Source organism: Lactuca virosa, chromosome 1, assembly GCF_052849685.1.
Source record: "Lactuca virosa cultivar CGN04683 chromosome 1, Lactuca_virosa_CGN04683_v6, whole genome shotgun sequence".
Classification (NCBI taxonomy): domain Eukaryota; kingdom Viridiplantae; phylum Streptophyta; class Magnoliopsida; order Asterales; family Asteraceae; genus Lactuca; species Lactuca virosa.
The window spans coordinates 122,816,011-122,888,099 of record NC_136426.1 but is presented as its reverse complement, the minus strand read 5'-3'; the positions used below and the strand labels follow the sequence as shown (position 1 = coordinate 122,888,099).

The 72,089-nt window shown below is 39.5% G+C and overlaps 3 protein-coding genes across 4 annotated transcripts; 2 read left to right on the top strand and 1 right to left on the bottom strand.

Annotated features, from left to right (window-relative positions):
• The first annotated feature begins 29,651 nt into the window (after positions 1 to 29,651).
• On the top strand, positions 29,652 to 30,301 carry LOC145157618 (histone H3.2-like). Its single transcript, XM_079076647.1, has one exon. The coding sequence runs from the start codon at positions 29,719 to 29,721 to the stop codon at positions 30,127 to 30,129; it is 411 nt and encodes a 136-aa protein (XP_078932773.1). The 5' UTR covers positions 29,652 to 29,718; the 3' UTR covers positions 30,130 to 30,301.
• Positions 30,302 to 31,696: 1,395 nt separating this feature from the next.
• LOC145106437 (inactive rhomboid protein) lies at positions 31,697 to 34,206 on the bottom strand. Its single transcript, XM_079043408.1, has 6 exons — positions 33,760 to 34,206; positions 33,193 to 33,351; positions 32,944 to 33,093; positions 32,543 to 32,662; positions 32,346 to 32,432; positions 31,697 to 32,261 (listed from the first exon to the last, which is right to left on the bottom strand). Exons 1-6 carry the CDS (start codon positions 34,135 to 34,137, stop codon positions 31,833 to 31,835), a joined length of 1,323 nt encoding a protein of 440 aa, XP_078899534.1. The 5' UTR covers positions 34,138 to 34,206; the 3' UTR covers positions 31,697 to 31,832.
• Positions 34,207 to 38,482: 4,276 nt separating this feature from the next.
• LOC145157609 (protein FAR1-RELATED SEQUENCE 4-like) lies at positions 38,483 to 41,780 on the top strand. 2 transcript variants are annotated; one of them, XM_079076639.1, is made up of 4 exons: positions 38,483 to 38,638; positions 39,144 to 41,282; positions 41,370 to 41,426; positions 41,518 to 41,780. In XM_079076639.1, the coding sequence occupies exons 2-4, from the start codon at positions 39,264 to 39,266 to the stop codon at positions 41,671 to 41,673; spliced, it is 2,232 nt and encodes a 743-aa protein (XP_078932765.1). In that variant the 5' UTR covers positions 38,483 to 38,638; positions 39,144 to 39,263; the 3' UTR covers positions 41,674 to 41,780. The 2 variants fall into 2 exon arrangements, with proteins under 2 accessions (XP_078932765.1, XP_078932762.1); XM_079076636.1 differs by having other exon boundaries at positions 38,483 to 38,707.
• The last annotated feature ends 30,309 nt before the right edge of the window (positions 41,781 to 72,089 follow it).

Here is a 72,089-nt window from a genome sequence, read left to right as displayed (position 1 = left end):
CAAGGCGGCTGGTGCTCCTGTCCGAGGACTCTGTTTGAGGATGCCCATCGACTCACCACTACTTGATTTGATTAGGGAGGCTCAGACTGATGATATATGTAACACCGTAAATTTTCAAATAAATTTTTCATTTAAAATCACATAATTCTCATAAAACATTTCACAAAATCTCATTTATTTAATTTACAAATCGCAACTCCATAATTGTTTGATTAAAATCCAGGATCCTCAAAACATAACTCTTTCACTGGTGTGTACAATCAAGCCGGTGCCTTCCTGTGATCCTGAGAAAAACCTGAAACACATAACACGGTAAGCATGAAGCTTAGTGAGTTCCCCAAAATACCACACACAACTCTTTAGCCACTCGAGGCTATAACACAGTAATACCCTTCGGTTAATGTGTCTCGGTGGGACCCTCCGGTCCCACAACTCTGATGGACCCTCCGGTCCTAACTCTGTAAGCTCTGAGTAATACACAGCATAAATCACAAAGAAATAATGCAGGATATCACAATACACAATGTAAGCACATAGGACATCTCAGTCACACAAAGATACCACTCATGGTAAGTATAGTGAGAAGACTCACCTCGAAAGCAAGTGAGCAAATAACCTCATACTCGAATCTCGAACTAGCCTCCGCCTAACACAAAGGATGAATATCTCAAATTAATACTCTTTTCGCGATTATAATAAACCGAAGGTGATTCTTTCTCTCTCTAACTCTTGAGGTGGATAAAAGACAATTTTACCCCTCCATGGTCTCCATTACTCATGTTTGACCAAACCCTAAAGTCAATAGAAGTCAACTCGAGTCAACAGTCCATGTTTGACCCGACTCGCCGATGCACCTATGTGACTCGTCGAGTCCACTCGTTTCCTCAGAAGTCTCGTGAAGGTCCGGCTCAGCTCGTCGGGTTGACACCCAACTCGCCGAGATATCGCATGATCAAGCTCATCGGGACAAACCCTCACCGACTCGTCGAGTCGGCTCATCGACTCGGCGAGTCGGCTCATCGACTCGGCGAGTCCATTCAAACACATTCCTCATTCAGACTATTCAAATCAGATCTACCACTCCAAACACTAGATCTAGCATCTCAAGACTCAATTTTCACGTAAAGCTTCGATCTTTATGTTCATGTCTGGTAATTTTTCTCCAACATACCAATACATGCTCTCACAAGGTGTTAAGCACAATAACCCTCATGTGGATGAATAAAGTTGGGACCTTTGGACTCAAGGGACCTCACAAGGTCCAGGTCTGAGGTTTAGACCCCAAGATAACTCTATATGCTTGAATTCCCAACAAAAGGTGGAGGAAACCCTAATCTTCCATAATAATGAGATCTAGGCAAATAAATGAGAAAGGTGCAAGCTTTTACCTCCCACTGAAGCCCTTGCATGAAGATACACTAGATCCAACTGATTTTCTTGCTTCCTTGTTGGATAATCTCCTCTTCTCCTCAAAAGATGCACTAAGTTACTCCAAGTTTAGATTCTTATACTCTCTTAGCTCACTACACACGTTTAGGGTTTTACACAGGAAGGTTAGGCAGCTGGTGAGGCAGAAATGGGGCATAAGTTCTCTTATATGGGCCCCAACCCCGGGAAATTAGGGTTTCACAACACAGCACCAACTCGGCGAGTCGACTCTCTGACTCGTTAAGTCCACTCATTAATCCTACACGGTCAACTCGACTCTACTCGACGAGTTGAACTCACAACTTGTCGAGTTACTCAATAAATCTCAAAATTAAAAACACAAATAATATACCTGGAAGTCCGGATGTTACAATTCTCCCCCACTTGAATTAGATTTCGACCTCGAAATCGCTCCTCAATAACACATAGATCGAACCCAATAAATCTAAAAGCACCACTGAAAGGATCTCATATCACACAACTATCTTCCTCCAGGGACACCTGAATCCAAACAGGAACTCCCAAACCCGGAAAAAGGACAGACCCCTCTGCCGCTACGATACCCGTTCTGACTCTCCAGAACCTGGAAACTCTAGTGGCCTGTCTCACTGCCAGACCGCCCTCTCAAGTATCACCATGTTATTCGTCCCTCGAATAACAGACCCCGATAAGTGACTGCCCATCTGATTCTCTTGTTGGGTCTGATAGAAACAAGTCAATGCCCAAAATTTGGCTACCGATCACTCATGCCAGACATACTAAACGATCCAGATCATACTCCAAGGAATGAAAGGGTCACATCACACCAAGGACCCGTCCACTGAACTGCAATCAGAACCCATCTGAACAATGAACTCTCAACACCCTGTCCTCAGACACAAGAAAAATGATCATGCTTGCTCAGAAGTATCCTCTGACATCTAATAATCATAAGCTCCACCTCCCTTCTCAAATATCCCTTCCAACACTGAGCACCAGGTCAACTCCCGACCCAACAGTTGAACCTCCACAGGTTACCCATTGCATACCCCAAAACGTCTCACTGACTTCCTTCTCACAATAACTATCTTGTCCCAGTGTGACACACAAGTCACGAAGTTTGCTTTACCCCTAGAGAATACTACAACCCCAAGTGAAATCGTCTCACCCTCGACCTCTATTGTATACTACTCATTAGTTCCATACGTCTCGCGGTCCTTCCTATACAAACTAACTAACCCACTCAGGTCTAAGATACTAGATGGCACACAATACCCCTCAAATGGAACCCACCTCCAAATCTGGAATCTCGTTTTGCCTTCTCAATACACCACTAGAGCCAACTCAAACTCGATAGTCTGGCCCGACGCAGAATTGGAACCATTCGTCCTAATGAAGCACTCAACTCATAACCGATGACCCGCAACTCATGCATACATCACTTCTCCAATTCCTTCGATTGCGATAACCACAACTTAGCTCAGAATACAACGATTCCCGACCATTAGGGAGATCCCAGTCTCGCCCTAGCCCGACCACCAGGTTCCCACATACTCAATTGATAAGGCTACCCAAGCCTAGGAACTCCTCTGCGTCATGCTCTGTCTAGTGAATACTACGGCTCCCCGTAAATTCACAACACTTCACTCTTGTTTGTTGACTAGTGAAACCCACAGTTCCCCGCAGTTCCACAATACTCTTCCGCTGACCAGTGAAAACCATGTCTCCCCGTAGTTTCACAACGCTCTCCCTCTGACCAGTAAAAGTTACGGCTCCCCGTAGTTTCACAACGCTCGCTCGTTGTTTGGTGGATACTACGACCCCTCGCAGTATCACCATACCCTCTCACTGACTTGTGAATACTACGGCTCCCCGCAGTATCACCAGACTCTCTCGCACTAACTCATGGATGCTACAGCTCCCCGAAGACTTCCAGCACTCTCTCGCTCACTGGCTCACCATGTGCTCACTCCATGGTTTTCCTGATAATCCCAAGCGATTACTCCCACTCGGATTCACTTGCTCTCTTATCACCCCATAATCTCATCATCAAGCCATCACTACACTGAGTTCACCAACTCATGCTTCGCAACTCAACATAGATAGCTTCGCAGCTCAACACAGATAGGTGCTTACACCCACCTAGCTTATGCACCACCACTCCTGATGTATGTTCTCGTAGGCAAGGCACTTTTCTCAGCACATATACACCCTTAGACAGTTCCACTCTGGCGACACTTAACTGATGGGTTCCCACTGGAACCAAAGTCTTTCGGTACTCCACTCGCCATCTCGCAACTCGAGTCTCAACATGACCAAAAATTAGGACACCATACTCGTGCACCTCAATACACCATCACATTATCTCACGATGTCTTGCCTCAACCACTGATTTTCCATTTACGCAACTCGAAACCTCGAAATACTCCCATCTCACAAATTGAAACACAGAGGAATCGTCAATGACTGAAAACACGTTGACGAAAATCCGAAGCTCCACCCTCTACTGATCACCGCCCATACGAACTACTCACGCCGACTCTGAAATTGGTTGACAAATCAACTGTTCCCCCTCCTGGAGTAGAGATCACAATCTATACCTATATCCGCAAATCTCAGCTATTGCACCCTAAACTCGGCGACCCAACCGCCTAGAACTCAACAATTGCAAACCCGAAAAATCCCTAGCCATAATAAAATCTCTGACCAACAGCCACCTGTCGTGGATTCACTCACCCTTCCTTAAGCACATACCCATACATCATCCAGCCTTGCACCTCGCCTCATCCACCAATAACCCAGGTCTCATGTGTCAGCACCGCGGATCTCCATAACCAGTTCTCTAACCGCACTTTGAACGGATCGCTGATCCTCTCAATAGAATACTCAGTTCTCCCCCACCCAGGGTTCGAACCATCACCAATTGGCATACCTACAATCTACTCCATAGATTGTTTCACCAGGTATATCACACTTGACTCTTGGAACGTACCATATAATCACTTCAATGATCTTCCCGATGGAACCAAGCAACTCCAAATATCCCATAACTCAGACAAGAACCTCAGAATCCTCCCAACGTGACTGCCTCTAGTCGTCTCGAAGCCTCATACCGATATACCACCGGATACCCCAACTGTTCCAAATTAGTCCCGACTCTCGGTCCGGAAATAATGCATTATCACACACTTCGTCTCTGACTCCCCGACCGGCCTACCATCACGGGAATCATCATAAAAGCAAGAGACCCCACTCTCACAGTCGAAACACAACGAAGACAACGAGAGTCACCGCCCTGATATACTCCTCTTAACCACCTGAAATTGCCGCTAAAATTATGCCTCCCTCAAAAGGCACCTCCCTGTTCTCTTCCATCATAGACCCACAAATGACTCTCTCATGGTATAAGAAAATACCTCACAGCAAACATACTGCCCAAAATACTCTGGTGAAAAGGTTGCAACCCTATGCTACCCCACGGGGTTTACCCCCATACTCTGAAAACCTGAATCTCGTCATCTCTTTTGCTTCTCCCAGGAAATGGGGACAACGCAACTCTTGCCACAGAAGATGACACCTCATCTTTCAGTCGATTGCTCAACTCAGACCGTGATCCTCCAATAAGCATCATCTCTACTCATCACTGGGTCTTGCGACTCCAACTAGCATCTCACCAAAAATCTCTCAAAAACTAACATGATTTCCCCCTTAAGGTATGCTCCATTGAAACTCGTTCAACATGGCCCTCAGGCCCCATACTCTATCACATCTGATCTCAGTGTAATCAAGCACAACGGGATAACTGGTAAAACTAGAAGCACTAACTACCACAAATCATGGTACTCGAACCATGTGATCACCTCTCGATCTGCTGCAAATCATGGTACCCGAACTATGTTATCTCCTCTAAATCTGCTACGAATCATGGTACCAGAACCATGTTATCTCCTCTCAATCTTCTACAAATCATTGTACCCGAACCATGTTATCTCCTCTCAATCTGCTACCTAGAACCTCTGGAATTCTCCCTGTTTCGAGTACGGGTCCTCTTCTTTCAGTAGTACGGGCCCATACAACTTGCCACATCTACCCATACTTTCCACACGGATCGTCCCAAATTTCCTTAGTAGATGCTCAACCTTCTTGATCACCAATCCCGTTAAATCTGGTCACTCCCCAGCGAATACTCTCCTCTATCAGCGTACTCATCTGACTAAGGTCACTCCCTAGGCTCTTCCTAGGTTCTCACACTTCTCTGTCATCAGTTGCTGAAGAACTCCTTATGATGCCAGTCATCTACCTCCTGAATATCGTCATATTCATTTAGTAGCTGACTCCCATCATCAAGAGTTCCACAAAGCACGAAGCAAGCAACATTCAGACATCGAATAATCTCCACCATCACGTAAACCACTCTAGATTACAACTCTATTTGCTCTACTAGCATTCAAAAGGTATCACCGAACTCAAGCAACCCTACCTCTCGCAGGTAGCTAACTACTCCCTCAGTAGGCTCCTCCAATGCTCATCTAGGTATCCCTCCTAGATTACTCATCTACTCAAAGCTCTCTCTAAAAGATTCTTTCTGGATACTCTTACTCCACACATACTCAAAGCACATCACAGACAGCAACAATTCCTAGGCTAAGGCATCACAAATCAGGTAACTATAGCCCTAACATATGAGATACCTAGCCTATCATCTAGCATGCATCACTAATATCTCAATAATAACTCATAACACAAATAAGTAAGGGTATTTTGGGAAATCACCGTTCGGGCTCTGGCTGATTGCACACACTGCTCCTTCTCGTTTTCTCTTAGATTCTCTTGCTCGTTTTAGAAAAATCATTTCTCTTGAAATTTTTTCTCAAATCCCCAGTTTGATTCCAGACATACCCGAAGGTGCATCCGAATCCCTCAAACCAAGGCTCTGATACCAACTTGTAACACCGTAAATTTTCAAATAAAATTTTCATTTAAAATCACATAATTCTCATAACACATTTCACAAAATCTCATTTATTTAATTTACAAATCGCAACTCCATAATTGTTTCATTAAAATCCAGGATTCTCAAAACATAACTCTTTTACTCGTGTGTACAATAAAGCCGGTGCCTTCCCGTGATCCTGAGAAAAACTTGAAACACATAACACTGTAAGCACGAAGCTTAGTGAGTTCCCCAAAATACCACACATAGCTCTTTAGCCACTCGAGGCTATAACACAATAAGACCCTCCGGTTAATGTGTCTCAGTAGGACCCTACGGTCCCACAACTCTGATGGACCCTCCGGTCCTAACTTTGTAAGCTCTGATTAATACACAACATAAATCACAAAGAAATAATGCAGGATATCATAATACACAATGTAAGCACATAGGACATCTCAGTCACACAAAGATACCACTCATGGTAAGTATAGTGAGAAGACTCACCTCGAAAGTAAGTGAGCAAATAACCTCATACTCGAATCTCGAACTAGCCTCCGCCTAACACAAAGGATGAATATCTCTAATTAATACTCTTTTCGCGACTCTAATAAACCGAAGGCTATTCTTTCTCTCTCTAACTCTTGAGGTGGATAAAAGACCATTTTACCCCTCCATGGTCTCCATTACTCATGTTTGACCAAACCCTAAAGTCAATAGAAGTCAACTCGAGTCAACAGTCCATGCTTGACCCGACTCGCCGAGTGCACCTATGTGACTCGTCAAGTCCACTCGTTTCCTCAAAAGTCTCGTGAAGGTCCAGCTCAGCTCATCGGGTTGACACCCAACTCGCCGAGCTATCAAATGATCAAGCTCATCGGGACAAACTCTCACCGACTCGTCGAGTCGGCTCATCGACTCGGTGAGTCCATTCAAACTCATTCCTCATTCAGACTATTCAAAGCATATCTACCACTCCAAACACTAGATCTAGCATCTTAAGACTCAATTGTCACGTAAAGCTTCGATCTTTACGTTCATGTCTGGTAATTTTTCTCCAACATACCAATACATGCTCTCAGAAGGTGTTAAGCACAATAACCCTCATGTGGATGAATAAAGTTGGGACCTTTGGACTCTAGGGACCTCACAAGGTCTAGATCTGAGGTTTAAACCCCAGGATAACTCTATATGCTCGAACTCCCAACAAAAGGTGGAAGAAACCGTAATCTTCCATAATAATGAGATCTAGGCAAATAAATGAGAAAGGTGCAAGCTTTACCTCCCACTGAATCCCTTGCATGAAGATACACTAGATCCAACCAATTCTTTTGCTTCCTTGTTGGATAATATCCTCTTCTCCTCAAACGATGCACTAAGTTACTCCAAGTTTAGCTTCTTAGACTCTCTTAGCTCACTACACATGTTTAGGGTTTTACATAGGAAGGTTAGGCAGCTGGTGAGGCGGAAATGGGGCATAAGTTCTCTAATATAGGCCCCAACCCCGGGAAATTAGGGTTTCACAACATAGAAGCAACTCGGCGAGTCGACTCTCTGACTCGTCGAGTCTATTCCTTAATCCCATGCGGTCAACTCGACTCTACTCGACGAGTTGAACTCACAACTCGTCGAGTCACTTAATAAATCTCAAAGTTAAACACACAAATAATATACCTGGAAGTCCAGATGTTACAATTCTCCCCCATTTGAATTAGATTTCGCCCTCAAAATCGCTCCTGAACAACACATAGATCGAACCCAATAACTCGAAAATCACCACCGAAAGGATCTCATACCACACAACTATCTTCCTCTAGGGAAACCTGAATCCAAACAGGAACTCCCAAACCCGGAAAAAGGACAGACCCCTCTGCCGCTACGATACCCGTTCTGACTCTCCAGAACCTGGAAACTCTAGTGGCCTGTCTCACTTCCAGACCGCCCTCTCAAGATATCACCATGTTATTCGTCCCTCGAATAACAGACCCCGATAACTCACTGCCCCTCTAATTCTCTTCTTGGGTCTGATAGAAACAAGTCAATGCCCAAAAATTGGCTACCGATCACTCATGGTAGACATACTAAATGATCCAGATCATACTCCAAGGAATGAAAGGGTCACATCACACCAGGGACCCGTCCACTGAACTACAATCATAACCCATCTGAACAATGAACTCTCAACACCCTATCCCCAAACACAAGAAAAATGATCATGCATTCTTAGAAGTATCCTCTGACATCTAATAATCATAAGCCCCAGCTCCCTTCTCAAATATCCCTTCCAACACTGACCACCAGGTCAACTCCCGGTCCAACATTTGAACCTCCACAGGTTACCCATTGCATACCCCAAAACGTCTCACTAACTTCCTTCTCACAATAACTATCTCGGCCCAGTTTGACACATAAGTCACGAAGTTTGCTTTACCCCTAGCGAATACTACAACCCCAACTGAAATCGCCTCACCCTCGACCTCTGTCGTCTACTACTCATTAGTTCCATACGTCTCGCAGTCCTTCCCATACAAACAAGATGACCCACTAAGGTTTAAGATACCATATGCCACACAATAACCCTCAGATGGAACCCACCTCTAAATTTGAAATCTCATTTCGCCTTCTCAATACACCACTAGATCCAACTCAAACTCGAGAGTCTGGCCCGACGCAGAATTGGAACCACTCGTCCTAATGAAGCACTCAACTCATAACTGATGACCTACAACTCATGCGTACATCACTTCTCCAATTCCTTCGATTGCGAGAACCACACCTTAGCTCAGAATACAACGATTCCCGACCATTAGGGAGATCCCAGTCTCGCCCCTGGTCCGACCACCAGGTTCCCACAGACTCAATTGATAAGGCTACCCAAGCCTAGGAACTCCTCTGCGTCATGCTCTGTCTAGTGAATACTACGGCTCATCGTAAATTCACAACATTTCTCTCTTGTTTGTTGACTAGTGAAAGCTACAGTTCCCCGCAGTTCCACAATCCTCTTCCGCTAACCAGTGAAAACTACAAATCCTCGTAGTTTCACAACGCTCTCCCTATGACCAGTGAAAGCTATGGCTCCCTGCAGTTTCACAACGCTCGCTCGTTGTTTGGTGGATACTACGGCCCCCCGCAGTATCACCACACCCTCTCGCTGACTGGTGAATACTATGCCTCCCCGAAGTATCACCACACTCTCTCGCACTAACTCGTGGATCCTACAGCTCCCCGTAGTCTTCCAGCACTCTCTCGCTCACTGGCTCACCATGGGCTCACTCTATGGTTTTACTGATAGTCCCAAGCGATTACTCCCACTCGGATCCACTTGCTCTCTTATCACCCCATAATCTCATCATCAAGCCATCACTACACTGAGTTCACCAACTCATGCTTCGCAGCTCAACATAGAAAGGTGCTTACACCCACCCAGCTTATGCACCACCACTCCTGATGTATGTTCTCGTAGGCAAGGCACTTTTCTCAGCACATATACACCCTTAGACAGTTCCACTCTGGTGACACTTAACTTATGGGTTCCCACTGGAACCAAAGTCTCTCGGTACTCCACTCGCCATCCCGCAACTCGAGTCTCAACATGACCAAAAATTAGGACACCATACTCGTGCACCTCAATACACCATCACATTATCTCACAATGTCTTGCCTCAACCACTGATTTTCCATTTACGCAACTCGAAACCTCGAAATACTCCCATCTCACAAATTGAAACACAGAGGAATCGTCAATGACTGAAAACACGTTGACGAAAATTCGAAGCACCACCCTCTACTGATCACCGCCCATACGAACTACTCACGTCCACTCTGAAATTGGTTGACAAATCAACTGCTGCCCCTCCTGGTGAATAGATCACAATCTATACCTATACCCACAAATCTCAGCTATTGCACCCTGAACTCGGCGACCCAACCGCCTCGAACTCAACAATTGAAAACCCGAAAAATCGTTAGCCATAATAAATTCACTGACCAACGGCCACCTGCCATGGATTCACTCACCCTTCCTTAAGCACATACCCATACATCATCCCGCCTTGCACCTCGCCTCATCCACCAATAACCCAGGTCTCATGTGTCAGCACTGCGGATCTCCATAACCAGTTCTCTAACCGCACTTTGAACGGATCGTTGATCCTCTCAATAGAATACTCAACTCTCCCCCACTCAGGGTTCGAACCATCACCAATTGGCATACCTACAATCTACTCCATATATTGTTTCACCAGGTATATCACACTTGACACTTGGAACGTACCATATAATCACTTCAATGATCTTCGCGATGGAACCAAGTAACTCCAAATATCCCATAACTCAGACAAGAACCTCAGAATCCTCCCAATGTTACTGCCTCCTCGAAGCCTCATACCGATATACCGCCAGATACCCCAACTGTTCCGAATTAGTCCTGACTCTCGGTCCGGAAATAATGCACTATCACACACTTCGTCTCTGACTCCCCGACCGGCCTACCATCACGAGAATCATCATAAAAGCAAGAGACCCCACTCTCACAGTCGACACACAACGAAGACAACGAGAGTCACCGCCCTGATATACTCCTCTTAACCACCTAAAATTGCCGCTAAAAGTATGCCTCCCTCAAAAGTTGCCTCCCTGTTCTCTTCCATCATAGACCCACAAATGACTCTCTCATGGTATTAGAAAATACCTCGCAGAAAACATATTGCCCAAAATACTCTGGTGAAAAGGTTGCAACCCTATGCTACCCCACGAGGGTTTACCCCCACACTCTGAAAACCTGAATCTCGTCATCTCTTTTGCTTCTCCCAGGAATTGGGGACAGCGCAACTCTTGCCACAGAAGATGACACCTCATCTTTCAGTCGATTGCTCAACTCATACCGTGATCCTCCAATAAGCATCATCTCTACTCATCCCTTAGTCTTGCGAATCCAACTGGCATCTCACCAAAAATCTCTCGGAAACTAACTCGATTTCCCCCTCAAGGTATGCTCCATTGAGACTCGTTCAACATGGCCCTCAGGCCCCATACTCTATCACATCTGATCTCAGTCTAATCAATCACAACGGGATAACTGGTAAAACCAGAAGCACTAACTGGAACGAATCATCGTACTCGAACCATGTGATCACCTCTCGATCTGCTGCAAATCATGGTACCCGAACCATGTTATCTCCTCTCAATCTGCTACGAATCATGGTACCCGAACCATGTTATCTCCTCACAATCTGCTACAAATCATGGTACCCGAACCATGTTATCTCCTCTCAATCTGCTACTTAGAACCTATGGAATTCTCCCTATTTCGAGTACGGGTCCTCTGCTTTCAGTAGTACGGGCCCATACTACATGCCACATCTACCCATACTTTCCACACGGATCGTCCCAAATTTCCTAAGTATATGCTCAACCTTCTCGATCACCAATCCCGTTAAATCTGGTCGCTCCCCAGCGAATACTCTCCTCTATCACCGTACTCATCTTACTAAGGTCACTCCCTAGGCTCTTCCTAGGTTCTCACATTTCTCTGTCATCAGCTGCTGAAGAAATCCTTATGATGCCAGCCATCTACCTCCTGAATATCGTCATATTCACTTAGTAGATGACTCCCATCATCAAGAGTTCCACAAAGCATGAAGCAAGCAACATTCGGACATCGAATAATCTCCACCAGCACGTAAACCACTCTAGATTACAACTATATTTGCTCTACTCACACTCAAAAGGTATCACCGAACTCAAGTAACCCTACCTCTCGCAGGTATCTAACTACTCCTTCAGTAGGCTCATCCAATGCTCATCTAGGTATCCCTCCTATATTACTCCTCTACTCAAAGTTCTCTCTAAAAGATTCCTGTTGGATACTCTTACTCCACACATACTCAAAGTACATCACAGACAGCAACAATTCCCAGGCTAAGGCATCACAAATCAGGCAACTCTAGCCCTAACATATGAGATACCTAGCCTATCATCTAGCATGCATCACTAATATATCAATAATAACTCATAACACAAATAAGTAAGGGTATTTTGGGAAATCACCGTTCGGGCTCTGGCTGATTGCACACACTGCTCCTTCTCGTTTCCTCTTTGATTCTCTTGCTCGTTTTAGAAAAATCATTTCTCTTGAAAAAATTTCTCAAATCCCCAGTTTGAGTCCAGACATACCCGAAGGTGCATCCGAATCCCTCAAACCAAGGCTCTGATACCAACTTGTAACACCGTAAATTTTCAAATAAAATTTTCATTTAAAATCACATAATTCTCATAACACATTTCACAAAATCTCATTTATTTAATTTACAAATCGCAACTCCATAATTTTTTGATTAAAATCCAGGATCCTCAAAACATAACTCTTTCACTGGTGTGTACAATCAAGCCGGTGCCTTCCCGTGATCCTGAGAAAAACTTGAAACACATAACACGGTAAGCACGAAGCTTAGTGAGTTCCCCAAAATACCACACATAGCTCTTTAGCCACTCGAGGCTATAACACAATAAGACCCTCCGGTCAATGTGTCTCAGTGGGACCCTACGGTCCCACAACTCTGATGGACCCTCCGGTCCTAACTCTGTAAGCTCTGAGTAATACACAACATAAATCACAAAGAAATAATGCAGGATATCACAATACACAATGTAAGCACATAGGACATCTCAGTCACACAATATACCACTCGTGGTAAGTATAGTGAGAAGAATCATCTCGAAAGCAAGTGAGCAAATAACCTCATACTTGAATCTCAAACTAGCCTCCGCCTAACACAAAGGATGAATAGCTCTAATTAATACTCTTTTCGCGACTCTTATAAACCGAAGGCTATTCTTTCTCTCTCTAACTCTTGAGGTGGATAAAATACCATTTTACCCCTCCATAGTCTCCATTACTCATGTTTGACCAAACCCTAAAGTCAACAGAAGTCAACTCGAGTCAACAGTCCATGTTTGACCCGACTGGCCGAGTGCACCTATGTGACTCGTCGAGTCCACTCGTTTCCTCAGAAGTCTCGTGAAGGTCCAGCTCAGCTCGTCGGGTTGACACCCAACTCGCCAAGCTATCGTATGATCAAGCTCATCGGGACAAACCCTCACCGACTCGTCGAGTCTGCTCATCGACTCGACGAGTCAATTCAAAATCATTCCTCATTCAGACGATTCAAGCAAATTTACCACTCCAAACACTAGATCTAGCATCTCAAGACTCAATTGTCACGTAAAGCTTCGATTTTTACGTTGATGCTTGGTAATTTTTCTCCAACATACCAATACATGTTCTCAGAAGGTGTTAAGCACAATAACCCTCATGTGGATGAATAAAGTTGGGACCTTTGTACTCTATGGACCTCACAAGGTCCAGATCGGAGGTTTAAACCCCAGGATAACTCTATATGCTCGAACTCCCAACAAAAGGTGGAAGAAACCCTAATCTTCCATAATAATGAGATCTAGGCAAATAAATGAGAAAGGTGCAAGCTTTACCTCCCACTGAATCCCTTGCATGAAGATACACTAGATCCAACCAATTCTTTTGCTTCCTTGTTGGATAATATCCTCTTCTCCTGAAAAGATGCACTAAGTTACTCCAAGTTTAGCTTCTTAGAGTCTCTTAGCTCACTACACACGTTTAGGGTTTTACACAGGAAGGTTAGACAGCTGGTGAGGCAGAAATGGGGCATAAGTTCTCTTATATAAGCCCCAACCCCGGGAAATTAGGGTTTCACAACACAGCACCAACTCGACGAGTCGACTCTCTGACTCGTCGAGTCCATTCATTAATCCCATGAGGTCAACTCGACTCTACTCGACGAGTTGAACTCACAACTCATCGAGTCACTCAATAAATCTCAAAATTAAACACACAAATAATGTACCTGGAAGTCCGGGTGTTACAATATCAGGAGGGATAATTGGAAGAAGGAGAGTATCAGGGTTCATATTGGTAGGTTTGCCACCGATAGTCGATGGCTTTTGATCCAGTATGGTCGGGTCTGGGTTCCTATTTATGGCGGGGTCCGACATACAGTGATGGAGGAGGTTGTAACATCCTAAAGTCAATGTAATTTCAATTTCAACCATATGTTTGAATAATATTGCATTTTGACCCTTGGGTTTGAGTAAGGTTGCTAGATTGGCCCATAGTGGCAATATAGTAATTTTGACCAGGATTCGTATGCCGAGCATACGCTGTGTATGTTAGGCGTACTAGGGCTCACCCTAGTACGTTCGGCATACACCTCGTACACGGGGCGTACATGAAGGAAGTCTGACCCTTAATTTTTAGGGTTTAGTCCATATATAAGCACCATTATAGCCTTATTTCTCATTACTTCATCATCCTACCTCTGTGAAAAACATCCCCTAGCAAACCCTATGTGAGAAGAGTGCATTTTAAGCCTATTGGGGTGTTTTGGATGTGTTCTTGAAGAAAAGGAAGGTGGTAAGAAGTGTGAGAATAATAAATATGATCGATAGATTCTATAATAAAGAACGTGAATTAAATGACAATAAAACAAAGATCAAAAGTGTGCCTAATGCTTTGATTAATCGACTCTAGAAGAGTTCTAAAGAACTTCTCTATAAGAGCGTACAAACGGCAATTAGGGTTTCAAAAATGTGAACCCTAATGTTACATGCATGCACTATATATAGTCTAAACTACAAAGTGGATCTGAGAATGGACAGGCCCAAACCGGAATAAAACAAACTATACTATGTATACATTTGACACAACACTATTAAACCCAACAATCTCCCCCTTTGTGTCAAAATCAGAAGGAGAGTCTTTATTGTTGTCTTCGCTGCGCGTTGAACAATTTGGGCATCAAATTCAGAAGCACATTTCGGACACAGAGATACCATCTGATCATATCCGAGAAGCATTTCAGATTCGCTGTTGTGTCAGCCTTGCATGTTTCAACCATTGAGATAATAGTCTTTAGAGCGGTGGTGGAGTAGAGATGTTTGTCTCTCAAAAAGAACATACTCTTCTGAACTGTATCACCAACCTTTCGGTTATACACAACGCTCCAATGTTCTTTCCGAATAACTCTCAGCTTCAGCTTCTTAACGTCCTTAGGATCCTCTTCGGGCTTCAAAATGGTCCTTTTCTGCAAAACCAACGGTATCTCCACATCCATATTCGTAATCTCTAAAATATAGCAGATGATCATTCTTTTCATATGGGCGATGATGGGCTCAAATTTCTTTTCATCTTTCATTACAATGTTGAACAATGAGATCCAGTTGTACGGATTCATAAATGGTAAGTCTACCAAAGTGAATTCATCCAAAACTTTATTGGCTCCCCAAAATCCCTTGAACTTTATATTCACGAAATCTTCAGTCGGCACAGCCGAGCAAACCTTTAATCCCATAATCCTCTTTAAGCTCCAAGTTCGATACTGAGGCTTGGCATACTTCAAGTAGAAATTGAAGAGTTTCTGATTCACCGCTTTGTCAGAAATCAAAGCCTTTTCTATCGTCTCAAAACACCAAAACATAAAGGCCCTGGGAGTAATGGGAAAATCAAATTGAGATTCCGCTTCGTTATTCAGATCAGAAGATACCAAAGGTTCAAGCCAATAGACACTCAGATCATCAATGGCTTCTTTCTAAATTCTTTCAATCGACCACGGAGGAAAGAGTGACTTATGAGTTTCAAGAGTAATTTTTGCAATCTTAGCCTCCGCTTCTTGTGCTTTTAACTCCTTTCGAAGATTCATAAGATCATCCAACTCTTTGTCTCGCTTCTTTCACACAAGCTTCTTAGATTCAAAAAGCTCTTCTTCTTCCTCATCATCATCAATAAGTTTCTCTTTTCCTTTGTTTGATGCAGAAGGTGATGGGTTTTGAGCATAACAAACAATATTATGTGTGCATGTAACCCTAATGTCTCGATCTATGTTTTCTCTAGTTGAACATACAAGTATTAAACATCAAAAGGAAAACCCTAGGAACGAACTACTATTTTCGAAATTCATATTAAGATATAGTAGACATACCTTTGATTGCTATATAGTAATAACAATCCAAATCCTTAGTGTTGTTGAAGCTTCGAGAGCAAGCACTACAAGTGTCGTGCCTCTAATCGTTCACAAACACACTTAGCAAGAGGACGAGAGAGGAGAGAGGATAAGAAGACTTGAGAATTTTGGCTATCCTTCTTAGGGTTAGAGTGGCCAAAAATCACAAGGTGTAGAGGCCTATTTATAGTGCATATAGGATGTCCTCGATAACCCTAATTTGAATATAATATTATTAATTCAAATTTGGTAATTATCCACCTCCTTAATTATCAATGTGGGATAATCTAGAAACCCTAATTTTCATAGGAATTTCGTCCATACCCTTCCCTAGGAAGGTTTTGGAACCTCTTGCTCAACTATTGAACAATTACACTTTAGCCCCTGCACTTTTAATTAATTCCTTTAATCCCAAAATTAATTCCAAATTAATTTCTTATTAAATATTAACTAAATAATATGATTTCAAATTAATATATTATTTTCATAATACATTAATAAATAATTTATTTCAATTTATTAATCAAATAATAAATTCTTCCTCTTTCTCAATAGTTCATCTTGTCTAGTTGCTAGTGTGAAGGCAACCCAAAAGGACCGGACTACTATCAATTCAAGTACATACCAATTATAGTTATGGGCTTAGACACCTAATCCAACAATCTCCCACTTGGATAAGTCTAATAACTATAGTTGCAAGTATAACTTCAAAATTGACTAGCAAATTGTAGCTCTCAAAGCCACTGTCGAACTCTGACCCAGTCACTTACATGTCCTTAGATAAGTGATCAAATATTCCTCCGTTATATAAGATATCATATGGACATGAGACATGGATTATAATCAATCTATTTGTCCAAGTTTTGTTTCCCAATTTCTGATTTATGATGACTGATATCAGACTACTAATTGAACACATCAATTCAGTCCAGGCTTGGCCAATCGCTTTATATGTCATCATCAAATCATAGAGGGGACCACAAATATCGCTTTTCCCGTTAGGGCAAAAGGAACGGATAAACTTTGACTCGTATGCTTGCACTATTTATACATCAAATCACACACAACAACACGTTTTATAACATCAAGTTACTGATGCGTTTACGTATTATCAATGCACAACTGACTTGTAAACAACAACTCATATATCTCCATTTCAAGAATATAAGATATTATCGTCTCAGAACTACTCGTGATAAAATCCATGAAGTAATTCTCTGAGCGTGAGTTTATCCAATACTTAAAATCCTCATTTTCAAGTACTCATGAACATTGCAGCAAAACCATTGCTATATCTAATCCCCATAGACAATCTACAATTTAATTTATGATAGTATTGATTCGATACTTACTTCCAAAAGTACGAGCGACTGTGGAGTGTTGAATAATCCAATTATTCGGAAGTAAAACATGCAAAGTGAAACACAATAATAACCTAATTAACTATGGTCTCAAAACTATTGAATATAAATAAAACTCTTATTATTTAATCACCATATTAATTAAACTTTATTCATTGTATAACTTTTCGATTAGTCAACTAAATACTTGAATTAAACATCAGTCATGCCATGTCATAAACATGCATACTATGTATCTCTATGGTCCTTCCTTTGTGGACAGATAAATTATACACTATTCCAATGATGCTCATTTCACAATACCAGACTCTTGCCACTACTAGAATATGTTATAGTACAACCTTACATGCAACAATCTTTTGTAATGTCGAAGCTTCAAAGTCACAGATACTTTGCCAATGATATTACAAAACATTCCATTGGAGATTCGTTACTAAAAACAATTCCATTGATATGAAGTTTCAAATTCAAGATACATTCATTGAACACCCTTCTTGCATTAAAGTTCCTAACTCACATGTAGATTTTATCATCAACCTCCATCATGGAAACATTTTCCATATTCCCATATGACTATCAATTCTAAATAAGAATCAACTTCAATCAGAATTATGTCAATACGGTCTGTCCATATATCATTATACTTCCAACTATCCACAAGCAACCAATCATTTGGTATAACCTCATAATGTTCTTGATAGTTGTTTGACAATTTTAGTCACACCAATTTCTAGTCCCTTTTCCTCTAAATGCCCTAGGCATTTGGAAAAATCAGAACAAGTGAATATTATTGCATATGTAATCAATCCTATATCTGAAGCATATGGGACTCGATACATAATGTCTAACATAAAGCCTGATATCTGATCAACCTCTTGCTATAATATTTCCATATATCGAATTTCCTATTTTGAATCATTTCAACACGATTATTCATATATGTCCAAGACTAAGTTTTCTCAAAACTTTCAATCTAAATTATAGATTTGAAATGAAGTATGAGTGTCCTCTCCCTAAAGCCTTACTATAACGAAACAATTTCCAATCATTGCAACTTGCAAATTAAAAACTTTGTTTCCTATAAATAGCATTTCCAACTGTAACACTTATCATAACAATTATACTCCTACTAGCATAACACTTATGCTCTCATCTGCATAACGATTATGCTCCCACTAGCTTTGACATGTATCCATAAATCAACTGGACTTCCAGAAATCAACACTATTGAATTTCTTACTAAACTTCATATTTCTGATATGTGATGCTTTGATAAGTCTTCAACGAGACTTCTCAAGCTTATACACCTTTCATTAGATAGCATATGTGTGTCTAAACCCCTTTTGGAACTTATAGCTATAAGTCCTAAACGTTCAAACCATTTCTTGCCATTTCTCACAATTCGAACTATGAAAATGGATGTCTGAGAACGTAATTATCACAATTGCTAACCATAAGGATATTAATCAGATTTAAAATCTACTAGCAAAAGTGTTTCCTCATAATCATTTTCATGAATCAGAGCGAAACGTTTTGCCACTTGGATTTTATGGTGTATACATTCCTATCCATGTGAATCTATCATTTCCAACCTATAATCATAATATAAGGTTGAGGACAAACCAAAATTAAATTTAGTTTTTCCCTTTTATGGACTGAACTTTTCTTATTCTTAAATTCTTTCCTTCTGGCAGCACAAGTGCCAACCATGTCTTCCATGTTGTTTAAGCAACTCACTTCCATTGACCAATATACTATCACTGACCAACGTGCTTTGCCTTTTGCAGTAAAATGAGAACCATAGAACTCATAAGCATTGCCAACTCAACTAGAAGGTGCACAGAAACAAGAATGTGTCAACTTAACACGATATGTTATCAACCTTAGGTCGTGTGCTAGTGATAACTAAAAGGTTTATTCTCGATTGATTTCTGAAACTTTTCAAGATCAATAAGACTCCCACTGACTTCTTGACATATAAGTTTCTCATTCAAGGAGCATTCCTTGATGAGCAAAAACAAATATTCGAAAGTTAGTGTGGATTCCCGAAAGAGAAAACACTTCATATAATTGGTTTATTATTTGTTTTAACCAAAACATCATAACTTCCAATTCCAAATGTGCTAGAGTAAGAAAACATTATTACTCCACATTTTATGAGGTGTTATAAACATACTTAGTTTGAAAGAAGCTTCAGGATACGATTTGAAGTAACTAGAGTATGACTCTAAAATTTTAATTGGATATGAAGTATGATTCGTCTCATGATTGAACCATCTCAACAATGTCTGATTCCTTTTCTTAGTCGAAACAATTTCACTAAGATGTTCTTCGAGGATCAATTTGTGACATGGTTCCATAATCATTAAGACGATCACAAAACACGATACCAAAGTACTATCCTTTCAGATTAGAGAAACTTTTATCTTTCTGCCTAATAAATTATTCTTATTCGTTCTGCCACTCTTTGAAACTTTTCAAAGTATCAGGATTACGCTTAATCCTATAAAAACAACCATATTTACTGAAACCATCAATAAATCATGACGAATAAAGTTATCATCCTTTGTGGCGGATCTGAGTAGTCCACATCAATGTGTATTAGATCCTTTAGTCCTTCACTCGACACATGTAAACATGTGATCAACGAATTAGACATAATCTTCCATTGATCAAGATTCTCATACATCACACTATTCAAATCGCATGACTCCAAGTTTCTATCCAATTGAAACTTGGGTGATGAGAATTCCTTTTCACGTGGTCAATCATGACATTACCACAAATGATAGAACTAAGAATCAAATCCACTTTTAACATTGCTAATAATAGAAATATAACCACCAATTTTCATAAACGCCATTGCAAGGAAATATAAAGTAAATAAATCAAAAAATCACTTTTATTGATAATAAGCAGAAAAATTTGTCCTTACAATGCAAATATATGAAAACTATGTTTCTAGATATTTCCGAAGAAATCTATTAATCTATCATAACTCCTAAGCAGCAACTTCCAAAATCTAATCATCGAATCATGCGACAGAAAACCATCTTTCACGATCAGATTCAACTTACTCTTCTTAAGCTTCATTCTTTATCTTAGATCATGCAAAACATCAAAATGTGACTATCACATCATGTATTAAGAATCTATGAATAGGAACTTAATAATGGAGTTAGATAGTGATGTACCTGAAGTAAAGTCACACAAATTGACTTTACCATCTTTAAGATCTTTCAGGTAGATAGGACAGCTTCGCATCCAATGTCCCTTCAATTGGCAATAGAAACATATGGATTTTTCAGGAATAGCACATGGGACTATCTCAGAATTAGCCTTTCTCTTTACCATATGGTCAAACGGTTTGACCTTGGCCGATCCATTTCCATTGGGAAGAGAAACCTTTTCTGGACTACCAATGTTGCCATTGTCGTTGTCCATGTAAATTTGAGAGACATCTCCTTCAAACATATTTGCTTGATTTGTGTTCTTAAGCATTTCTGCTTCAGCAGCAATCAACATATATGTCAGATCGATTAGGGTCACATTGCCGTCCTTCGTATAATAGACCTTAATGAACTGACTATATGACTCAGGAAGCGAAAGTAGAACCAAGTCCATGACCAACTCCTTTGGGAAAACGACACCCAACATACCCAATCTGTCAATGTGCGATTTCATATCGAGAACGTGTGCACACACAGACTTTCCATCTTGATGTTTGCTTGCCAATAGGGCTTTAGTGACTTCGTATTTTTCAGTTTGAAGGAAACATTACTTTGGGAGAGCCACTGGAGGAGGTGGAGGAAGAGTTGGAGAAGCATGATTTCTAGTTCCACCATTGCTTGAAGAAGAGAACATTTTGTCACCTTGATCAACATGTGGAAGATCATCTTCAGATAGGGGAAAATATTTCTAGAAATACGAGGAAGACCATTGTTGTCTAAACTTGACATCTATAATAGGAGAAAATAGAATTCAAGTTAGTTGACTTTAAACCTAAATTATTAACCCAAAAAATTAAATTAAGGCTATGATCCATATTTTCGATTCGAACTTTGAAGAGGGACGCCGTAATCAAATTCAAATTTATTTTAGGTAGGTAAAAAATTTACCAATTTCAATCTTATGAAACTCCTAAATCTTTTAGATTCATTGAACTATTCAATGACATGTTTAATCTCGATTATGCTCTCACTTTGTGAATGGGATGCCGAGGATCACAAACGAGATGTGAATAACTATGAAAATTAGCTTGCTACTCTCGATGTCATTTATCATATGATATTAATGTGCTGGTTAACCACACGCGCTCAATTAATTCAATGATAATTTACGAGACACCCATTGCCACTACTTATTATTCCATATTAGTGTGCCGATTAACCACACACACTCAACTAACGACCAATAAGGTGCAATGTGCAATTTCATGGGTTAACATCAAATGTACATTTTTTCCTAAAGTAATTAAGAATGTGATTTTAGAAAATAGTTTAGTTACTTTGTTAATTCCATTATACTTATTAATGAGAATTAGTTGTCCTATCAAACCCGTTCGGCTAACGACCCTCCACCAACCAAGGGAGCGGTGGGTAAGAGTGGATACCCAATGACGATCATTTTATAAGCCGCTTCCTGAAACTCACATTATAGAACGGCTTCGTGAATGAGACGTACTACCGGTTCGACTTATTTGTCTTATACATATATTAAATATTAAACATTTAATTTTACATATAGTATAAGGTGTGTTTTAAACATTTCAAAACACTAGGTTTAATTATTAATTTCAAAAATTAAAACAATTTTTATTTTAATTTAACATTAAACCAAATGATCTAATAATTATTTATTAATTAAACATTTAATTAATTTATTATAACATTTTTGGATTATCTATTAAATTAGTCAACATAATTCAACCTAATCCTCTCCCCTAATAATTTTCGAAAATATGGGAGGGATCCATCAAATCTAGCAATTATCTAGTTAAACAAGTAAGAAGATAATTACCAAAAACAAAAAAATCTCTATCATATCTACCTATTTTTGAAAATATGGAAGGGATCAAACAAAATCTTACAATTATCTAGTTAATCAAATAAGGAGATAATTGTCAAAATTAAGAAATCCCTACCAAAAACCTAATTTCCAAAAATTGGCAAATCTTGGGGAGAAAGGCGAGGATTTCAATCCTTGCCATATTTCGAAAATCCATAGGGTTAGGAAACCCTGATTTTTGAATCTTGAGGGACAAAGGAAAGGGTTAAAACCCTTTCCAAAAATTCCGAAATCTAAGGTTTTGGAAACCCTAATTGCGAAAATTCCAAGCCCAAAGGGTTTAATTACCATAAACCCTGATTGATCAAATTCAACCAATTGCATCAAATTCAATAGAAAACAAATCCTGACACTACTAATGGGTTTTGTAACATCCTATTTCGGATCGTCTGTGATCAGGGTTCGTGGGCTACAAACCGGGCATTAGGAGGTCTCGAGGTTGCGACGAGTTGATAGAAGCTTAGGGCATCTCGTCACCTTTTCGTGGGTTTGAGGTTCATGGGAATCGAGGTAATATCGAGGAAGTGATGGAAGTTTGAAGTTGTGGCAAGATAAGTCCCTTATTTGAGAAATGTGGCAGCTGAGTACGCTGGGCGTACATATGTGTACGCTTAGCGTACTCGTGTACGTGATTTTCAAGCGGAGTCACCTAGTACGCTGGGCGTACTAGGCACAAAGTGGAAACCCTAATTGTTGGTGAGTCCCCTATATAAAGGATATGATAGCCTCATTCATGGCCACAATTCCCAGACACCAAACCCTCCTAACCCTAAATCATCGTTCTTATAGCTTGTGAATGCATTTGAGGGCTAGTGAGTGTAATCTTATGTTCTTGAAGTGAAGAAGAAGCCTTGGCGAATCAGGAGTGTGAGTCCAGGCTTTTGGATCTGAGCTTAGCTGTGTGGAAAGCTTCACATAGAGGTATAAAGCTTCAAGCTTTCTCACTCTTTTGATTTGTGCATTTATATGGAGTATTTTAGGGTTTTGTCCCAAAAGATGGAGACTTTATGAGATAATGAGCTCCAGAGACTTTGATCAACCCCCTTTTAGTGTATTTTGTGGAGTAAAGTCGTAAAAATCCAATCTTGGACGTTAGAAGCAAGCCATGCATGAGTTATGAGCTTTATGAGGAAAGAGGATGAGTGTTTTGAGTGTTTGTGACTGATGCGTGCAAATAGCTACACCTAATTTTATATTTATAACCTAACTAACTTAACTAACTAAATTGCACCTAGGCAGTGTACCTAGTCAAATTATAGAATAGTCGGGTAAGTCGGGTGTCGATCACAGGGAACAGTTTTGACTAATTAATGTATCTACTACTAAATTAACCTAATTACTAACAAAGGAAGGGGATTTATCTAATTTTGCAAGTTTAGATGAACTTAATTTCTTAACACAAAATTCAATCAATTACTAAAAACAGTCCTGTTTAGTTCGAATCCACTTCTTCTTTATGGTTAGCTAACAATTATGGATTATCAAAGTTGGTTTTCTAATATTATATTATATTAGTAATTTAAGTCTAAATTTACCAATATTTAACTCATTCATGTAAAACTATGCATGGTCACACACAATTAAACACAAAATTAGTTATGGATTATGAATAGGCTATGTAAGATTTATTATGCAAACATAATTATGGTCATAACTTATGTTCTCCAACACAGCTAAATTTAATTACTTCAATCACTTATCTAAGATTGGGTCGATCCTAGCTCTAGCAATTCAATACTCATTAAATCACTAGGTGTCAAGTTCATGTAATTTAATAATCACTAAGCTACACAGAACATGAATTCAAGCAACTAAAGAACCAAATATTAGCATGCTAGGTATTAAGAATCAAACACAAGCACAATACCAACTAATCAAATTCATAATAAATTAAACTAATCCATAAGTTGAAGTTTCATCTAGCTAAATAGGAGTAACTAAATTCAGCAACTCATGGTGAAAATCAAACTCAAACAAATCATAGTAAATAAGCATGATTAAAGTACTGAACTAAATTGAGCTAAATAGAACTTCTCTTCTCCCTTGGTTGCTGAAAGCAAATACCATAGCTCTTTTCCTTATGAAGATCGTCTCCAGGAACCCTCAAAGGAAGCCAAAAGGTCTCCCAAGTCATAATGAGCAAGGATATAAATAGTTTCTGATTTTTCCAAGCTCACGACGTGAGCAATAATGTCTCACATCGTGAGTACGTACTTATCCGTGTTTGACAATGATTCTTCCTCCCGATGCCTATCTTCTCGAATACTCCAACTCACGTCGTGAACCTTCAATTCTCACGTCGTGAGTACAAATTTTTGCTGGATTTGTATTCTTCTTTTCTTCAAACCTCCAAAGTTCCATGTTCTGACGTTTTTAGTCCCTCTTCTTCAAAATGTCTTCTATTCGGCTGCAAAGTACAATTTAACCTTATAAGTATCATTATTCAATGCAAATAACCAAAACATTAATAAAAATGTACTTAAATATTGCCTAAAAACATGTATAAATATGACAATATCAGTGACCTAATCAGCCATGCAAAGGCTTAAAGTCACTGACTTTATGGGGCAAGGGCCATTAGAGAGTCCAAATTTGGGGTTTGAGGTAATGTCTTAACTGATTAAGACCAAGTGAGTAGAAAGAGTGAATATGGGGAGTACTATGAGTGTAATTCATGTACGCCCCGCGTACTGCCCCAGTGTCCTCGATGACCAATCTAGATTGTGAGTACGCTGAGCGTACCAAGGGAGGTACGCCCCGCGTAACCTCACTATGGACTTTTGGGCTAAGTCTTATTTTGGGCATGGAGTTTGGGCTTGTTGCAATAAAGTATTGGACCAGAGGAATATATATATTCGTGCTTGGGCCCTTGAGTTGGGCTTGCCATTTAGTTTTGAGAGTGGGCCTTGGGGTGAGCCCATTTATAATTGGGCCTTGGTGGGCCCAATGGGTTTTAGGCTATTAATGGGCTGGTTAGTAGTCTTCCTTTAGACCTAATGAGTGAGAGTCTGGACTTAGTTCCTAATTGGGTTAATTGTGGTTTTGGCTCAGAGTTAGAGGCCGGTGTGTAACAACATCGTTTATAGGGGCTGTTCATCATCCGAGGTGGGTCTTCTCACTATACTTTACCTAGAGTGGTATTTATGTGTGACTAGAGGGTCGTATGTGCTTACTTTAGTTATGCATTTGTCTGTGTGATATATATGTTATATTATGTGTTACTGAGACGAGCTGTGAGACCGAAGGGTCCTCACTGAGACCGGACCAGATGGTCCAACGAGCCATGGGACTGGAGGGTCCCACTGAAACACATAGACCGGAGGGTCTTACAGAGTTATAGCCTCGAGTGGCTAATGTGTTGTATGTGGTACTTTGGGGAACTCACTAAGCTTCGTGCTTACCATGTTATGTGTTTCAGTTTTTTCTCAGGAACGCGGGAAGGCACCGACTCGATTGTACACACCAGAGAAAGAGTTATGTTTGAGGATCCTAGATTATTAATTAGACAATATGGAGATGCGTTTTGTAAATTAACTAAATGAGATTTTGGTGAAATGCGCTATGAGAATCATATGATTTTAAAAAGAAATTTTTGTTTGGAAATTTTCGGTGTTACAGGTTTTGAGCATAACAAACAATCTTATGTGTGCATGCAACCCTAATTGTCTCGATCTATGTTTTCTCTAGTTGAACATACAAGTATTAAACATCAAAAGGAAAACCCTAGGAACGACCTACTATTTTCGAAATTCATATTAAGATATAGTAGACATACCTTTGATTGCTATGTAGTAATAACAATCCAAATCCTTAGTGTTGTTGAAGCTTCGAGAGCAAGCACTACAAGTGTCGTGCCTCTAATCGTTCTCAAACACACTTAGCAAGAGGATGAGAGAGGAGAGAGGATAAGAAGACTTGACAATTTTGGCTATCCTTCTTAGGGTTAGAGTGGCCAAAAATTACAAGGTGTAGAGGCCTATTTATAGTGCAGATAGGATGTCCTGGATAACCCTAATTTGAATATAATATTATTAATTCAAATTTGGTAATTATCCACCTCCTTAATTATCAATGTGGGATAATCTAGAAACCCTAATTTTCATAGGAATTTCGTCCATACCCTTCCCTAGGAAGGTTCTGGAACCTCTTGCTCAACTATTGAACAATTGCACTTTAGCCCCTACACTTTTAATTAATTCATTTAATCCCAAAATTAATTCCAAATTAATTTCTGATTAAATATTAATTAAATAATACGATTTCTAATTAATATATTATTTTCATAATACATTAATAAATCATTTTTTTTCAATTTATTAATCAAATAATAAATTATTCCTCTTTCTCAATAGTTCATCATGTCTAGTTGATAGTGTGAAGGCAACCCAAAAGGACTGTGCTACTATCAATTCAAGTACATATCAATTATAATTATGTGATTAAGCACCTAATCAAACAGAAGCTTCATTACTCTTCTGGTCATCACTATTCGGTTTTTGTTCATGCTCTTCAGTCGTTTTCTTTGCCTGGGGTTCTTCTTTTTCTTTGTCTCCCCCTTGTTTCAGAAGAGCACCGTTACCCGAAACACCTTCAATCTGATTCAACATTGCAAAGACTGGTTGAAGTTTGTCCAATAGTTGTTATCAAACTGAAACGGTGAACAAGGAGTCACGAGTCTCCACAAGCCTGAGCAGATATTGATTTATTTCATAAACACAACTTTTAATAATTGTTTTCTCGGTTTCCAGATCATCCAGATTCTTGTTAGTATATTGCAGTTTCACCGAAAGGACCTTATCCTTCTGAGTCTTTTCAGCCAAATGATCCATAATGTTGTTTTCAGCTGCCACGTCTTCCTGCAACTTTTCTATATTGGTAAGAACGGAGGCGTTAAGCTCAACATTGTCGAATTTTATGGTTGAACGAACAACTAAGAGTGTCTCCTTATCGGCTTGTAAAAAATTACGAAACCCTGCAATGACTTTGTTTACGGCTTCAGTATTTGAGTCAGAAGATTATATGAACCCAACCATAAAGTCTTTCACCTCCTGAGATAGTTTTTTGACTTTTACGGTCATTTCCGAAAGGGTCTTCTCCGATGCTTTAATTGCATTGGAAGAATCTTCAAGGACTTTGGAATTTCTTTTGTTAACATCTCTATAGTAGCCTTGTGGGTTGCCAACATGTACTCCCTGTTGGATGAAGATGAAGATTTGGAAGACTCTAAGCGAGAATCCAATTTTTCAATGAGCTACTTAAACCGCCCTTTCGTCATCGGGGCATCATCATCATCATTATTGACGTTGACAGTGAAGGGACTAAAGACGAAGTCCGTAAAGGCTTCTGGATCATCTCTATACATAATATCATCAAATTCGTCTGTAGGAGGAATAATGGATGTATCATGTGTTGAAGTCGCACTAGAATGAACATTTGCCCCCGTATCAGATACGTTGACATGAATGTCTGAAGCCCTAGTCGCCTCCGGAATGGACTTAACAATCAGAACTTCTGGTGGAGTGGTAATAGATGAAGTGATTGGATGGGCGGAATCAGAAAAGATTGTGGAGGTTAATGGAATGGAGATCCGAGGAAGTGAAAATCCAACATATATATTTGTTCGTAGTCGAAGGATGGATGAGATCGGAATGGTAGTTGTGATTGGTGAAGATGGGGGAGTAAATGTATGAAAGACATCCGAAACAAGAATAAATGAAGGAGGTGGAGATGATACCTTCGGAATTGGTTCGATGGGAGTGGTTGCGAAGTAGCTGAAATATCGTCTTCCTCATTGTGAAATGTACCTTCCTCTCGGACTTCAGTAAGAATCCTGGATTTCGAATCCTCATGAACAAACGGAGAAGGAGATCCCGGTTTCTTATCTTGCTTTCTGGTTTTCTTGGGAGCTTTGACAACATCAGAAGGATCAGCTTTCACTTTTCTCTTACATCCCCTCTTCGGCTTGGTACCCTCCTCGATTAACTTTCGTAACTCATCCGTTATTGGGCAAACACCAGAAGATGGTAGTTTCCGATATTCATTCACTATAACATTGTCAAGTGGAACCTTGACCAATTAGAGTGTCAATTTCTCCTAAGTATACTTAATACAATTTTTTATTTTTTATATTTTTCATGTGTTAATAACACTTATTTTGTGAATATACTTTTGTTTGTTAACGATCACCAACTTTATGAGAAAATTAGGGTATTCAACTTGCTTGAAAACCAACACCAGTGTAACACTCTACATTCCAGACCTCCGTAAACTGATAAATATCTTTAGTTATTATCACATTCAAAACGCTATTCATTTAAATCTAATGTGATTACTCAGATTTTACTGATAATGGTTCATAATGCTCAAATCATACAGAACGTCGGATTAAAACATAACATGGAATACATGATAGATCCAATGGTTGAATCATATGGGATAACCTTCATACCAAATGTTACTTTTAGTCATTTTACCACTAAAAAGATTTATTTGTTAAAAATAAAACATTTTAAGTCGATGATTAATTAGGTTTTTAGCAGACTTTGCCTAACCAAAATTTAAAACAATATTTTAATTATATAATTATAACAGTTTTCATAAGGAATGCCAAAAGAAAAAAACAAATTCCCAAATTAAACATGTTAAAATATTACTAAAACACATTACATGTGTGTTCATGCCTTCATGTCATCTTATTGATTATCAAGCACACGGATCGCGATCAATACCCTTCCCCACCGTCGATTTATTTTCAATCCAACGGGGCAAAAGATCGCATGTACCTCTAAAATTTCAAAACTTGCCGCCATCTAACCCATTATAAAAACCCTTGCACAACGCCACATACACCCATCGAACTATTTCCACCTCCAAATCTTTCTCTTCTCTTCCGATTTCCAGCCTCTCATTGAATACCAAAATGGCTCGTACTAAGCAGACAGCAAGGAAATCCACCGGAGGAAAGGCTCCAAGGAAGCAGCTGGCCACCAAAGCAGCAAGAAAGTCGGCTCCGGCGACCGGAGGGGTTAAGAAGCCACACAGATTCAGGCCAGGAACCGTAGCTCTTCGAGAAATCAGAAAGTATCAGAAGAGCACTGAGTTGTTGATCAGGAAACTGCCGTTTCAGAGGCTTGTGAGGGAAATCGCTCAGGATTTCAAGACGGATCTTCGATTTCAGAGCTCTGCTGTTGCTGCACTCCAGGAGGCGTCTGAGGCGTATTTAGTTGGATTGTTTGAGGATACTAACTTATGCGCGATTCATGCTAAGAGAGTCACTATTATGCCTAAGGATATGCAACTTGCTCGTAGGATCCGTGGTGAGAGAGCTTAAGTTTTCGATCTGATTTGGCTTGTTGAAGGTCTTGTTTAGGGTTTATTTCGTTCACTATTCTGTTACAAGATCATTGTTAGGTTATCTGATTTCTATCTATGTTTTTGTGTAAATTGTGGTATGTCGATTGATTTTGATATGTTATTCAAATGGAGTATTGAATTTCATGTTATTGGATTACTAGTCTTACTGCTTGTTCTACAACTGACATCCAAGTTTCAATTTTCATTTTTGTTTAATTTTCACGTTCATAGTGAACTTTAGAAGTTTACATTTTCCAGAAATCTTTGCCATATTTATTTCTAAGGATTCATTTTAGAATGTGTCGAGTTTGAATAAGAATGCATACGGATTCTCTTAGGATGCTAACACCAGTGCATTTGGACTATGTAAGATAATACTAATTTTCTAAAAACACCTCAACTTTGAGTTGATATGAATGGATTTAGAATTTAGGGTTATTGTCTTTTCACAATAAGGACAGAAATAGAACCCGTCTAAAACAAGACAGGTCCCAAAAAACAATAGACCAAGACCATCTGGGCTGGTCGGAAAAAAGGATGGGCTGTTTCACAACCATCTCAAAATACCCATAGCTAAAGTTTATATATACATATATTTTTTTGTTGATTACACATTTTTAATAACATTGCTTAATGTGTTACCTTTTTGTTCTTTTATTAAATTTTAATGTATTGTTTTGAGTAAATCTTAATACTATATAATTTTTGTCATAACAACACATCTGTTAATTAAAAAACATGAAACCAAAAAATATCTAAATTGAACTATAAAAAACCAAAATCGAACCGAAAAAGGAGAAAACAAAAATCACAAGACCAAATTGATGTAGGCCGAAATAGATTGGAATGTTTGAAGAGTGAAGACCGGTTCCAAAAAAAACCAAATTGTTTTGAGACTAACTCGAGATCAGGGACTACCAATGTGCATCTTTATATGACAGTTCGATATGATGACATTTTTTCATTGGCTATTTATGAGAATAAATGTGTAATATCTTTTTAAATGTATGTGTAATGTATTCAAAATGCATCTGTAATATTCAATTAAATGTGCTTTAAATGTAATTTTGTTTTATTTAATAAAATGGTTGTTTCAATAACTATTCAAATATGCATAATTTATTTTGTTTATAAACATTTGTAGGACTATAATGAAAATATTGTAATAAAAAGAGTTGTGGTCAAGTTTGTAAACACCTAATAAATATATTGTTGGTTTTTGTAAAAATTATAAAAATGAGACCAATAGAAATAATGAATAATTTACTGTTTACACTATTTTTAAACAAATTCCATCAATTTATTGTAAAAGATTGTGTTAAAGAGCTAAAGTTAGTACCTACGACCAATAGTGATCTCTCAAGTAATATAATCATCAAATTTAGGGGACAAAACGTTAAACATGTATATGATCAAGTTCCTTTTGGGAACCCGAGAGTTGATGTTATCAAGTATAGAAAGGAACAATTAGTAACTTTTGAGCATTGAGCAACTATGAATGCTTATTGTTGAGTAAATAACAACTAACACGCATACCAAAACCACGATCAATATTTCAGTTTCCGATTAAAATAAAACAAGAGAACAATAGGTGCACGATAAATAAACATATTATTACTAAGCCCTCTTTATAATCTTTCTTTCTAGCTTTATAAACTTAAACCACTTTATATTCTAAATCTAAACCCATCTCTTATGAGAACCCGAAACTCCAGATTTTGTTGTACCACTTTTTCTACTCTTAAAATCTCCAGAACCAGATCCCGAATTACTCTGTTGATTCATAGACTTCTCTTTTAGAGGACTTACTGGCCTTGGAGGCTTTTGGATCAATTTATCAGAGAATTTCCGTTCTTCATTTTTCTCTTTTCCTCTTGAACTATTGCTATCTCTTTGTACATTTTCATTCTTCACATAAGGAACTTGTTTTCCATTTTTCAGCAAAAAAACTGGTTTTATCTTTTTGGTGGAGCAATCTGAATCTGAAGAGGAAGGACTGGTTGTGCTATCCATGTCATAAACTAGATTGTCTGTCATGGCTGGAAGCTTTTTTGAGCTTGAATTTGACTTAGAAGTAGAAGATCTCCTAAGTCTTGTGAGGTGAATTACCTACAAAAGGATTTATAAATATAATTAGAATGATAGAATATAGAAACCCATATGACGTACAAAAGATTTACACATAATCGATACCTTTTGTTCAAGAACTACCATGTCCTTCCTGAGCTTTGTGATAATCATGTTTTTGTGGCGGATAATGTCTTCCAGCTCTGAGATTCTCTGTTTTATACAAGAAAAAGAAACCATTGATAACATAAATTGTAAGAAAGTAGAAGAAATGATTTGTGTTTACGATTTAAAGAACTACAAATAGTTAAAAAAAAACATACCTTTGAACCAAAAGATTCTGTTGTGTGAATTAAAGCGGACAACTCATTGATTAAGGCATCCTTGTCTTCATATTCCTCTCTGGTGTTGCCAAAATCTTGTTCAATTGATGAAGTATTCCACTGTATTAGTTATGGAAAAACTTGATTAGTGTTAACGAATTAAAAAACTGCAAATAGTTATTGTTGGGAAATTGTGTCACAGATTCTTAAGAACCCGTCGAAAATTGATCACATGTCGAAAACTCCAAAACTAGAGAAAAACCACAGGCCACCAAAGTGAGAAATTTACTATATAACAAATTATAACAATCACATAGACTAATCTCTCAAGCCATCCTCAGTTACACCCAGAGTCTCCAAAAATTTGACTCACAGGTTTCTTTTATTACTTTTATATCTACCTGAGCATCTACTGTGGAACTGACACTGGGGGACCAATCTGACAAATCAGACATACGGCGTTCTTCTGGTTCCATCTCAATCTGAGGAGGTATCTTACACTTGATCATATCTTCATCATCCGCAGATTTCACAATAGAATTACAATCTGCCTGAATTATAAGAAAAGCAAAAAAGTATCATCAACAAGAGTTATTTTGAAAGCAACAAGCATATGGAAGGAGTTATTGAAGAAAAAAAAGTGTCTTTACTTCTATAGATTCTGATGGAAGCTGGTGATGATAACATAGGCGACACCCACAATCTGAAAACTTGAAATTATAGGAGGAAGTATCAGGCTGATCCTTGAAATAATTCACCTGCTCACATAAATTCTCAAGTTTTTGTTGCATGCCTAAAAGCACCTGATCCTGAAAACAGTTTGAGACGAAAATTAAGCATTGAATCTTTTGATAATAGGTTGTTAACTATAGAATAGAAATAAAATCTGTTGTAAATTCAACATTCAAAGTTCATAATTGGGAAATTAATACTGGAGTTTGAAATTCAAGAGTTTCACTTGTATGTAGGGAAGTGTAATACTGCAGATTTAAAGCTCATAAAGCCTAAAATCCATTAATTACAAATGGATCCTTCCTATTCATTTAATGAACCCTGTTCAACTCAAAACCTAATTTAGTGCAAAATTGAGATCAGGATCATATTTTAGAAAATGAATACTTCCGATTCAATTTTCTAATCGACAAATTTGGTTTAATGTCTGTAGATGCAAAATTCTCGAAGAAGAAATAAATTGATTGAAAATTTGAAATACGAACCCTAATTTCAACAGACTTAGTGAGTTGGATAATCTGTTTGTTCTTCTTCGAATTGGCAGCAGCAACTGCAATGATGGCGACAATCAGAACCCGATGCATAGGACTAAAGAGCTCCCACGCAATAGCTTCATCGGGGCTCAATCCACCTCCAATGGCTTTTGATGAGCTTGCTTCTTCGGCTCCGACGATCCGACCCTGTAGAGACACCCAAGCTAGCTGTTTCGCCGCCCGTACTGGTTGTGTCGGAGGGGTGAAATTGCTTGAGAACCGGCGAGGGGATGGGGAAACTTGAGAAGGAAATGGTGAGAGAGAAATCCATGGCGGAGGCGGCGCGTAAGAGGACGCTCTGAAGTTAATTTCATCGTCGGCGTCTTCCATGGCGGTGGAAAGAGGTGATTGAATAGTGAATACAGCGGTTTACGGCTGTCCAGTTTTCCGGTTTGAATATGTATTTAAATTTTGAACAAATGAATTATGAGAGGGAATATTATTACACTTTGTTTTCTAGCTAGCCGTTGGGTTCTTCAAATAAAATTATTTTATTACCAAATATTCATATTCTTGAATAAAAGCAATATATTTTTATAATAGTATAGTATATTAATTATAATTGTAAAAATATTTTATTTTTTCTTGAATAAAAAATATTTATAAAGTTTATTGCATTATAACACATTGCCTACGATTTTTAGTTGATATATAATGTTTGATTGGCTTGAGATAAATTATAGGTTATAATTGATCAAGTTTAATTAAATTAGTCAAACTGTAAATTTCAAGGTATAATCAAATCTGCAATAAAAAATACCAATTCATAATTAAAACGAAAAACAAATTGCAGCTAAAACAAAGATAGTTTAGTTTAATTATATTTGGGATACCTATTTTTCAAATTAATATTTATTGTCTATTTATAATCTAATAAAAAATGAGGGATCTAGTTGATTATTGATTCTGCAACATAACATTTCAATTTAGTTGGTAAGTTGGTAAATGGATCCCTTTATAGCACAGTCGATTTTAAAACATATCTTCAACTTTTTTTTTATTTAAGTACGTTATATTTTTATATAATATTCCCCGATACAAAATATTTTTAAAATTTTAAGATCACGATAAACATTGGTTTTACCATGACTCATGACACTTTTTGTCACATTTTTTTTGGGTTTCGAATAGTTCGTTTTTGAAACTCATTCTAATCATACTTTACATAACGATTGTACTAATTTATATCCAAGATATAGAACTATATGTCTATACATTAAATTCCCTTTGTTTATATTATCAAAATGATTCCTTGCCTTCTCCGTTAAACATCAACGTACACATATACGATTACAATGCCATTTGAGCCTTATGGAATGGACTATAAACGTCTACATCAACGATACATGGGCCATAAATATAAATATACAAACACACTAATAGTCCCCAACATTTTTATCCGAAAAAGAGCCTCATACGGTCAAAACTGGAGTAGAAATCGTAGAAGTGTCGTAGATAGGGCTTTGGCGAAAACATTGGCGTATTGACCAGAAGGCGGGGCGTGAAGGACACAAATGAAACAAAGAGCAACTTTATCTCGGACAAAGTGAATATTAATCTTTATGTGTTTAGAGCGTCGATGTTGCACCGGATTGCAGTAGTGGATCTATGATTTATATAGGTTGGACACACAAATATATCAAGTACATTTTTTGGGCCAGTAAAATGAACTAAATGGTTCATGACATATTAATCACTAATTACTAATTACAATTTCAAGAAAAAAGCAAAAATCATTTTATTTGATTTGGGGACAAAAACCAAATAGAAGCCAAAGTTTGGGAAGATTTTGGAAATATTCCAAGAAATGGTCTACAATTATGAGTAAAATGTAGGGACCATATTTGTAATATACTTTATTGTTTAATGTTTTGTTAGTTGCTTGTTTCTCGCCTTACACACACTAAAATAAGACAAGAAAAAGACTTCAATTATATATATATATATATATATATATATATATATATATATAACATGTAGAATCCCCCCCCCCCTTGAGGGCACCTACCCCACACATCTCTACCTGTATCTATCCCTGCCGGGTTGAATGACATGTAAATTGTACTGATGTTGTCACAATATACTATAGTGACATTCGAGGGATGGCAACGAAGCCTGTGAAGGAGATTTCAAAACTGCAAAGACTCAATAACCACGTTTGTCACAGTGACTAGAAGTGGAACGTCTGGTGGTAGGGCGACCACCATAGCTAGCATCTGCTTAAACAATAAGATTCGATGTAGGAGACACATGAATCTGAATGTCGTGATCAATGGTATCACATATGTAATTTAGGATGGGCTTGAGATTGTGAAGGTGAGGCTCTCGGGGATCACACATGTAAAGACAAATATGCTGAACAACAAAGGCGATATCAAGACGAGTAAACGTAAAGTACCAGAGAGCCCCGTCAAGACTATGAAACATGGACGAGTCAACAACTTCCATTGAAACCCTCGTAAGGATTATCTACCCTAAAACATCCCTTGTATGAGCTTTTTTAAATAGTAATTTCAAACAAAAAATTAAAGTGAGTTTCATAAATGAGAATCCTTTAAGAAAACAATTTGTTGATACAAGTCTCAAACAATCAAGTCCTTAACATTTAAAAAGGTTAAAAGTGCCAAGACATACAATAGCATAACGACGTAATAAAGAGATAAAAGTAAAGTAAGCAACAATACATACAAATTTATTCGAAAACAAACATCTTCTTAATATCCAAATGTTAGATCCGTCTGTGATCTTCAACTAAGTTGCCAAATGTGAACATATGTCAAAATAAATAAATTAGGCTTGGAAAGCCTAGTGAGTATTAATGCATTGGAGTAATTGTTACTAAATATATAAGTAAACCGAAGTAATATATTTTGTTAAAACATTGCAATATTAAAACAAAAAAATATCAAATAAATATTGCATTTTGAACGTAAATTCTTTTATAGGAGATTAAGTGACTCGATGAGTAACATTCAAACCCCAACCAAATTATCATCAAACCAATTTAGCATTTAATGTTATATGTTATATGTGTTAGTATCAAGAATCGATAAACAATAATGGGCACACGATAATAAGATGTGAAGAAAAAAATAACGCAAAGATTTAACATTATTCACATGATTAAAGTAATCAACTAATCCACATACGAACTAGAGAATGTTTTTATTAGTGGTAAAAATACAGTCGTTGTACACATGCTTTATACTTAGGGTACAATTATACATGGAGATCTATTTATAAACACATGTTAACCTAAAATCTGCTTATAGGCCAAGCCTAAAACGTAATAATTTGAAAACAAGCTTTCTAGTTAGTGGAAGTGCACCGTAAATGTTGTGCCGAGCATCACAAACATTTTGCTGAGCACCGCATACCTTGGAACGAAGTGAAAGGAAAATCCAGACCCCATTCTAAGTCTCAGTATTGACAAGGAGCTCAAAAGAAAGACCAGACTCCACAACTCAACAATATTGAGTGTTTACCAAAGCCCAAAAAGGTGGTTTTCAGTAATCCAACTCGCATCACCTCAACCTCAAGAGTTAAGAGAGTCGTATGATAAGAGAGTCGTATGATAGGTAAATTGGGTGATACTCATGTAACCTACCTAAAAGAAGCTCAAGACCCATAAGGATAAAAAATAGTCTATGTCTGCAAGGAGCTACACCTTAAAAGAGTGACTCTACAAGTAGGAGCACCCCAAGAGTTGGACTCGAATTCGTTGTTTCATGTAGTTTACCAAAACACCGAATTTGTCATCTCATAGCCAAATTAGATGTGCCTTGGAGGCTATATTTGAGTAGTTGAGATTGTCTTAGGTGGTCATGGTTGTTTGTACTAATGTGGATGTAAAACAATTAAATCTTGTATTTTTACATGCATTAATACATTGTTAATATTGTACCAATAATTGGATGACAAAAGAAATCACTTCTTATCAAGTTACAAAAGAAAGCATAATAGGCATATTGTTTTAGTCTTGTATTCATATTATATATGTTGTTATTATTTTTAATGAATTTTTAACTTGTTAAAACTTGTCAAGAACATTTAAAGAAGATGTTTAACATGATTTTACAATTTGCATTGGGTAAAGTTAGGGGTGACAAATCGGACAGTCGTTTCGTATTTTTAACTGACGCAACACAACACGATAATTTTTATACAACACGAACACGACATGACATGATGCCGTGTTTTGTTTTACTAACATGACAACAATCCATTTTAAACACGATAAAAACGACGAACATGACAAACACAAAAAAGATGAAATAAAATAAACTTTTAGTGTCTTTAGTTCAACATTAATCTTACAAAACACAAAAAATATGAAAAAAACATATTAATATAGTGTCAATTTCATGTCAAATCTTATATACGAACACGACACGACACAACGACAATAAACAATAATTCGAATTTCAATTTCGTCTTAATTTTGTCATGCATTTTTATTGTTTGGTATCCTTGATTGTCACCAAATTAAAATATGAAAATACCAGGACCAATATATAATTTGAACAAAGTTAGGGGGTTTTGGATTTTGTTTTTTTTTTTTTTTCTAATTTGGATGCAACATTATTTTAATTCCGAATCTACCCTTCAACCAAAGAATAACACGTGTCACCTCTACATCACGAGTGCACTTTAAAGCAAATACAAATGCGAGTACGGAAGCCGATCAAAATGCAACCAAGTTCTTTTAAAACCTTCTTCGTCATCCTTCCCCAAATTCCCAGAGAAACCCTAAAAAGATTGAAACTGTGAATACATCGGCAATCTTGTGATCTCAATCGAAATTACTGCTACCTTCATCTCCATATCATAGGTAGCTCTTCAATCTCTCGTGATTTATCTGCAATTTTGGTGGAATCTTCCTCGTCTCGTATATTTCCCGGTATTTGATCTGAATTTCCATTTTCACTTATGAAATCTCGTTGCTTGATGCTATAATAACCTGAATATTCGTATATGCAGTTCAAAGTTTTAATGCAACGCACACTTACATTTACATGCCAGATTCTCGATTCATGAATTGTACCTTTACTGATAATTTTTACATATTTACTTTGAACATGTCAGCTAATTTCGATCTTGGTTTTGAACTTAAGTTATGACGAAATACTTGTGTTAAATTCCATCACAGTTCATATGAACTATGCTTTTTGGATAGTATAGGTATGGGTAAAGTTGAAATGTTAGCTCTTTCTTTGGCACAGAGATAAGACTATGTGTCTGATAATCAATTTGATTTTGCTTAATTAGGAAATGTAATAATTATAAATTCTTCACCATTAATTTAAGTGTTTGTCACTTTGCCTTTCAATCTCCAGGCTATCTTTTGGATCAACAAGACACAAACTTATGTATCCCTGAATATGGTAGACCAAATGTGAACATGTATTGTGGTTGAAATTTGAATTATTCAACATCTTCCATTCACCACTGCAAATATGGATATTAATACCGTTTCTGAGAGTATCAAATCAGAACCTCAAGAAACAATGGAATTCGATTCAAACGAAGCAGCATACGAATTCTACAAAGAATACGCGAAATCTGTTGGATTTGGAACTGCTAAACTGAGTAGTCGTCGTTCAAGAGCATCAAAAGAGTTCATTGATGCTAAATTCTCATGCATAAGATATGGAAACAAACAACAATCTGATGATGCAATCAATCCAAGACCTTCACCTAAAATAGGTTGTAAAGCAAGTATGCATGTCAAAAGAAGACAAAATGGAAAATGGTACATTCATAGTTTCATAAAAGACCATAACCATGAGCTTTTACCTTCTCAATCACATTTCTTCCGAAGCCATAGAAACTCTGATCCTCTCAAGAACGACACCAAGGTACGTAGAAAGACGATATTATCCTCCATGTCAAAACAATATAACATATATCAATCAACTGGTTTGGAGAGTTATCTTAGAAATCAAGATGACAGGGGTAGGAGTTTGACATTAGAAGAAGGTGATGCTCAAATACTTCTTGAATCATTTGTCACAATGCAAGAAGAGAATCCAAAATTCTTTTATGCTGTTGATTTAAACGAAGAACATCAACTTAGAAACATATTTTGGGTTGATGCAAAAGGCATGGATGATTACACAAACTTTAGTGATGTGGTTTCTTTTGACACGACTTATTTTTACAACAAATATAAAATCCCATTGGTTCTTTTTATCGGTGTCAACCAACATTGTCAACCTACATTACTTGGATGTGGATTGATTGCAGATGAAACATTATTCACATTCATTTGGTTATTTCAAACATGGTATTTAGCAATGGGAAGTAAGTGTCCAAATGTAATAGTCACTGATCAAAGCAATTCTCTAGAAGCAGCCATTGTAGCAGTGTTTCCAGACACCCGACATTGTTACAATCTATGGAATGTTCTAGAAAAAGTTTCAAGGCAACTTGATTATTTAAACCCATGGCATGACACTTTCATGGCAAAATTTAGTAAATGCATACAAAAATCATGGACTGAAGAAAAGTTTGATAAAAGATGGGGTAAATTAGTTAACAAATTCAATCTTAATGATGACACATGGTTTCAATCTTTATACCAAGATCGCAAACTGTGGGCCCCAACTTTTATAAAAAACATTTCTTTTGCTGGGTTGTCTACATTTTCTCGATCCGAGAGCCCGAATTCCTTTTTTGACAAATACATTCATCCAGAAACTTCTTTGAAAGAGTTTCTAGAACAATACAAAGTGATAATGGAAGATATACACGAAGACCAAGCGAAAGCAGATTTTGACACGTGGCATGATACACCCGAGTTGAAATCCCCATCACCCTTTGAAAAACAGTTATCATTCGTTTACACTCATGAGATCTTCAAGAAGTTTCAAGATGAAGTGTTGGGAGCAGCTGCGTGTCATTTAAAGATAGAAAAAGAAGAAGGGAATTGTGTGACTTATGTAGTCAAAGACTTTGAAACAAGTCAAGATTACATGGTGGAATGGAATGAGACACAATTGGATATTAATTGTTCTTGTAGGACATTTGAATTCAAAGGGTTTTTATGTAGACATGCAGTTGTTGTACTTCAAATGTCTGGTGTTTTTAGTATTCCGTTTAAATACGTATTACAAAGATGGACAAATGCAGCTCAAAGTAAGTACCCGATTTCTGAAAAACTTGAAAATGTGCAAACGAAAACACGAAGACTCAATGATTTATGTAGGAGGGCTATAATTTTGGGGGAAGAGGGGTCGATTTCACAAGAGAGTTATAAGATTGCATTGGGTGCGATAAAAGATGCTTTGGTGCAATGTTCGAATGTGAATAATAATTATAATAATAATAATAATAATTGTGTTGTGAATGAAGTAAGTGTAAGACCTTCAACATCAAAGTCTGTTGGGGTTTATGAGGAAGAAGAGCAAGTGCCTAATTTGAATGTGGAGAAGTTGAAAAAGGGTGTTAAGAGAACAGAAAATGGGAAAGAGAAGGTTTGTTTATTTGTTTATTTGATTAATTGTTTATAATTTTTTTAACTTTTCACCATGGTAATAATAAACTTATGTCATATGATTCAGGTAGCTACACAACCAGAAGTTGTAAATATTGGAATCGATGCGAGTTTTCACCACATGGTTTGTCTTTAATCTTTATTCTTTCCCCATCAATATAAGTATAATTTGTTTATATAATATTTAAAAAAAATGGTTGTATTTATTTTTTCAGGAAATTCCTAACACAAGGCTGTTACAATTACACAACATGATGCCACCACATTTACAAGGTGTAGTAGTAGTACCCACAATGTTTCACAATGTGGCATCTTCACAGTTTCATAATGTAGCTTCAGCACAATTACAAAACACTCGTCTTCCACATTAGTTCAAGTTCTATCCTCTTTTGTTGATAATATTTTATTGTAATCTAGCAAACATTAATTCACACTGCTAATTTTGTGAAAATATCAGGAACTATTTTATTTTTGGTTATTGAGATATAAGTTTCCATCTATTTTTCTGCGTTTAATGATGTTGTAATGTCTCAGTCAAATCTAGTCTCATATATTAAGATTTTTTTTTGATAAAATTTATAATTATGATTGTTCTCCTAGTACTCTCATGGGTCCGAGTGTGCTTATTGTTAATATAGGCAAAGTGGTGTAACAATCGGAATACTTTATTTTATATATATGTATGACATGAAAAGCACAAATCTTATTTTGGATATCCTTCGGTTATAGAAGGATATAATAATACAAGTTGGATAACCCATGTAGAAGATCATTCTTCTATATGGTCAATCGTTATTCTTGTTTGGTGGAGGTTTTATTTCGTGGGCTTTCAAGAAACAAACTTGCATCATCACTTCAACAATGGAATATGAATTTTTAGCATTACCAATTGTCATTAAACAGACTAAGTGGTTAAGAAATTTGATTTATGTTGTCTCTCTTCGTTGTGATAGCTATACAAGTTTGTCTAAGGCATATAGTTAACCGTAATAATGGCAAGTATGTGAGTGTCGCGAACAATATGGTTTCTGAATAATCATGAATGAAATGATTTTGGTGGAATTTGGATTGCACAATAAAATTTGGCGGATCATTTGACCAAAAGATACGGCCAGGGATTTGGTGTATAAGTCCGTGATGGAATGAGAGTGAAAATCCATTCAAAATCCCTAATAGTGAGACTAATCCCTAGTAGTGATATTTGTTGTATCGCTTCATGTCTCTTAGGTTGAAAAAAGAAGTCAAGATTTGCTTAGAGGGGATTTTTTATTCTACTTGGTGGTTTCTTTGGAACTTTAGAAATTCTGGTTTGTTTAGAATTTATAAACTTTAGAGCGGGTGATCTTTTCCATGTTATTGTGACGTAGTCAGTTTTTTTTTTTTTTTTTGGTTTAATGCTAGGAGTAGAAAAAACATTAATTGGGTTGGGTGGTTACAAAACCCAATTGTAGCTATTGCTTGATGTTTTGTTCTTTTTGCTAGCTTCTTGCTAGTTCTTTTTTAATAAAATCCCAACGTTAAAAAAAAACCCCTAGTAATGAGACTAAGGGTGTAACCAGAAGAACCGAAAACCGAAAGTGACAAATCATAGAATCGAAGATCGTACCAGTATAAGGGAGTTTGTTCGGGGCCGGTTATATTGGTTTTGGAACTAGCTACGACTGAAAGTACTTGGCTCATTGTTATGGAATCTAAAATAACTGAAAATTAGGTTTGGAACTAAAAATAACCGAAAAACCAGGACTATCGATGTGATTGGAAATTACATCCCTAATGAAAGGTTTTGATGGTGAAATACACGTTAAACATTACCTAAATCATTTTATAACGGTAATTTGTAATATTTATTTATTTGGCTGTTAACGGCCATATAAATATACGACCAACGTTTTTGGAATCTCTCTCTCTCTCTCTCTCAAAATATAGAGCATACCATTAACACGAATCTAGTCGGGCTTTGAGTTGCTTGCATGGCTGTAAGCTAGGATTATCTTCCAACAATTTTCATTAAAGAAAGGTTGCAACATGATCCAACTTCGATATCCAAGCTTATTATCACATATATCATGTTTTGTATATAATAAATCAAACATAAGTTCTAAAACAAATCAGTTTTTACCATTCAAAATCAAACACAAATTAGTAAATCAGTAAAATGAAGGTTGGTTGGTATAAACGTAAAAGACGTTGATTTGCAGAGACATTTAATTTGGTCAACATCTCTTTCATTATTTAAGCATTTGTAATGTGTGTTGGTTTGGTATGTTTTTAGACATATTTATCTAATAATAATAATAACCAATGAGTTAGGGCCTAGAACCATTAATTAGAGACGAGCTTTATGATAAATGTGCATGTTATTTGTTAAAACATCGATATCAAACTCTACAATACATATTGCTCTTTCTGTTAAATGTCACAGGAGCCATTCATTGAATCCAACCGTTTGAGCTTTATTATACGTTAGTCCTTTTCGAAGTAAGATTAATATTAACAATTTGGATAGCTCAAACGCCAAAAAGCATTTAGTGAATTGACATGACAGGCCAATGGGTCAAATGGTTTAGATAAGCATTTACATTGTTTTTAATTATATATTTAAGTATCTTTTTATATTATTTATATTTGTCATTTATTAGTTATTTTTATTAAACGTTATTATTTTACCAGTCCCAACTAGTTTATTAGTCCTAATTTATTAGTCAATAATTAACTTTTCAGTTAAAAGGTAGTATGTTAAACATTACCATAAGGTTGTAAGGTATACATACCACAACATACAACAAAAATGTTGCCATCTCGGAACTACATTATTATCATTTACCTGAACCATAAGGTTGCAATGTATATTCCTCTTATTTTTTAATTACTTAATAAAAATAATATTTTATAATTATTAAAAAAAGATTATTTTATTTTTGCAAAATTAAAAAAATCATAAAACTCGCTACCGTAATTCTTATTTCATAAAAGTATTTGCCAAAAAATCATAAAAATATTATATGAAGAAAAAAATCACAAATTGTGTAATATCTTTTATAAATGTATAAATTTATGTAATTAATTATAAAAAATTGAAACCAAAATATTTAGTATTAAAATTAGCTTTTAGGACACTATCAAAATGATTTAGGTGCTGTTTGTTTTTTATAAAAAATCTCTTCAGACCTCTTATTGTTGTGTGACGCAACACACGCGCAACACTTTTAATCTCACAGTTATTTGTTTTTTAGAAGTCTTCAGAGTAAAAACCTCTGCGTGATCTGTTTGGTGCAACACTTGTATTTTCCAACCTCTTCTTCTACTTTTTTCTTGCTGTAATCTTGGTTATATGTTGCTGAAATCTTTATTTTACCTTTTTTTTCTGTTTTTTTCTGTTTATTCTTGTTGATTTTTTTTTTCAATTTTTTTATATTGAATAATGATAATTTCTTGATGAAATATCATTATTTTTTGCTAAAATATCTTTATTTTTTTTGTTGAAATATCATTATTTTTTGCTAAAATATCATAAATTCTTGCTGAAATATCATATATTATTAATTTTTCGGTATTAAAAAACTATTTCGATTTATAAAATCAGTTTATTTTAATTTTTTAATATCTACAGCAACATGCAGATGTTAAAAAAAACAATCACGTTTCTTATTACAGTCTGCAACCGTTTGATCCACCTTTTCTACTGCAGAGGGTTGTAGAGGTGGTCCGCAGACTTCATGAATTTTTAATTCAAAAAAAAAAAACAAACAGCACCTTACTTGTCATGTGAAAAGTATAACAAGTTTACTTTGGTTCATTTTAGTTTTCATATTTTACTTTTTACTTTCTTTGCAAAAATAGTCTATGTGGTATGCATTTTTTCAAGGTTTTAGTTTAAACCTTGATTTTTTTTTTTGGTTTCATGGTCATTTTGGCCATGTTTCTATGTGGAAATGGTCCATCCGAAAACTAAAATGATTATTATACCATTTTATTTTTATTTTTATATTTTTTTAAATATTTATTTTAATATTTTAATAATTAAAAAAACAGAAGGGGTCCACACACACACACACACACACTCTCTCTCTCTCTCTCTCTTTCTCTCTCTCTCTCTCTCTCTCCACAATCAATCAATCGATCCACCCCATAATTTTTTTTTGAAACTTTCCAACTATGGATTTGGCATCAGGATCCGATTCACACGACCCTGGAGAACCTCCAGGTCCATCACAGCCTGGTGGTGCAGTTGAGTTATCCAAACCCACTGGCGTCGTGTGCTTGTCCACTGAAATAAGCTTGGGGGAGCCTCGACGCACTCATCGATCGACTCATGGCAGCGTACGAGGAGAACGACGGCTATCAGAGTCAAAGCCATTTGATGCGAGAGCTGTGAGGATATATTTGATGGAGGTGAAAGATAGTCAAGCCAAGGCTAGAGGTATTCCATATGATTGTGTGTGTGTGTTCTTTAGATCTGATTTCGTGTGTGTGTATTCATCGGATTTTGTATGTGTGTTCATCTGATTTCATGTGTACGTGTTCATGATTTTGTGTGTGTATGTGTTCATCAGATTGTGTGTGTATGTTCATCTGATTTCGTGTGTGTGTATTCATCTGATATGATTTTGTGTGTGCGTTCATCAGATCTGATTTCATGTGTGTGCTTGTTTATCACATAGGGGCAAACTCAAGAACAAACCCATATTTTGTGTATGGTTTTGTTTCTGGGGTGATTTTTTGGCGAAGTTGAAGTGGTAAAAAAAGTTTAGGTGGAGATGGAGGTGGCAGAAGGTGGTGGTGGTGGTGGTGGTGGAAGATGTTCTTGAATGTTCTTGAATCTTTGAATATGCTCTTGGGTGTTAGACAAACCTTGAGAGAGAGAGAGAGAGAGAGAGAGAGAGAAGAGATAGAGAATGTGTGTGTGGGCCCCTTCTATTGTTTTAAATTGTAACGCCCCGATTCTCGAATATCAATTTATGGTGATAAATTCTCATGGATTCAAGGTCTACTCGACGAGTTGGTTGCCTGACTCGTCGAGTAGCAGCGGGTTAGGCCGCGCACTTAAGTGACCTACTCGCCGAGTCCAAGAAGGGACTCGATGAGTAGGACATGGAGGATGAAACCCTAATTTCCGGGGTTTTGCACCCTATTTAAAGGATCATTTTCCCCTTAGCCTCCCTTTACTGCCTCTTGAGAGTCCAGAAACCCTAATTCGTGTGTGTGCTCCATATTAGTGTACATTTCAAGCTTGGAAAGAAGATTTTGTTGCTAGAAGCTTGAAGATCAAGAAGTTGGAGGCAAGAACGTTTGGGGATCTGAAGTCTACCTCAGTTTAGCATCATTTGAAGGTAACAAGTTGTTACCTTGACCTTGTTCTTTCTAGATCTCTTCATGTTGAAGATTAGGGCTTTTATAGCATGGGTGATAACCATTTTCGGGTATGGGCTAGGATCTGAAGTCGCAACTTCAGATCTGAACTCATCTTGGACTCTAGAGCCATAAAGTCTTCAGCTTTAGCAAGCATGAACCCTCCATGATGAGATAAACCCCATTGTAAGCTTGGGATTGACATTCTAAGCCTATAGAGCCTTGCATGCACGTAAAGGTTGCAACTTTACGTGATAAACATGCCTTTGGAAGTTGGATCTGTAGTATGGAAACTTAAAATGGCTTAAAAAGTATCTGTATGAATGAATGACTAAAGGGACTCGGCGAGTTGCATGGTCAACTCGGCGAGTCCGATGAAGGTTGTCGTGGGCTCGGCAAGTCAGTCGAGTGACTCGGCGAGTCGGCGAGGGTTTTCCCAATCTTTGGACACGTATGAACGCGACGAGTTGTAAAGGGAAAACTCGACGAGTTAGCCAAGGAGTTGCGGCCACTGACACTAGGAACTCGACGAGTCACTCAAGTGACTCGACGAGTTGGCGAGTCATGCCAGGAACTCGGCGAGTAGCTGAGGGTACTCGACGAGTTGAGGTCAGCATGGACTGTTGACCTTGATAGTTGACTTTGACGTTGAACAAGGGTTGACTATTGGACTTCTGGGGTATTTTGGGAAATTGGAAATTTATGAACATGGTTTGATGGTAACTATAGGTGGTGGAGTTCATGTCGGTGATCCGAGAGGTTGAGCTTATTTTTCGAATCGACAGTTGCGAGGTGAGTTATCCTCACTATATCAACAGGGTCTAAGGCACCAAGGCCGACCCTTTATCGGATTTGTATCCGGGTATTTGCTTGATATGTTTATTGATTTGTTGGATTTGCATCCTGGTAGTTAGGATGGTATTATACTAGTGACCTGGTTTAGGTCGGTATCCTGGTATATAGGATGATGTTATGTTAGTGACCGGTTAGGTCGGTATCCTGGTTATAGGATGGTTGCTGTGTTAGTGATCTTTTAGATCAGTATGATTATCTGTTATATACATGTTTATGTGCACATGATTGTTTGATTGGTATGGGGGTTGGGTTGAGGCGGGTCCTGCTTCGTGCTGTAGGCCAACATACCCAGGGTGGACCGGATAGACTGCAGGCCCAGGAGGGCACATAGTCAGGCCGAAGGCCCGACGGGTGGTCCGGATAAGCTGAAGGCCCCGAGAGTGCGGACCAGACATGCCGAGGATCGAAGAGTGGACCAGATAGACTGAAGGCCCGGTGCGGGCGGTCCAGTCAGACTGTAGACTCAGAGAGTGGACCAGGTGGACTGAAGGCCCGGTGCGGGCGGACCAATCACTCTGTAGACTCGAGATGCATGGTTGTTCTGTGTTTGTTATATGATATGTTATGGTTGTATGAGGTTGGTATTTTGGGGGTAACTCCTTAAGCTTTCGGGCTTACAGTTTCAGTTTATTGTTTCAGGTTCAACAGATGACCGCGGGAAGGTGAAGGCGTGACCGTACACTTCCTCGATTTACGATTATGATTTCTGGGAACTCTGATGTTTAAACTATTTTGAAAACAAACTGTAATAACTGAATGGTTTTTATGATTTAAAATGTTTTAAATTGGCTCAAATTTTATGGGTGTTACAAGTTGGTATCAGAGCCTTGGTTTGAGTGAATTGGAGGAACATTCGTGTGAATCCAGTCTCAAACTAAGGAAAATGTTTTCAAATGATTTTTTAAATGGTTTTCAAAATAAGAAAAGAGGATGCAGAGTGTACGATCAACCGAAGCCAGTAAATATACCCCAAAATACCATGCAATTATTTGATTATGTGATATGTTAGAACATCATGCTAGTGCTAGGCTAGGGATCTTCATGAATTGCATGATAGAATTGCCTGATTGTATGATGCCTGATAGCCTAGGAATTCCTTATGTGAAATTGACATCACTATTATAGTTGCTTAGTGTATGCATCACGACCGTACATAATTAAGATCTTATAGCCTGAGAATGTTTGGTTTAACTTTATTTCCTGTTCTTGTCTGATTAAGGCTTAGGGTAGGACCAGGTATTCGAAAGTATATAGGGTCCAGCGTTATGTATAGTTAGCATACACGAGTGCTGCAGGGTTGGTGGAAGTTTCATGGATGGGTGGGTCGTATGAGGCCAGGAGGCCAGTTATGAGATATTAGCATTCTTCTAGGAGTGAGGATTGAGTGCTTGATATGTTTATGTATATTGTTGGGGTGTTGTGATGATACTTGAGACAAATATGGGTAGTTGTGGAAGGGAGTATGGGCCCGTACTACTGAAAGCACATGACCCATACGCGTAGCAAGGAAGTCACAACCCCTAGGGTGTGGTTGGGATTAGGTTCCCCATCGTTGTGCGAATTGTCTGATATCTTCCTGTTATATTTTCAGTATGGTGGTTACGAGGCGCTTTGTGACTGGATCCGGTTCGGGGTCAGGATCAGGATCAGGAGAGGGCGGACAGGGGGCGCCGACAACGCCCGAGACTATCGGCCAGATGAGGCCAGATGAGATGGATGACAGGATCCGGGAGATCCTGCATGATGAGGTTGCTGCTATGTTCCGGGCCGAGTTGCCGGAGATGTTCGGGTCTATTAAGACCGCTATGGTGGAGTACTTCGATGATCGCTATGCCGCCCACTGAGGCGGCTGCCGCAACAACTTCAGTAGCTGTATCGACGGCAGGGTTGGGAGCCAGTCGGGCTTTTCAGTATCGGGACTTCGACAACACGAAGCCCCCTACTTTTGATGGAACTCAGGACCTTATCATAGCCATGAGGTGGCTATCGGACATCGAGGGATGCTTTTTCACATGTTCCTGCCCGACTGACCAGAAGGTTAGGTGTGCTCTGAACATGTTGAGATTCGGGGCGAAGGACTGGTGGAGGTTGATGACAGAGTCTTATCCGGATGATCAGAGAGCTGCAGTTTCTTGGGATCAGTTTAGGGAGATGTTCCGCTCTCGCTACATTCTACGGGTCGAGCATGAGCGGCTAGCTCAGGAGTTCTTGGAGTTGAAGCAGGATTCGGAGTCGGTGACAGAAATCACCCGTTTGTTCACTGAGAGGGTGATGTTTTGCCCGGAGTTTGCTTTCGAGCAGGCTCAGATGACACGATATCTGAGCATGCTCAAGACTGACAATAGGCAGTTCGTTGCTACCCAACGATGTGATGTGTTGCTGGATTTACAGGAGGCCGCTAGGCGGCGTGAGCTGGAGATTGACTTACAGTTGCGAGAGCAGAGGCAGGCCCCGGTGCAGTCGCAGCTGGCGCCAAAGCGGTCCAAGATCGCTGATTCTAGGGTTGGAGGTCAGAGCGGTCGCACTTGTGAGAAGTGCGGGAAGGGCCATACCGGAGTTTGTAAGTCCGGTGGTGCATGCCGCAAGTGCGGAAGGGAGAGGCATCATGCGATGGATTGTCGCCAGTTGGCCCCGGTTCAGGACTTGAGGATTTGTTATCATTGCCATCAGGTTGGTCACGTGAAGGCCAACTATCCACAACTTGTTACATTGAGGACTACTGTCGCGGGTCAGGGCAGAGCAGAGCCTCCGAGGGCTCAGGGACGTGCCTTCCAGCTTACGGTAGAGGAGGTCAGGACAACGCCAGATGCGGCAGCGGGTACGTTCCATCTCTAATCTTGCTGTTTATGATTAAATTGTGAGTTTTTCCACTTCTTACTGCATGAGTCATTAGAATATAGGAGGGTCAGGGGAGTTTAGTATCAAGGGGTCGTAGCCGATTAGTATCCAGGGGTGTTGGAGAATGGGAGTTAGGGTATAGAATCACCATTCCAGAACCAGTAGCTGTGAATCGAAGATGCAGAAGTGTTCAGCTAGGATTCAGTTTCTTTTGAAGTCCGGTTGATCCATGTCGGGAGGGTTGTTCTACGGGGGTTGTCCACTCCAGGGTTAGTCGTTCCATAGTTAAGGGTGATAATGCCTAGTAGGGATGGTTGAGTTGTGTTTTGATTTCGCCGTCAATATGTAGTAGTTAGTGTCTCAAGTAGGGGACAATTGGAAATTCTCAGATGGAGCATCAGCCGTTGAGAGTTCTGTTAGTTTCCAGGGTTCGATAGTGCATTCAACACGAGTGTGCGGGTTATTTAGCACATGTGGTAGATACGCGAGTTAGGGAACGGACCACGGTTTTCCGAGAAGGTGGGCGATCAACATGAGGCCTAGGGTTAGGCCGGGGTTAGAGTCCACAGAATGGATCAATAGTTCGGAACCCTGAGTGGGTGAGAACAGACATCATGAGAGAGATCACCAGGATGGGTGGTCTAGGGAGATGCTCAACAGATTAGAGCGGTCCGGATAGACTGAAGGCCGGTGGGGCGTACCAGTCAGGTCGAAGGCTCGGGGAACGGTCCAGACAGGCTGAAGGCCCAGAGAGGCGGTCCAGACATGCTGAAGGTTCCGAGAGTGGTCCAGGTATACTGAAGGCCTGGTGAGGCGGTCCAGTCATGCTGAAGACTCTGTGCGCGTGTGTTTGTAGATTTATGTGCAGGTATTGAGTATGCTGCTATGTTATAGCAATCAGTAGGTCTGTCCCCAAGTATTGAACATGCTGATGGAGTATGCTGAAGACTTTGCATGGGTTTTGTTAGTTACATGATTAGGTTCTGAGTATATATGTGTGTTACGGGGTAGCAACTTGTTCTGCAAGTGGATAGCATAAGGTGAGGTTTCAGCACTGTGACGCTTGTTGGAGTTGTAAAGGACATTGATTAGGTTTTCTTGGGTAATGGAGGAGATGAGTACCTCCAGGACGGAGTGCTGGACATCTGAAGTGTCGACGGTGATGTCGATGGGTTATCGGGAGCATTCCAGTCATGAGCTGAGGGCCGGAGAGGGCATACCAGACTCATGTTGTGGGCTCAGAGGCAATCCAGACCTATGCTGAGGACCATGTAAGGGTATTCCAGTCATAGGCTGTGGGCATAGAGATTGTGTTGATTATGTCTTTTGTAGGAACGCGTTTGGGTTAGATTTTTCTCCTGATCGTCTATGGCGACACATTATATGTGGGAAGGGTTGAGGCGGTCCTGTTTTATGCAGTAGTCCAAGATACCCAATGCGGGCCGACCGAAAGTCGTAGGCACGGAGGCTCAAGAGGAGCGGCAGGGTTGAGGCGGTAGGCCAACAAACCCTGGGAGTTTCAACTCAAGGGTTAAATTGATTCGACATGTTGGTAGTTCAATCTAGGGTATTCCATCCCGAGGATGACCGGACCCTATGGTCATTTGAAGTTGGCATATTGGTATTCCCACCCGAAGGGTGGTATGGGATAGATATGAGTGCCGATGAAGGTTGTCGTGGGCTCGGCGAGTCAGTCGAGTGACTCGGCGAGTCGGCGAGGGTTTTCCCAACCTTTGGACACGTATGAACGCGGAGAGTTGTAAAGGGAAAACTCGGCGAGTTGGCCAAGGAGTTGCGACCACTGACACTAGGAACTCGACGAGTCACTCAAGTGACTCGACGAGTTAGCGAGTCATTCCAGGAACTCGGCGAGTAGCTGAGGGTACTCGACGAGTAGCTGAGGGTACTCGACGAGTTGAGGTCAGTATGAACTGTTGACCTTGATAGTTGACTTTGACGTTGACCAAGGGTTGACTATTGGACTTCTGGGGTATTTTGGGAAATTGGAAATTTATGAACATGGTTTGATGGTAACTATAGGTGGTGGAGTTCGTGTCGGTGATCCGAGAGGTTGAGCTTATTTTTCGAATCGACAGTTGCGAGGTGAGTTATCCTCACTATATCAACAGGGTCTAAGGCACCAAGGCCGACCCTTTATCGGATTTGTATCCGGGTATTTGCTTGATATGTTTATTGATTTGTTGGATTTGCATCCTGGTAGTTAGGATGGTATTATACTAATGACCTGGTTTAGGTCGGTATCCTGGTATATAGGATGATGTTATGTTAGTGACCGGTTAGGTCGGTATCCTGGTTATAGGATGGTTGCTGTGTTAGTGATCTTTTAGATCAGTATGATTATCTGTTATATACATGCTAGCGTATGATATTTATGTGCACATAATTGTTTGATTGGTATGGGGGTTGGGTTGAGGCGGGTCCTGCTTCGTGCTGTAGGCCAACATACCCAGGGTGGACCGGATAGACTGCAGGCCCAGGAGGGCACATAGTCAGGCCGAAGGCCCGACGGGCGGTCCGGATAGGCTGAAGGCCCCGAGAGGGCGGACCAGACGTGCCGAGGCTCGGAGAGTGGACCAGATAGACTGAAGGCCCGATGCGGGCGGTCCAGTCAGACTGTAGACTCAGAGAGTGGACCAGGTGGACTAAAGGCCCGGTGCGGGCGGACCAGTCACTATGTAGACTCGAGATGCATGGCTGTTCTGTGTTTGTTATATGATATGTTATGGTTGTATGAGGTTGGTATTTTGGGGGTAACTCCTTAAGCTTTCGGGCTTACAGTTTCAGTTTATTGTTTCAGGTTCAACAGATGACCGCAGGAAGGCGAAGGCGTGACCGTACACTTCCTCAATTTATGATTATGATTTCTGGGAACTCTGATGTTTAAACTATTTTGAAAACAAACTGTAATAACTGAATGGTTTTTATGATTTAAAATGTTTTAAATTGGCTCAAATTTTATGGGTGTTACATAAATATTAAAATATTAAAATAGATATTAAAAAATGTAAAAATAAAAATAAAAGGGTATAATAGTCATTTTAGTTTTCAGAGGGATCATTTCCACATAGAAACTTGGCGAAAAGGACCACGAAGCCAAAAAAGTCGATGTTTGGACTAAACTTTAGAAAAAATGCATACCACATCAACCATTTTTGCAGTTTTGTCTTCTCTTTAATTGTTTTCTCCGAAATAAGTTTTCTAAGAGACAAAACAACACAAATGGTCATTGTAGTTAGCTAAAAAATGCCACTTTGGTCCAAAAAAGTTTGGACTTGCACTAGAGGTCTAAATTTTTTATTTTGTTGCGAGTTTGGTCCAGTTTGTTTGATTTTTTTAAATGACGATTTTTCCTTTTATGTTTTCATTTTCTATTTTTTTTTAAATTACAATAACTAAAAAAGATTAAAGAAAAAGGAAAACGACACACTGTACGTTATCCCCCACCCTCCCCCATTTATCTGTCTATCTACATTACATGTATCGGACCTCCAAAACTTGCAAACATATCATCGGATCCCCGACTCCGACGAAGGCTACTCGTCGGACCTCCTCTGTAACAACGTAAATTTTCAAAACAATTTTTCATTTTTTAAAATATAATTTCATTCATAAGATATCATAAGAATCCATTGTATCACATGTCATCATAATAAAACAAATCCCAAGATATCTAATACATAAATCCCGTCAGTGTGTACAGATCATGCCGACGCCTTCCCGTGATCCTCACTGGTACCTAAAACACATCACACAACACTGTAAGCATAAATGCTTAGTGAGTTCCCCAAAATACCACATATGCACATACGCCACTCAAGGCTATAGCTCTACAAGACCTTCCAGTCCATGTGTCTCAGTCTGTCCCACAATCCTGGTAGACCTTTCGGTCCTACCCGTAGCGACCTTCTGGTCCATATCATAATGACCTTCCGGTCCATATTATAATAACCTTCCGGTCCATATCATAATGACTTCCGGTCCATAACATACTACTCATAACATAACATAGCACATACATATTAAATAACAACATACATCACATACTCCTCATAGCATATAAGACCTTCCGGTCACACATATTACCACTCTAGGTAAAGTATAGTGAGAAGACTCACCTCGTACGATGTCGAATAACCTCTCGTGCTCGATGATATGGGCTTATTTAGTCATAGAAATCATTCATTATCTTATTAATTATTGTTGATTTTATATCATTTTATGGACAAAAGGTACTTAAGTAGCTTAATATTTCAATTTCAGCAATAAAAGACATGCTCGGGTGGAAAAGGAAGCGAAACTAGCGATTGGAAGCTTGGATCTTGGATTTTGAAGAAAGAAGGATGTTGCTGGACAGCTTGACCCCTCGTCAGTGTTTTGGCCATATCTCATGAACCGTAACTCCGATTGATGAGATTCAAATTGTTCTGAAAACTAGACACAATTTCGGACGACTTTCGTGTTTTGAGAAAATGCTGATTCCAAACGGACTCGGCGAGTAGGGTCGACTACTCGGCGAGTCGTATCGAACTTTCGCGATTCTGGATGCGCTGACTTGCCATACACGGGTTTTAAGTGACGGACTCGCCGAGTAGGTCACTGGACTCGCCGAGTAGCCTCTGTTTTGTGAAAATCTATATAAAGGGACTTTCAGATCGATAACCTAGCATATAGAGGAACCCATGGAGGCTAAGATACGATTGAAAGCGCTGGTGAAGCTCTGGAAAGTGAAGAATCAACCCTACATTCGATTTTGAGGAGAATTAAGGCAAAATCAAGTTTACTCTTTACCTAATCTCTTGTTTGAACTATGTTTTTACCAATTGATTTCGTTTTTGAGTGTTTTACTGCCTTAATCATGAGCTAAAACCTTTTAGCTTCTGTTTGGGGAGACAATGTTGAAACTATGGTTTGATTAATGGTAGGATTGATTTAATATTGGTGATTTTGTTGATTCTAGCTTGTTAAAGAACCTTATGTGTGAATGATAACTATTTTTCTGTTAATAGGAAGATAATTAAGCTGCATGAACATCTCTTAATTGTTACCTCATATAATTTATGTGACCACTTTATTATATGACTAGGATTAGCGACTGTGAAACTAGAATTAATAGAAAAATAGGTAAATTCACGTGTGAGCTTGTGTGATGACCATCAACGAGAGGTTAAATAAAGGACCAATTTAGTTAGCTATTACAAGTCTTAATTAACCCGAATAAATAATCTAGTGAATTGAATTAAATTAGACAACTGGCCACTGTTTGAGTTAGTTTGTTCTCTAAGGATTAGTGCAGCGAACGTGAATCTAATCACCTGAATTGGTAGCCAATAGAAAAATCAATCCATTGCACTATTGCCATAATGTCAACCATAGGATCAATTGAGTTGAACTAAACAGAAGTTCCTTTCATTATTGAATTTAGTTGAATCTTTGCTTATCTAGTTTTTAGTTAATTAATCTAAGTATTAGTTAGTAAGTTTCTAGTCTTGTAAAACTAGAGAAAACCGTTTATCAACTTGTTTTATTTAGATAATATTAACATATATTTTAATTGTTTACCGTTCCCTGTGTTCGATACCATACTTGCTTGAACTATATTACTAATCGATAGGTACACTGCCTTTCGTGTGTTTATTTTGTGTCTAAGTTAGTAGGATTAAAACTAGTTCGTTTCACACACATCAAGTTTTTGGCGCCGTTGCCGGGGAACGGTTCAAATAGTTAATTTTATTTGCTAATTGTTATCGTTTTTATTTTATTGATTAGTTTTTTTTATTTTAATTTTTATTTATTATGTATTTTCCAAATCTCGATGCTTTTGATGCTTTCCTTGAGGAAGTAGTACAGGAAATTGAGCAAGAAGATGAGGAGTATGACTCAGATGATGATTTGAAGGAATTTGGAAGATGGTTAGATAACATCTTGCCTAATGAACAAGAGAAATCTGAGTTACAAGAGCTAGAGTTAAAAGATGAAGATTTTAATCCAGAAAAAGATTTGGAGGAGCTGGAAAGATTGCTAGCAGAGAGGTCAGATGAAGAACAAGAAAAACCTGAGTTGCAGGAACCAAGCCGTGGTTTGACCATTACCACGACATGGTCTCCTGTTCTTCCGGTTTGTGTTTCGAAGCATGGGGTGACGATTCCAACTTTGGAGAAAGTTCTAAATCACGATCCATTTATGATTAGTACCCGACCGATCCCAACCCTTATCAAGATTCTTGGGTTTTATATATTGAAGCCCGTTTGGCCAATTTTTGAAGCAAAGAGTCGAATTTTACAAATTGGTCCAAAGAAAATATTTAATGCAATGGATGGATGGGCATCAAATTTATTAGAAGTTTATTAAGTTGAGAGTCCAGCTAAAGACTCGCACAAAAAGAAGCGCTTGCGGGAGGCAACCCGTCATTAGAGTTTGCTTTTCTTTTTCTTTTTAAACTTCTAGTTTATTAGGGTAATTTAGGAATTTAATTTATATGTTTGTTTCCCCCTTTCTATTACTTGTTTTATTTAGATAATATTAGCATTTCTTTTAATTGTTTACCGTTCCCTGTGTTCGATACCCTACTTACCTGAACTAAACTGCTAATCGATAGGTACACTGCCTTTCGTGTGTTCGTCTTTGTGTTTAAGTTAGTAGGATTAAAACTAGTTGGTTTTACACACATCAAGTTTTTGATCTTTTCAGTTTGAAGCTTAGGATTGCATGTGAGGGTCTAGAGTCAAGGCTGACGAAGCGAGAAATCGAGTCTAGGCGAGAGAGGAAACGAAGTTTTGAGTCAAGCTATGAGTCCAATTGATAGAAGGGTTAAAGAGTGTTTATTCCCTGAAGAAAAATGAGGGAAATTATTGGTTTATATAACACCATACATCAGAAACGGACTTGGGCAGAATAAAAATTTTGTCACACAGCGGTCTACTCGCCGAGTGCATCTTATGGACTCGCCGAGTGCATCTTATGGACTCGCCGAGTCCATGTGAAAATTCACGATTCTTCTGCCATTTACGCTTCAACTCGGCGAGTCTACATACTTACTCGACGAGTTGCTCATTCTTCTTACTTTTGAGCTGAAGATTTGATGACATTTGATATGGGCATTGGTTCTATTCTTTGAAGATCATTTTCCGAGCATTTCCAAGAGTTTTTCTCTTATATTTGGAGCTTTTATAAAGACTGTACCACACGAGATTTTGACACCCAAGACATGGATGAGTTGTTCCCATGTCTAAAGTCAGTTGAAGATGGAGCTGAAGAGAAGAGATATCAACCTCGCCACTACTATCCCAGGGGAGTTTGTTCCAATTCTCTCCTTATTTTTATTGTTCTTTATCATGCATAATATGCAATGGGGACATTGCATAAATTAAGTATGGGGTAGGGGGTTGGTTACATTAGTTAAAATTTTAGTTAAATTTTGAAAATTTTGAAATTTTTGCATAAAATTGCTAGGGCTAATTTAGATATTTTGGTAAAAACAATTAGGGATCATGCTAGTATTATATTTGATGATTCCATGAGGACCCAAATGTTTAGTTGAGCCTATATACGTTCTAGTGCATTTGTGGCCTCCTTTATTCTAGTGAAATAATGGGACAAAAACACAACCTCGCTTAGTTTGAGGATCGCAATATGTTTAGCATCGTGTACTTGAAATGTATCCAGGAAAATTGTTATCATTAATCAATAAAGGTTGAAGTTGAGCGCCCCTGCTTAAGCATGTAGGTTTTGAGTGAAAAAAAGTGAGATACATGTAAAAAAAAGAGAGAATTACAAGAAAAGTTGAAAGAGTTTTGGAGCTATTAAAGTGTAAATTTAAAGATCAAAAATTCCAAAGTTCAAAAGTTGAAGATACCAAAAATCAAAAGGTGGCAAATTTGAAGAAATCAAAGTTCAAATTATCAAGAAAGTGAAGAATTCCAATAACTCCATAGTGGTATCGAAAAGTTGTAATTTTCTAGATTATGTATGCTTGGGTTGCTTGACCAAAAATACCTTGAGGCTAGGAGGTTTTCTGCGGATGGATTCGGAGGGATGCATAAAATGAGCATTGTTCAAAAGAAGTGGGCGAGTGTTTATGAGGATTGTGAGTATTTAGAATTAGGGGGGTCCTTAGGAAAAAATTTAGACACAAATGCATGCGTTGCGGTCTTGGCATAATGGCTGGGTTCAATTGGGATTGTCTTATGTGATATTAGCGTGCTAAAATTCGGTTTTGCTTGGGGGCAAGCAAAAGTCAAGTGTGGGGTATTTTGATATGGGCTTATTTAGTCATAGAAATCATTCATTATCTTATTAATTATTGTTGATTTTATATCATTTTATGGACAAAAGGTACTTAATTAGCTTAATATTTCAATTTCAGCAATAAAAGAAATGCTCGGGTGGAAAAGGAAGCGAAACTAGCGATTGGAAGCTTGGATCTTGGATTTTGAAGAAAGAAGGATGTTGCTGGACAGCTTGACCCCTCGTCAGTGTTTTGGCCATATCTCATGAACCGTAACTCCGATTGACGAGATTCAAATTGTTCTGAAAACTAGACACAATTTCGGACGACTTTCGTGTTTTGAGAAAATGCTGATTCCAAACGGACTCGGCGACTAGGGTCGACTACTCGGCGAGTCGTATCGAACTTTCGCGATTCTGGACGCGCTGACTTGCCGTACACGGGTTTTAAGTGACGGACTCGCCGAGTAGGTCACTGGACTCGCCGAGTAGCCTCTGTTTTGTGAAAATCTATATAAAGGGACTTTCAGATCGATAACCTAGCATATAGAGGAACCCTTGGAGGCTAAGATACGATTGAAAGCGCTGGTGAAGCTCTGGAAAGTGAAGAATCAACCCTACATTCGATTTTGAGGAGAATTAAGGCAAAATCAAGTTTACTCTTTACCTAATCTCTTGTTTGAACTATGTTTTTACCAATTGATTTCGTTTTTGAGTGTTTTACTGCCTTAATCATGAGCTAAAACCTTTTAGCTTCTGTTTGGGGAGACAATGTTGAAACTATGGTTTGATTAATGGTAGGATTGATTTAATATTGGTGATTTTGTTGATTCTAGCTTGTTAAAGAACCTTATGTGTGAATGATAACTATTTTTCTGTTAATAGGAAGATAATTAAGCTGCATGAACATCTCTTAATTGTTACCTCATATAATTTATGTGACCACTTTATTATATGACTAGGATTAGCGACTGTGAAACTAGAATTAATAGAAAAATAGGTAAATTCATGTGTGAGCTTGTGTGATGACCATCAACGAGAGGTTAACTAAAGGACCAATTTAGTTAGCTATTACAAGTCTTAATTAACCCGAATAAATAATCTAGTGAATTGAATTAAATTAGACAACTGGCCACTGTTTGAGTTAGTTTGTTCTCTAAGGATTAGTGCAGCGAACGTGAATCTAATCACCTGAATCGGTAGCCAATAGAAAAATCAATCCATTGCACTATTGCCATAATGTCAACCATAGGATCAATTGAGTTGAACTAAACAGAAGTTCCTTTCATTATTGAATTTAGTTGAATCTTTGCTTATCTAGTTTTTAGTTAATTAATCTAAGTATTAGTTAGTAAGTTTCTAGTCTTGTAAAACTAGAGAAAACCTTTTATCAACTTGTTTTATTTAGATAATATTAGCATTTATTTTAATTGTTTACCGTTCCCTGTGTTCGATACCCTACTTGCTTGAACTATATTACTAATCGATAGGTACACTGCCTTTCGTGTGTTTATTTTGTGTCTAAGTTAGTAGGATTAAAACTAGTTCGTTTCACACACATCACTCGATAACCCGACCTAGCCTCCTCCTATCAACATAATAACATCTCTAATCAATACTTTCTCTTGTCCTCATTTCTAAGGAGTGGGTAGAAGACCATTCTACCCCTCCCAGATCTCTCTCTAGAACCAGCTTGACCAAAACCCTAAGGTCAACTGAAGTCAACTCAAGTCAACGGTCAAACTTTGACCAGACTCGTCGAGTGCACTCGTGTGACTCGGCGAGTCCAGGCGTCTTCCGAATCCTCATAGATCTTCACTCGACTCGTCGAGTTAACCTTTCACTCGACGGGTTACCACTGGTCATGAATCGCGGGGCAACCCGACTCGACTCGTCGAGTCCCCTTATGGACTCGGCGAGTTCCTTCCATGGCAACACTCAAATGACCTTCTGAGGTCAGATCTGTTTCTGTAACATATAGATCTGACCTTACCATACTCAATAATCACGTAAAGGTCCGACCTTTACACTCATGCAACATTCAATATGCTTCCTTTGGTGAAATAGCCTCTAAAATGGCAACCTAGGCTCATATCTCTAATGGAATAGCATAAAGCAGGGAGGTTGGGGCTCTCTGGACCTCTCAAGGTCCAGATCCAGAGTTTAACACTCAAATGGACATCATAAGCATCATATCCAAGCCAATAAAGAATAGAGAAAACCCTAGATTCAAGGGTTCTACACCAAAACAGAAGAAGGGTCGATTTAATACCTCAAAGATGGAGTTTCCTTGCTTGAAACCACATAATAGCAACCCCCTTGACCTTCTTTTGCTGGAATCCCCTTCTTCTTTGCAAAAAACCACACCAACAAGGATTAAAATAGCCCTTCTCCTCACACCACACGCTCAAGCTCACTAGGGTTTCTCTCTCTGGACTGGTAGCCGCAAATGAGGGCCATAAGGTCCCTTAAATAGGGCACAGGACCGAGGATTTAGGGTTTCTACCTACAGCGTGGACTCGTCGAGTCCACCCATCGACTCGTCGAGTCCGTTCATTAATCCAGTCAGCAAATCGCGTTCCTACTCGACGAGTCTAGGCGTCAACTCGTCGAGTCCCTCCTCATAACTCAAAATAAACAATTTAAATATGGTACCTAAAAATCCGGATGTTACAATTCTTCCCCACTAGAATTAGACTTCGCCCTCGAAGTCTTGCTCTGCAAACAACTCTGGATGTTGCACCCGCATCTCCGCCTCCAGCTCCCAAGTCAACTCGGACCCTCTCTGATGTTGCCACTGGATCCGAACCAGGGGCAACTCCTTGTTCCTCAGAACCTTGATCTTCTGATCCAAGATCGCGGTCGACTTCTCAACATAATTCAGGCTCGCATCCACCTGAATATCCTCTAGTGGCACTACTGCCGACTCGTCGGCTATACACTTCCTCAACTGAGACATGTGGAAGGTATCATGTATCTGGCTCAACTCCGCAGGTAGCTCTAAACGATACGCTACCCTGCCTACCCTCGCAGTCACTCTGAAAGGACCAATGTACCGGGGCCCCAGCTTGCCCCTCTTCATGAATCGGATCACTCCTTTCCAAGGAGATACCTTCAGGAGTACGAAGTCTCCAACCTGGAACTCAAGCTCGGATCGTCGCCTATCCGCATAACTCTTCTGGCGACTCTGGGCTGTCAGTAATCTTTGCCCGACCTGTTGTATCTGCTCAGTCGTCTGAAGCACTATCTCAATGCTACCCATCACTCGCTGCCCTACCTCCCCCCAGCAGATGGGAGTCCGACACCTCCTCCCATACAAAAACTCGAAGGGAGGCATACCAATACTCGAATGGTGGCTGTTGTTATAGGAAAACTCAGCCAATGCTAAGTACGTGTCCCAACTTCCTCCGAAGTCCAACACACATGCTCGGAGCATGTCCTCGAGCGTCTGAATCGTCCGCTCACTCTGTCCGTCCGTCTGTGGGTGGTAAGCGGTGCTAAAATGCAACCTCGTACCCAACTCTTCATGGAATTTCTTCCAAAATCTGTAAGTGAAACGTACATCTCGATCTGACACAATCGAGATCGGTACTCCATGCCGCGATACCACCTCTCTCACATACATCTCTGCCAGTCTCTCTGCGGAAGAGCTCTCGCTGATAGCAAGGAAGTGAGCGCTCTTCGTCAGCCGGTCAACAATCACCCAAATTGCATCGACACCCCTCGTAGTCCTTGGCAATTTGGTGATAAAATGCATGGAAATCTGTTCCCACTTCCACTGGGGAACCTCAAGTGGCTGCAACTTGCCATGCGGACGCTGGTGCTCGGCCTTAACCTTGCGACAGGTCAAGCACCTCTCAACAAACTATGCAACATCCCTCTTCATACAGGGCCACCAATACTCTCTCTTCAGGTCCAAATACATCTTAGTAGCCCCGGGATGGATCGAAAACCTCGATCTGTGCGCCTCCTCCATCAGTATGGCACGTGCCCCGCCCGCAAACGGCACCCAAATCCGACCCTGAAAGGTCAAAAGCCCTCGGCTATCGGTAACGAACTTAGATACCTGACTAATCACCCGCTCTCTCTTGCGATTCTCCAGTCTCACAGCCTCTGCCTGGGCCTCTCGTATGGTATCCAACACCGGAGTCATCACCGTCATCCTCATACAAATGTCTTGCATCGGGGCACTCTCCGCCCTACAGCTCAGGGCATAGGCTACAACGTTAGCCTTGCCCGGGTGGTACAGGATCTCGCAGTCATAATCCTTTACCACATCCAACCATCTCCTCTGGCGCATGTTCAGGTTGGGCTGATCCATCAAGTACTTCAAACTCTTGTGGTCCGGGTATACGATACACCGAACCCCATACAAATAATGACGCCATATCTTGAGGGCGAACACCACGGCCCCCAACTCCAAATCGTGGGTGGGATACCTCTCCTCGTGAGGCTTCATCTGCCTCGATGCGTACGCTATCACGTGTCCTCTCTGCATAAGCACCGCACCCAACCCGATATTGATGCGTCACAATACACCACGAAATCCTCCATTCCCTATGGAATGGCTAACACTGGGGCTTCGCACAACTTCTGGCGAAGAGTCTCAAACGACGTCTGCTGCTCTGGACCCCACGTAAAGGCAACGCCCTTCCGGGTCAACCTGGTGAGTGGCAAGACAATCTTGGAGAAATCCTTGATAAATCTCCGATAGTAGCCGGCCAACCCCAGAAAACTCCTGATCTCGGTGGGGGATCTCGGCACCTCCCAATTCATCACCGCCTCAATCTTGACCGGATCGACCAATATCCCATTCTGATTAACGAGATGCCCCAAGAACTGGACCTCTCGTAACCAGAAATCACACTTGGAGAATTTGGCGTAAAGCCTCTCCGATCTCAAAACCCCAAAGATCTCCCTCAAATGCTCCTCATGCTGCTCTCGGGATCTCGAATACACCAGAATATCGTCGATGAACACGATCACCGATCGATCCAACATCGGACTGCACACCCTGTTCATGAGATCCATGAACGCTTCCGGTGCATTGGTGAGCCCAAAAGGCATGACCACGAACTCGTAATGCCCATAACGAGTCCTGAACGTCGTCTTCTGGATATCCTCATCCCGCACTCTCATCTGATGATATCCAGACCTCAAATCTATCTTGGAGAACCAAGACGCTCCCTGTAACTGATCGAACAGATCATCGATCCTTGGTAAGGGGTAACGGTTCTTGACCGTCAACTTGTTCAACTCCCGGTAATCAATGCACATCCGGTGTGAACCATCCTTTTTCTTGACAAAAAGGATCGGCGCTCCCCACGGCGAGCTACTAGGTCGAATAAACCCCTTCCCCAGCAGCTCCTGAAGCTGCGACGATAACTCCTGCATCTCTGGCGGCGCAAGGCGATAAGGCGCCTTGGCGATAGGCGCTACCCCCGGAACCAAATCGATGCGGAACTCCACATGCCTCTCGGGAGGCACACCCGACAACTCCTCAGGAAAAACATCCGGGAACTCACGCACTATCGGAACATCATCAACCGAACTTGGCCTCTCTGCGGCCACTCGTGTATCCATCACATAAGCTACAAACCCGCTGCAGCCCTGCTGTAAACCCTGTCTCGCTCTGGCAGCCGAACAAAATGCTGACCCACATCGGGTACCCTCGCCATATACAGTCAGCACTCCCCCACTAGGGTCTCGTATCGTCACCATCTACCGCTCGCAGTCTATAACCGCCCCAAATCGGTTCAACCAATCCATGCCCACTATAACACAAACGTCCCCCATCGCAATCGGGACCAGATCTATCGGGAACTCAACACCGAAGATCTCGAGTACACATCCTCGAATCACGTCAGTAGCATACACCGCTCGCTCGTCAGCTATGGAAACTCATAGAGGTTGACTCAACGCCTCTCGTCGAATACTGATGTGCTGACTAAACGCTAATGACACAAATGATCTAATCGCACCCGAGTCAAATAACACCAAAGCAGGTACAGAACCCACAAGAAAAGTACCTACGCATATCATAATATAAGCACAATATCTCAACTCAGCATAAATAAATGAAAGAATACATACCAGCCACGACATCGGGCGCTGCACGGACCTCCTCCGCTGTCAACTGGAAGGCTCTCCCGCGAGCCTTCGGTGCCTCAGCCTTCACTGGCCGACCCTCAGTAGCTCGTGCAGTAGCAGGGGCAGATCCCTGCGCTGATCCCTGTAACAGCTGTGGGCACTCGGCCCTCCGGTGACCCGTCTGGTTGCAATGAAAGCAAACCATAAATCCCTTGGGGCAGTCCTTGGCTATATGCCCCTCCTTTCCACATTTGTAGCAAGCACCCGCTCGACACACTCCATCATGTCCCTTGCCGCACTTCCTACAAGTGCGACCCTTTTGGCCTCCAAATCTCGTATCAGCGGGCTTAGCTCGCTTGGCTGCCGGCTGTATCTGTACCGGTCGCCTGTCCCTCCTCTGAGACTCGGCCTCCTCCCTGGCCTGAGTCTCTAGCTTAATCTCCCTCTTCCGGGCATTTGCCTGGAGCTCAGCAAATGTCCGGTAAGTCGAGTTCGCCACGAACTCCCGAATGTCCCTCCTGAGAATGCTCAAATACCGACTCATGCGTGCCTGCTCAGACGACACGTGCTAAGGGCAAAACAACGCCCTCTCGTGGAACATCTGTGTAATCACAGTCACGGACTCCGTCCCCTGTTTGAGGGACAAGAACTCCTGTGCCAACCGTTCCCTCTCCACCGGGGGAACATACTCGTCTCTGAACATGGTGGTGAACCTCTCCCAGGTCACCTCTGAGATCTCTGCAAGAGTGAAGTTTGCCGTCACAAACTTCCACCAATCCTTCGCTCCCAAGCGGAGCTGATTCAGAGCGAACCGTACCCTCAGATGCTCCGGACACGAACAGGTGTAGAAGCATCCCTCAATATCAGAAATCCATCTCATCGCAGCAATCGGGTCCTGTGTCCCATCAAACTCTGGTGGCTTCGTGTTGCTGAATTCCCGGAACAGCAACGAGTCACCCCCCTGAGGTCTTGCAGCAGCAACAGCTGCCGTAGCTGCAGCGGCTGCAGTCTCAGTAACCGCGGCGTACCGTTCATCGAATGTCTCAATCAACGTGGTCTTAATAGACCCAAACATCTCCGGTATCTCTGCTCGGATAGCCGCAACTACCTCACCGTGGATCATCTGACGAAGCTCCTCGTCACTCACGCCGCTGGTCTCTGGTCTGTGACGTGTCCCAACCATGATGTCTCTGAAATATGACATAAAAAATATCAGAGACTCGCTCGAGTATACTCGCACTCGATAACTCAACCCTACTTGTTCCCTAGTACCCTAAGGATTCTTACTTGGACTGCGCACTGATCCGGTGTTTTCAGTAGTACGGGCCCTATACTACCGTCCACACCGCATCAGTATTCACCCCAAGTCCTCCTCCTAGGATCCCAGATCACAAGTACTCTACTTCTCGCTAAGCACAGGCTACCCTTCGGTAGGCACCTCCTAAGCCCCTCACTGCTACCTACTCACTCTCAAGCATCTCATAGCAGCAGTAATCTCCTAGGCTAAGGCATCAAAAATCATGCCACTCTAGTCCTAATATGAATATCTAGCCTACTCTAGCATATATAACATATCATATCATATCTCATAACACAAAATGTAAGGGTATTTTAGGAAATCACCGTTCGGGCGCTGACTGATCGTACACACTGCTTCTTTCCGCTTTTCTCAAATTCTTTTACTTTTTAGAAAAATTGTTTCTTTTATGAAAAACTTTCTCAAATCCTCAGTTTGAGTTCAGATACGCCCGAAGGTGCATTCGAATCCCTCAAACCAAGGCTCTGATACCAACTTGTAACAACGTAAATTTTCAAAACAATTTTTCATTTTTTAAAACACAATTTCATTCATAAGATATCATAAGAATCCATTGTATCACATGTCATCATAATAAAACAAATCCCAAGATCTCTAATACATAAATCCCGTCAGTGTGTACAGATCATGCCGGCGCCTTCCCGCGATCCTCACTGGTACCTGAAACACATCACACAACACTGTAAGCATAAATGCTTAGTGAGTTCCCCAAAATACCACATACGCACATATGCCACTCAAGGCTATAGCTATACAAGTCCTTCCGGTCCATGTGTCTCAGGGGACTTCCGTCCCACAATCCTGGTAGACCTTCCGGTCCTACCCGTAGCGACCTTCCGGTCCATATCATAATGACCTTCCGGTCCATAACATACTACTCATAACATAACATAGCACATACATATTAAATAACAGCATACATCACATACTCCTCATAGCACATAAGACCTTCCGGTCACACATATTACCACTCTAGGTAAAGTATAGTGAGAAGAATCACCTCGTACGATGTCGAATAACCTCTCGTGCTCGATAACCCGACCTAGCCTCCTCCTATCAACATAATAACATCTCTAATCAATACTTTCTCTTGTCCTCATTTCTAAGGAGTGGGTAGTAGACCATTCTACCCCTCCCAGATCTCTCTCTAGAACCAGCTTGACAAAAACCCTAAGGTCAAGTGAAGTCAACTCAAGTCAACGGTCAAACTTTGACCAGACTCGTCGAGTGCACTCGTATGACTCGGCGAGTCCAGACGTCTTCCGAATCCTCATAGATCTTCACTCGACTCGTCGAGTTAACCTTTCACTCGACGGGTTACCACTGGTCATGAATCGCGGGGCAACCCGACTCGACTCGTCGAGTCCCCTTATGGACTCGGCGAGTTCCTTCCATGACAACACTCAAATGACCTTCTGAGGTCAGATCTGTTTCTCTAACCTATAGATCTGACCTTACCATACTCAATAATCACGTAAAGGTCCAACCTTTACACTCATGCAACGTTCAATATGCTTCCTTTGGTGAAATAGCCTCTAAAATGGCAACCTAGGCTCATATCTCTAATGGAATAGCATAAAGCAGGGAGGTTGGGGCTCTCTGGACCTCTCAAGGTCCAGATCCAGAGTTTAACACTCAAAGGGACATCATAAGCATCATATCCAAGCCAATAAAGAATAGAGAAAACCCTAGATTCAAGGGTTCTACACCAAAACAGAAGAAGGGTTCGATTTAATACCTCAAAGATGGAGTTTCCTTGCTTGAAACCACATAATGGCAACCCCCTTGACCTTCTTTTGCTGGAATCCCCTTCTTCTTTGCAAAAACCACACCAACAAGGATTAAAATAGCCCTTCTCCTCACACCACACGCTCAAGCTCACTAGGGTTTCTCTCTCTGGACTGGTAGCCGCAAATGAGGGCCATAAGGTCCCTTAAATAGGGCACATGCCAGAGGATTTAGGGTTTCCACCCACAGCGTGGACTCATCGAGTCCACCCATCGACTCGTCTAGTCCGTTCATTAATCCAGTCAGCAAATCGCGTTCCTACTCGATGAGTCTAGGCATCAACTCGTCGAGTCCCTCCTCATAACTCAAAATAAACAATTTAAATATGGTACCTGGAAATCTGGATGTTACATCCTCCTTCTCTCACCATAGCACTGTTGCTACTGCTCGCCATGGACCACCATCGTCTTTATCGTTTGGGACGGAGGACAGTGTTGCCGTCCATCTGTAAAACCTTGCTTCTATCTTCGATCTCGTCGCCTCCGTTCAAATAACATCCATTCGTCTGGAAACTCGAGCCACAAATGTCGCCTCTGTCTCCAGCGAGCCTCGTCTCTCTCCATCTTTCTCCGTCGAACCTGAAGAGCGATGCAGACAAACAATTTGGATAACTAAGGGAAGCAAGTAGTTACGGTTTTCATATCCAACGAGTTAGGATTTCCCAAACGACGATCCTTCTTCTTCTTCGCCTAAAACCCTCTGTCGCCGCTGTCTTTCTTCTTCGCCAAAAACCCTTTTTTGTCGACGTCTGTGGCTCAAGTTTTTCTCTCTACTTCTCCGACGCCAGTGGTGGTGGTGGTATTTACAAATCTGCACATGGTGGTTGTCCGAAAAGGGTTTCTTACTCCCTCCCCTAGCTCCCTTTCCTTCCCTCTCTCTATCTTAATTTGGAATAGCCATTGTGGGTTACAAGATATTTTCGGACCTCAAAATTGAAGAGGGGATATGTGGAGGCAGCGAGCTACGGTGGAGATGATGACCGATGGTGGTGGTGATGTTTACTGGAGGGAAAAAAGATGAAGAACCGAAAAAAGAGTAACAATAGAAAAAAGAAGGGAGGAGGGTGATAACACGTTTTTTTATTTTTAGTTTTTTTTATATATATTTTTTTAATTTTAAATCAGAAATGTAACAAAATAAAAAAATAGGAAATGAAATTAATAAGGGGAAAATCTATCATTTAAAAAAAAATCAAAACAAATTGGTTCAAACTCGCAACAAAATAAAAACTTTGAATTTATGGTTCTAGTTAAAACCTTTTTGAACCAAAACGACAATTTTCAACTAAACCAAATGAACTATTTGTACAGTTTTGTTTTTCTAAGATAAACTTATCCATCTTCTCTCTTAACTATCATTATTTTAAAACTATAATTTCCTCTGATATATTCCTAAACTAATATAAGATAAATTAAAATAATAATAAAATATAATTAATGATTAATTTAATATATAATTAATAAGTTAATATTGAGTATTGACAAATATATTTATTTGGTATGACCATAATTTGATGTTTACAAATATCCATAAATTATTTTCTAAAAAAAAATCTATAAATACATTGGAAACTATCATTTGCTCTTTTTATTGTTACGTTAAAGTTACTTATACCACAACCAATTATTACTTTAGTATTAGTGTTCACAAATAGGGATGAAAGTGAGTCTAAACCCGGACCGGATGGACCTGGATCTGGAAAACTCAGAACCGGTTAACAGGATTTTATAGAATCAGAAATAGGACCGGTATATAAAAACCGGTTTCGGGTACCAGGTAAAATGGGTCTAGAACCGGAAAACCCGGAACATCAAAGTAGGGTAGCTTGGAACCGGATAAAATGGGTTTAGAACCGGAAAATCCAAAAAAATCAGAACCTTTTGGTAATTACTTACTACTTAGTGGGTTGAACTTTAAAAATTTTCATATTGATATCCCGACTTCGAGGGACTATAAGTCACTGAGTATGAAACCAAAATTGACAAAACTATAGTCTAAAATCATGTACAAACTCTAAACTACACTCTGGAAAAAAACGCATGTCAATCCGACTTTAAACAAATAAGATATGCATGTGTTAACATTTTCACAGAATCCAAAATACAAAAACAAATAGCTGAAAAGTTGGAAATTTTCAGCTTTGATATCCCGACTTCGGAGGACTGTAAATCATTGAATTTTAAACCAAAAATGACAAAATTATTGTCTAAAATCATGTACAAACTCTAAGCTACAAGTTGGAAAAAAACCGTATGTCAATCCGAATTCAAACGAATTAGATATGCATGTTTTAAAACTTTCACAGAATACAAAAAAGCTGAAAAACTAAAAACTTCTAGCTTTGATATCTCCACTTTTGGGGGACTGTAAGTCAATGAATATAAAACTAAAAATGACAAATTTATAATCTAAAATCATGCACAAACTCTAAACTGCACGTTGGAAAATAAACCGTATGTCAGTCTGACTTGAAACGATTGAGATATGCATGTTTTAAACGTTTCACAGAAACCGGTTTCGGCCCCTAAAAGTGGTTCCGGTTCCTAACACCAGTTTCAGTTCTTAGACCCGGTTTGCCCGGACCCGATGGACCCAAACCTGGAACCCGGATAAAGCCAATTTTTAAACCCGGAACTGGAACTGGTTCTATATATTTTGGTTCTAACGGTTCCGGTTCCGGTCCGGTTTTAAATATCATCCCTACTCGCAAATAGGGGTGACTTTGGTGTTTAGGTTTCTTCTAATTCATTTATATAATGACATTATCAAGGTACCATGATGACTATGAGCTAATTTTTGTCTATAATTTTAAAATGCTTGTTTAATTTAGTTAAATGTTGCCAGAATGTTCTTGAGCGACCATAGTCAACCAGATAATATGTTAATCACAAACATGTTAATATGTGTTTAAAATCTTGATTTAAGTTAAACATTTTCACATATATAGCACAACTTTAAGAATATGTTTATGGTTCTTTGAAGCTCAAAACAATATCTTATATATATATATATATATATATATATATATATATATATATATATATATATATATATATATATATATATATATAACTGAATGCACAAGTAGTGGGATAATTCAACAAAACAAGATAAGCAACTTCAGACAAATGATAAACAAACTTTGGTAAAACACACAAAATAAGCTTTTGAAAAATTATAAAATAAAAACACAATATTGAATTTGGTTCACTCAATCTAACTTACATCCAGAGAGAGAGAGAGAGAGAGAGAGAGAGAGAGAGAGAGAGAGAGAGAGAGTGTGTGTGTGTTATTATCTTTCAAGAACAATTATTGAATTTGGTTGCACCTTACTTAAGCTCTCAAAACAAAAAAAAATAAGTTCTTGTTTACAAACATTTTCAAAGGATGTGCTCTCAAAGTCATAATGATTTCTCTCTTGAAATATGTATACTCACACACACTCATATATGTGTAAATAATGAAGGGGGAAGTTGTTCAAAAAACAATAATGAAGGGGGTATGTGCCTATTTATAAACAAAAATGGAAAACACTAATTCTGATGGGCAATGTTTATCCATAATTAAACCATAAAGGGGATGACCTAGTTGTCAACCGATCATGGGACACAATGTAACTGTTTTAGAACCTTCAACCTTGAAGGATGTGCATAAAAGGGATGACCTAGTTGTCAATAAAGGGGATGGCCTAGTTGTCAACCAATCATGGGACGCCAGATAACTGTTTAAGAACCTTCAACCTTGAAGGATGTGCATGACGACTTGCCATACACATAAGAGCGTACTATGCCTTCCCCAACACATCATAGAAACACATTCTCCTTGAGCACTCCACCAACAACGCATTCTAGAACCGCGATAACACATTCTTGGACCACCCCATCATATTCGCCAAGTACCCAACACTTTTTGATGCTCGACAACGCTTTCTGATGCCTGACAATGATTTTTGATTCCTTGCAGCACTTTCAGAATTCTGACAGCACCTTATGCTTCCTGACAACGCTTTTTGATGCTCCGGTGTATTTAGGACTTGACATCAATTCTTCAAAAGAGCATTCTCTCACTAAGAGGACATTATCATCGAAGGTACATTTTCTCATCAGGAGCACATTTGCTCACCAAAAGCACATTTGTTCACCAAGATCACATTTGATCACCAAAATCACTTTTGTTCTCCAAACGCATATTTGATAAGACTTTACACCCCAATAACAAAAACAATTTCCTGGTGATGTTTGCAAGTTTTAGTTTGTATGAATATGAATTATTTAAATGAGAAAAATGTGTTGCATTTTTGTTTTA

Coding starts and splice junctions, on each gene's coding strand:
- LOC145157618 (XM_079076647.1), top strand. CDS start 29,719: ATGGCTCGTACTAAGCAGACAGCAAGGAAATCCACCGGAGGAAAGGCT.
- LOC145157609 (XM_079076639.1), top strand. CDS start 39,264: ATGGATATTAATACCGTTTCTGAGAGTATCAAATCAGAACCTCAAGAA. Junction 41,283..41,369: donor CAGAAAATGGGAAAGAGAAG/GTTTGTTTATTT, acceptor CATATGATTCAG/GTAGCTACACAACCAGAAGT. Junction 41,427..41,517: donor ATGCGAGTTTTCACCACATG/GTTTGTCTTTAA, acceptor TTATTTTTTCAG/GAAATTCCTAACACAAGGCT.
- LOC145106437 (XM_079043408.1), bottom strand. CDS start 34,137: ATGGAAGACGCCGACGATGAAATTAACTTCAGAGCGTCCTCTTACGCG. Junction 32,663..32,943: donor GTTCCACAGTAGATGCTCAG/GTAGATATAAAA, acceptor TAACTAATACAG/TGGAATACTTCATCAATTGA. Junction 32,433..32,542: donor CAGAATCTTTTGGTTCAAAG/GTATGTTTTTTT, acceptor TGTATAAAACAG/AGAATCTCAGAGCTGGAAGA.